This window comes from Solanum lycopersicum, chromosome 12 (genome assembly GCF_036512215.1).
Source record: "Solanum lycopersicum chromosome 12, SLM_r2.1".
NCBI classification, from domain to species: domain Eukaryota; kingdom Viridiplantae; phylum Streptophyta; class Magnoliopsida; order Solanales; family Solanaceae; genus Solanum; species Solanum lycopersicum.
The window spans coordinates 27,679,413-27,751,501 of record NC_090811.1 but is presented as its reverse complement, the minus strand read 5'-3'; the positions used below and the strand labels follow the sequence as shown (position 1 = coordinate 27,751,501).

Below are 72,089 nucleotides of genomic sequence, written 5' to 3'. Positions count from 1 at the left end.
CAGTTATGATTATGTGTTGGTCTATATTGTTAATGTATGATGCTATGTACTCTTACATTTTATGATATGTGAAGTAGGAAGTTAGTCATGATTCTTGTTGGGTTACTAGATTGAGTAAAGTTATGGGGATTTGCTTGGTCATTGCACTTGTTGACTTGGTAGGGCTTCATGGGTAATTTTATTGCTTTCGTTAGAAATTGACTCTTATTCATGCTTGTCACTATTATTACTTGATGATAGAGTTATTTGATTATGTAACTAATTATATGCTATGCATGTTTATTTCATTAGACTTGATTTTTTTCTTGTGATGTACATGCCTATGGTTAAATGAATCTGAGTTATTTTGTATGGTCTTATTAAATATGCATAAGAATTTCAAAGTAAATTGCATATCTTTACAAAATATCCCTTTTCTTAGCATGTTTTCAAAGTATGTATGCATATACTCTCATACTTAGTACAAGTGGGGTGCTAACCCCATTTCTTCCTTTTCCTTAATATTTTAGGTTTCTCTTGTTGAAGTGATTTTGAAGACGAGTTGAAGAAGACTTGGATCTATTGATCATCCAAGTAGGGTATGTCTTAACATTCTGAGGGCGATGCCACTATCTAGCTAATGGAGTTGTTTTGAGTTTAAGACTTCTTTGTTTCTTTATTTTTTATTTAGTATGAAACATTGGAAAGCCCATGTGAGGCGTTCTTACTTTGATGTATGGGTTATTCCCAAGTTCCTACACTTTTATTAGATGGTTATGAGATGAGACAACTATTACGACTATGTTATATTTTATATACTTATGTGCAATAAAAGTAGAAGAGTAAGTAATCTTCATATACGAAGGGTCTATGTATACTAGATATGTATACTATGTGTATGTAGAGGTCTATGTAAACCTCCAAGTAAAAGTAATGAAAAGTTTTAAATTTTCCACTAAATTTGACCTATGAATGTAATGATGTAAGCTAAGAGGAAAGTCTTAGTCCTCAAAGAGGAAGAATACACTGGTTACATCTAGGGGCATTTCCCGTATGTGAAACTAAAGATTATGACCGTACCTTAGGGAATTAGGGATCGCTCATCCGGTAAGGGTAGTACCGGGATTCCATGTCTAGCTCTCAGGGTCTATGTTGATTAAACCTATCCCCATAAATGTATGCAAATGAACTAAGTCTTCCTAAGGGTGTACTACTTATGGTAGGTGGTGGAATGGGATGCTAATTATCCATTGCACAAGTAGACATTTGAAGGAAGTCTTGGTGTGTCCATATATGAAATGCATGATTGGGTCTTTATTTGATCCAAATGAATGTAATTTAACTTAAGTATTATGATAAAGAAGCATGTTGATGTTATGACTTGTATTATGAAAGCTTAGTATGCGATGAATGTGATGTGCCTATTCTAAGGTTATTTCTAAGGAAACCTAAGTGGAAGTGGTTTTATGGGATGCTACTTTCACATTGCACCAAGTGTAAATTGGAGGTTTCCTTGGAGGATGGTTCTTATGTGAAGTTCTTAAGTATATGTATGTTTATATAGTGTCTTAATATTGAGTGGTGAGTTGTATAAATTAAAAGCAGTACGGTTATCCATAGTAATCTTTAGGATCTCCTAAGTCGGTATTGAGGAATTTATGTGGACAATTTCCTTATGTCTTTCTTCGGGGAGCCTTAGGAAAACATAGAATAGGAGTAGTCCGTGTGATTTTTGGGTTTAATGTAAGTGTGCCCTACGTTATGAAAAAATGATGTTTTACCTTATGTTATAAAATAGCATGAGTTGTATATTTCTACTAAATGATGTTTTAACCTAATTCATGAATGACTTTATCAAAATAGCATGACTTGTATATTTCAACTAAATTGACATTTTTTGTATGATTTTGCATAATTCCATACATAGTACAATGTTTATTCTAACCCCATACTTTTCTATACTCTATAAGTATAGGTTTGAGAAATGTTGAAAGTTAGTAGGCAACCTTGGGAATAAACTCCCTCAAGATTAAGTATGTCCTCATATATTCGAGGGCATATTTTATGTTTCCGTAATTCTTCTTTAAGTCTCGTATTAGAATAATTATGTATTTCTTTCAATGTAAAGGTTCGTGTCTGTAAGATGTTTAAGGTGTGTCTTTAAGATTGGATTATGATTAAGAGACTTATTCCTTAGTTTTTATATAAGATGTTTCTTATTATTATATTCTTGTGAAAAGTTTTAATTCCGCACTACTTTTCATACTTTATGTAATGAACGATAGCTAAGAGGCTTGTGTAAGACCTCTTAGGGGTCAAACAGTCCTTATTCCGTCCTAAGGGTCGCCCTAACCTCTAGGGTGTACTTGCGGGTCGCTATAGCAAAAGTGGAAGAATCCATCAACCTTCTTCATTGAGGTATGTGTTTATAAGAGTACTCCTTAAAGTACACTAAATTGTGCAAGAATGTTGTTTCCTTGGTATCCAATCCTTACGATGCGATAAGCCGCTTTATTACAGGAGTGTCTGATGATCTAGTAGAAGAGTGTTGTTCCGTGATGGTTCATTATAATATGGATATTTCTCGTTTGATGGTGCATGCTCAACAAGTTGAGGATACTAGACTCAAGAGGAAGAATAGGAAGTTTAAGAAGGCCAAGTCTTATGAGAGGGGTAATTCAAAGGTAGGCTTGAAATCAAATACAATCCTAGGTTCAAGAAGAGGGTCTCCAGCAAAGGTCCTTACAATTTCCCAAGGCTAAGAAGGATAAGATTTCTAACCTTAGTCCCTAAAAGGGAAGAAGTGGAAATTCACATAGCAAAACCCTACTTGGAAAAGTGTCATAAGAAGAATATGGGTGAGTGCCTTGTTGGGATGGATAATTGTTTTGGGTGTCGTAAGTGTGTCCATAAGTTTAGTAAATTTCATAATGTGAGGAGTTAGGGAAGGGGAGTATCAAAGCTCAAGAAAGAGATCCTAATTTTTGTACTCTAAGTAGGAACAACATTTATGATCTCCTCTCTAGGGATGAGCAAGAGGAATCTCACGATGTGGTCACCTGAATGTTACAAGTCTTCTATACTGGTGTATATGCTTTACTGGATCCTGCTGCTACTTATCATTTGTAACTTTTCTAGTAGCTAAAAAGATTGATATTCTACACGGTATTGTAGTTTAACGTTTTATGGGTTGTGTCCTTATGGAACATGTCAAGGTAATATGAATATGCCTCTACACAAAACAAGGTGAGGAAGAAAAACTATCCAACTCATAATCTTAATTAGCAGTCGTAGTGTTTGCATCGAAAATAAGGAGATATTACTTGTATGGTATTAATGTGGATGTATTTACCAACCATCAGAGTTCAATATTTTTTCACTCAAAAGTAGTTGAACCTTCAAGATAAAATATTGTTGGAACTCTTGAAAGACTTTGACATGAGTGTTCTCTACCACTCCGGCAAAGCCAGTGTGGTTACGGATGCTCTAAGGCATATGTCAAGGGGTAGTTTAGCCCATGTTCTTGATGATAAGAATGAATTGGTTAAGAGGTTCAAAGATTGGCTCGGTTGGGTGTTCGGTTGGATGATTCAACAAAAGGAGGGTTTATGGTTCATCATAACTCCGAATCATATTTAGTGGTTGAGGTGAAGTGGTGAAGTCTAAGAAACACCTTTATCCTTTATTGATGGAGTTGAAAGGGTCGATACTTAGCATATTCAATGATCCATTCTCTCAATGAGGGGATGGTGTGTTAAGGTACCTAGGTAGATTCTGTGTACTGAATTGGGATAAGTTGAGGGTGGAAATTTTGGAAGAAGCTCATGGTTCATCATATTCTATACATCCAGGTGCCACTAAAATGTATTGAGATCCTAGATAGGTTTATTAGTGGGATGGTTTGAAAAGGGACATAACAGAGTTTGTGTCTAGGTGTCCGAATTGGCTAAAAGATAAAGTCGAGCATCTAAAGTTGAGTAATTTGACTCTAGTAATGAATCTTCCTACTTGGAAGTGGGAAGAAATTAATATGGACATTGTTGTTGGGTTGCCTCAAACCTAGAGGCAAAATGACATAATTTGGGTTATTGTAGATAGATTGACAAAATTTGCTCACTTTATCCTCGTCAAGTCTACTTACACGTGGAGGATTATTCAAGAATATACATTAATAAGACTGTGAGACTACATGGGATCCCTTTGTCCATCATTTTTGATAGAGGTTCTCATTTCACTTCTCATTTTTGGAGGACTTTTAAAAAAGGGTTGGTCACTGTTCGTCCTCAAATGGATGGTCAACCGAAGTGTACTATTCATACCATGGAATATATGTTAATATATTGTGTAATAGATTTAAAAGGTAATTGGGATGATCACCTACGATTGGTTGACTTCTCCTATAATAATAGCTACCGTTCGAGTACTTTCATGGCACCTTTTGAAGCACTCTATGGTAGGTGATGTAGGTATCCGGTTACATCGTTTGTGGTGTTTGATTCATTTCTCTTTGGTCCCGAGATAATATATGAAGCTTTGGAAAAATAATGGGTGATAATGAATAGGTTGAAAACAACCTATAGTCGGAAAAAATCCAATGCCGATAATAGGAGAAGAGACCTTGAATTTGAAGTAGGTGATATGTTGTATTTGAAGATTTCACCTATGAAAGGGGTGATGAGATTTATCAATAACGAGAAGCTAAATCCACCGGTATGTGGGTTCTTTTGAGATATTGCAACGGGTCGAAAAAGTTTAATATGAGTTAAGACTACCGAGTGAACTAGCTTTGGTTCATCTAGTATTTCATGTATCCATAGTTAAGATGTGTATTGGCGATCCTGTATCTATTCTCTCGATTGAAGGATTAGGATTTGATGAGAACCTTTCCTATGAAGAGGTTCCACTTGTAATCTTTGATCGCCAAGTCAAAAATTTAAGGAACTAAGCGATGGCCTCCGTAAAATTGTACGGAGGGGTCGAGGCCGACATGAAGTCCCGTTATCCTAATCTTTTTCCTCAAAATTTTAGCCATAGTTGACGTTAGTATTAATCCTATTAAAAATGATGAATAATGTTTAATTTGGCTTTCTTGCTAAAATGTGCATATATATGGTAAAGGTTCATGCATAAAAAATTTTCATGTAAAAATGCTCTTTTTCTTAACTTGCTATTTGTTGTGTTATGTGTATTGTTACATTCATGAAATAGTATTGCACAAGTTAATGTGTTTCAAAATAATGTTGGCATAAATGACTCATGATAATCATGACGAGTTAATGTTAATAATGAGAAGAAGTTCCTCATGTGTGATGTTGAACTTTTATATGTGGTAAACTGTGATTTGAGTTGTTATGTGTAAATTTCATGTTTATTTGTTGAATGGAGTTGTGAATTAATCCTATATGTTTTGACTCATGATGATTATATGTTATTCGTTGGGCTTCTAGTCTTGAGTCTCCTAATTACCCTACAAAGGGATTCTTAGTGTCATTCGGGGATGAATATTCCCAAGGAGGGATAATGTAACACTCTGAAAGTCTATGAATTAGTCTAGAGCCTCACTAGATGAACTCTCACATTTGAATCATGGTGTATCCTTTCACAGAAAAATTAAAACAAAACTCTTTGAAAATATCAACATGCATTAATCACATATTATATTGTGGTAAAGATTTACTGGGAATACTACAGTTGAAGTGTAATGATACAGAGTCCTAGCTAGTTTATGATTCTAATTCTGGGGCAGATCTTGTGCATAGAAAGACAATAAATCATCGATGAAACAATCTTTATGAGTTCAACTTTAGAGACCATAAAAATATCTTCTATTTATGTAAATCTACGAATTATCTTCTGTTATAAAATAAATATAACTTGATTAAGCAGTTGTAGAAAGAACAAGTACATATTAATTAGTGCAGTAGCGCATCTTGATAAGATACTTCTAATAGGTTGTCATGGGTGCAAGACATGAAAGCAATCTAGAAAGAAATTCAAGGTAAGCTTTTTCCATTTTTGGAGTCTCAAGTATAGAGTTATAAGGCTTTACTAACTAAATGAAGTTGAAAGAAATATTATGGAAATATATTGAATTCAAGGATGATGAATCTTGCATAAGATTTGCCTTTCAGTAAACAAAGTAAAAGATTAAAACTATCATAAAACACTGTTTCTAATATTAAATAAATGTATTCAAACTATGTAGGAAGTGTTAGAGTCAATACATTAAGAAACGACCATGACGTCCGGAGAATTGTGAAATGTGCACTAGTGTGCCTTGGCATGTTTCAATGTATTTTAAGACATGCAATTTAATAAAATTTTGTAGAAATACGTTAAATGTATAGAAGAATGTGTTTTGGGTAGAAACGTCCTAGGACGACTCCCCAAGGGACATCCTAACGGTCCTTGGAGAGGACCCTTCCATTTAACTCAAAATTGTAATTTGGGACAGTGTGCATCAACGAGGCAAATGACAAGCCGCCCTTTGATCGATGCTTAGTCGATGTCTTCGTAGGTGGACACTTATTTTATTGTTGGAAGTCCAAAAACCTAGTCTCTCTCCCAAATGACGTCCATGTAGGATGGCCCGTCTTTGGGACTACGGGCCATCGATGGTTGTCGTTTGTTAAGACTTAGCCACATATAAAAAGTGGATCAAAATCCACTCTCTTACCCAAACCACGAACCAGCAGAATGGTCTGTGGTCTAGTCGACGGGCCGTAGGTTGGGGATTCGTGGTTTGGGGGTCGAGTTTCACTATTAAGTTTTACTTTAGGTAGTTAATAAATTGGTTAGTTAATTAATTATTTAGGGGTCAATAGATGGTTAATTAAGTTATTTGAGGGTCTAAACAAGGACTAACCCTCATTAATCTATTTTAAGACCCCATATTTCCCAAACCAAATTTTTCTCCAACTTCTATCTACTTTCTCTCTTTATTCAAAGACTTCATTGAAGACAATTATTCAAAGATCACTAGGTGCTAAAGACATCATCGTTTCTCCATATAAAATTAAGGAATCCTATAGTATGGAAGATTTTTACTCTTGGGATCTGTTTCCCCAATAGCATATTCAAAATTTGCTTCTAATGAAGTACAAATTATGGGTTTTCTTCCAATTTCCTAATTGATCTTTCATATTGTTTCGATGTTAGTTTACTTTGATCATTATTGATAGATTATTATTACATGTTTGTTAATTGTGTAATTCTTTGTATTTGACCCAATCTATGAAAGAATTCATGATTGAACCATTTTCACCTAACCCTAGGTTATCAATTAAGGTTTAATTGATTATGATGATGCACTTGACTTAGTTCTTGTATAGATTACCATTATATAATGTTATTAAGTTAATTTCTTGATGAGTATTGTTTAATGATGGTAAGATTTTGAAGGGGATTTATGAATGTAAATTTGTAAGATTCTGATATTGAGTTTTTTACTTCAAAGATGATGGCTTATACTTGATATTGGTATTCAATTTAAGTATTATATATGACTAGATTATGAATATTATGATATGATGAATGTGATGAAATGTCTTAACTATGTGAATGGTGAGATCATGTTAAGGGTATGATTATACAAGGTTGAATATGAATCACTTCTGTGCCTTACTATGATATAACTATGATTTGTTGATCTAACAAATGAAGGGTTGTTATGAAGGACATTCTCATGCAATACCTAACAAGCTAACATATGACGATTAACAACAGCTTAAAGATATTTCAAAAAGAGAGTTTATCTTGGGACAGGGTGAATTTATCAATGAGAGGTGTTGAATTCTTAAAGAAGGGAGATTCACCAAAGGTTTTCATCAGATGAGGAATCCAATGCTAATGGGTATGTAGAGGTATCAACACATATCTTCTAATGAATTAACTATGTTGCCTCCATAGAAATACTATCTAGTTGATACACCTAGAATGTTATTTCATACTTTGGTTCTACCTTTGAAAGTAGAACCACATTTTTTTGTGTAGGGTTCATGATACCAGATTCCAAATTTAGCTCACATGATCTATTGTCTGTTAAGCCGATTATTCCCGAAAGTAAAATGAATGTCATAAAGTGAACACTAGCTAAGGTGACTTGAGCGGTCCTACATATTGTTGGTAAGGGTATGGCACTGTTGTTACACATGACACAAGTTTACCTTGAGGGAAGTCCTAAAAGGTTGTTCTTATGCACTTATGATATGAATGAAATGTATATGATGACTTACATGGTGATGATCATATATGATGTTAGTCTCATTGATGAAAATGTTATTAGTCTAAGTTGATGTACATGGTTATGAATATATATGATATGAAGATACATGAAATGAATAATTTATTTTGGTCCTTTGCTTGAATTACTTGATTATGTGGGCTCATGGGGCTTCACATAAGTATTGCACTTATAGTCTTAGGAAGGGGTTGTGAGTAAGGTTCATATGTAATGTGATGTTATGCAATCTTGTACATGAATAGTTGTTATGACATTTTGTTACAATTATACATGCTTATGTGATCTTAGTATAATTCCATTCTTGTGTGTATGAAATTATGTTTATAATATCCACGTTTAATTGACTTTATTATGAGGTTATTTTTGTGTTGAATATGTACTTGTATTGAGTAATGTTATGTATTTTTGTTTGTATATGTTCTTTATTGTGCATAAAGGCATTTGAATGTAACTTTGCATGGTTTTGAACTATATGTCCTTTTAAGTACGATTTCAATTATTTTACATGCATTATTTACATGTGGTTAAATTTAACCATATTATTTCCCTTTTCCAAGTAAATGTAGGTTCGGGCCATTGAAGTATTGGAGGCTACTTGATAAGAACACTTGGACATTTTCCCAAGTTATTGGTAGGTTCTCAACGGTCGGGGATGTTACCTTTTCTCAATTCTAGCTATGAAGTTGTTATGTCTAAAGACATTAGTTCATTTCTTTGTCTTTGAGACTATTATTGTAAGCCTATATGTGGCTCTTCTATTGAAGTATGGGCTATGCTCAAATGTTGTAATACTCTTTAGGTACTTTAATGTGAGATAATGTTATTAGACATTTTTCTGTATATTGTGTATGTTATCTAAACGAGAAGCCTAATTAAGCCTCATAAAAGAGGAGTCCATGTAAACTTCATATATGATGCGTGAGAGGTCTATGTATACCTTAGTGTGTAAAAGTTTTTAATTTTTCACATTTTGACCCATAATATGTTATGACGAATGGTAAGGCTTAGTCCAACTCCTCTCCGAGGTTTAAGAAGCCGGTAACGTTTAGGGCGTACTCCCCAGTTGTGAAATCCAAGGGGAAAGTTATATTTCAAAAATTAATTTAAGGTGGGGCTATCACTAACTTACGGCGAGAGGTGAAGTCATACCTAAATTGATTTTCGAAGTAGGTATGGTCATTATTAGTTTTAAGTCATGTCATTTGGTCTAACAAATGGCCCGACGACTTTCATGGACCTTATGAATAAATTATTCTGAGATTACATTGACTCCTTTGTAATTGTCTTCATTGATGATATCTTGGTATATTCTAAGAGAGGAGGAACATATGGACAATTTGGTGGTAGCATTTCAAGTCCTTAAGGAACACAAATTCTTTTGTAAAAATAGTAAGTGTGAAATTTGGTTGAGATCAGTTGCTTTTTTGGTCACATTGTGTGAAGTGTGGGTATAAAGGTGGATCTGAAAAAATAGAAGCAGTTAAGAATCGTCCAAGACCTATGAATCCTACAAATATTTGATGTTTCTTGGGTTTTGTTGGGTATTGTTTGAGATTAGTTGATGGGTTTTCATCCATCACTTCTTTTTTTTTGCAACCTTAAACCAAGAGAAAATTAAGTTTGGGTAGTTGGAAGCTTGTGAAAAAGATTCAAAGAGTTGAAAGATAGGGTTACCTCTGCTTAGGTTTTCACTTTACCAGAGGATACCAAAGGGTTTGTAGTGTATTTTGACGCTTGTCAAGTGGGTTTGGGTTGTTTCCTCGTGGTGATAACTTATGCCTTTGGACAACTCAAGGTGCACGAGAACAACAATCCAAATCATGATCTTTAATTAGCAGTCTTAGTGATTGCCTTTTAAATATGGAGGCATTATCTTTATGGGGTCCATGTGGATGCATTTACTAATAACAAAATCCTTCAATATGTATTCACTCAAAAGTAGTTGAATATCTGATAAAGAAGATGGTTGGAACCATTAAAGAATTATGACATGAGTGTTCTCTACCATCCTAGCAACGCCAATGTGGTTATGAACGTCAATGGTTAGCATAGCCCATATTCCCGATGATAAGAAAGAGTTGGTGAAAAAGGTGCATAGATTGGCCTGGTTGGGTGTTCATTAAGAAGATTCTTTAAAATATAGTTCCATGGTTCATCATAGCTCCGAATCATATTAAGTGGTTGAGGTGAATTCTAAGCAACATCTTTATTACCTATTGCTAGAATTGAAGGAATCAGTTCTTAGAAAGTTTAATGAGTCATTCTCCCAAGAGGGGGGGGGATAAGTTGCTTAGGTTCAAAGGTAGATTGTGTCTACCGGATTTTGATAACTTGATTGGGCAAATTTTTAAGGAACCTCATAGGTCCCGATATTCTGTTCATCTGGGTTCCACCAAGATGTACTATCATCTTCAAGAGGTCTATGGGTGGGACGGGTTGAAAAGTAATATATCTGAGTTTGTTGCTAGGTGTCCCACTTTTAAACAAGTTAAGGCAAAGAATCAAAACTCGGGAGGTCTAAATCAAGTAATGAATGTCCCCACTTGGAAGTTGGAATATATTTATATCTATTTCGTAGTTGAGTTGCCTCCAAACCGAAGGCAAAATGACTTAATATTGATTATTGTTGATAGATTGATGAAATCTTCCCACTTCATCCCCGTCAAGTCTACATATTTGACGGAGGAATATGCTAGAATATACCTTAAGGAGATAGTGAGTATACATGGGTCCCTTTGTACATCATCTCGGGTAAAGGTCCTAATTCGTTTCTCATTTTTGGAAGTCTTTTTAGAAAGGGTTAGGTAATTTTTTATCCTCAAAAATATTGTCAAGAGGAAAATACAATTAAAACTCTAGAAAATAGGCTAAGAGTTTGTGTCATTAATTTTAAGGGAAATTGGGACGATAACCTACCATTGATAGAGTTCTCTTACAATAATAGCTACCATTCGAGTATTTCTATAGTCCCTTTTGAAGCAATTTATGTTATGAGGTGTAGGTCTCCTGTTTGGTGGTTTGAGGTTGGTGAGTCTTCACTTCTTTGTCCTGAGATAGTCTATGAGGATATAGAGAAAGTCGAATAATAAGAGATAGGTTGAAAAAAGCCTCTATTTGGCAAAAATCATATGCTGACAATAGAAGGAGAGAATTTTAATTTTAAATAGGTGATTGGGTCTACTTGAAAATTTCACCCATGAAAAAGGTGATGAGAATCTGTAAAAAGGGGAAACTCAGTCCCAGTATGTGGGCCCTTATAAGATTTTAAGACGGGTCGAGAAGGTTGCTTAGGATTTGAATCTACCAATTGAATTAGTGTCGTTTCATCTGGTATTTCATGTATATATGCTCAAAAAAAGTATTGTCAACCGACTGTATATTGTCCCTATTGACGGGTTAGGGGTAAATGATAACATTTACTATGTAGAGGTTCCGGTCGAGATCCTAGATCTTTGCGTCAAAAGGTTGAGGAACAAAGAGGTAGCCTCCATAAAAGTTCTATGGATAAACCATCTTGTTGAGGGTGCAACAAGGGAGGTCGAGAGTGACATGATCTCCCACTACCCTCATCTTTTTCTTCTTACTCCTAATCAAAGTTTAGGTTATTAGTTCTTCTTAATAATGACGGAATCATAAACAATGTGAGGTTGACTTGTCTATCAAAGTACGTGCATATCTTAGTAAAGGTTCATGCTAAAATGAGTTTTCATGAAAAATACTTGTGTTAACTTGAACATTTATGCATGTGTATAGTTGTCTTTATAAGATTTGTAGTGAGCATGTTGATTTCATGGTAACTCTTGATGTTCATGTTGAGCTCATGTTGATATTGAGAAAGTAGTGCCTCATTATGTAATATGAAGTATTGAGCTATTATATGTAATAAATAGTGAATTGAGTTGCTATATGTATAATTCCATTTTTTTGTATGGAATGGTGTTGTAAAGTACTCCTTTGAATTATGACTCATTATGATTTGTTGTTGTTATTTGGGCTGCTAGTATTGAGTATTTCCTCCCCTAAGAAAAATTTTTAGGGTTCATTCGGGGAAGAACGTTCCTAAAAGGGAGATAATGAAACACTCTAAAAGTCGATAAATTAGTCTAGAACCTCACTAGATGATCCAAGCCTTAAAAGAATGTTTCTACATCTAAACAAAATGAATAAACTCAATTAGGAAGTATTTGAGTAAAAACATCAAGAAACGACCATGTCATTCGGAGAATTGTAGAAGTTGATCTAGTGTGTCTTGGTATGTTTAAAAGATTTGTAAGAGTCAAAATTTAGTCATATGGTAAAAACGAGTTAAACATATAGAAGAGTGTGTTTAGGGTGGAAACGTCTAGGTAGGACTCCCGAAAGGCCATCCTAAGGGTGCTTGGAGAGGACTCTAATATTTGACCCCAAAACATTCAAATTGACAGTTGTTAAAAGACGGACCAAACAATGAGCCATCAATGGGTCAACCACCCGTTGATGGTTCGTAGGTTAATACTTAGCTATTTCCATAAACTCCCCAAAATATAGTTCTCTTACATGAACGACGGAGTGATAGTACAGGATTGTCGATTGATCTACGAATCATAGACGGGCCTTAGTCTTTTAGCACTCAATTAGAATGCCTCTTAATGAAGTTGGTTCAATTAGTTTGTTAATTAATTAAGATTTAAGGGGATTTTAATTATGTTATTTGGGGACTATAAAAGAGTTATCCCTCATTAAACTAAATCACAACCCCATTATTTCCCAAACCCAAATAACTCTAGCTTCTCTCTAGTTTCTCTTTCCCCATACTCACACCTTTATTGAAGGAACACTAAATCTCCAAAAGAAGGACTAATTTACCAAGTAATTCATCTCAAATTAGTGTAAAAATAATCCCTAAGTTATTATTTCTTTCATTCTTAGGATCCTTTCCCCAAGAGGCGCCTTCAACTATGGTTTTCAAACATCCCCAAGACTCGGGTTTCAATCTAATGATGGGTTCTCTTTTCATGAAAATTTTTTATTCAATTGTCCTAAATTATAGTATTTTATCATTGTTTAACTATGTAATTATGGTGAATTATTGATAACCATTATAGATTTCCCCTTGAACCCTTATTCTTCCCTAAACTCATTATATGTCAAAATTATATGGAAAATGTGGAAGATGATGATTATGTAGTACATTAAATGCTATGTATTACTTCTTGAATTTACCATGTTTTTTATTGATTATGTATTCTTGGTAATGGAAGTACGGAGGAAATGAAAGGCCCATAAAGTATAAAGATTGGTTATTCTTGAACTCAGTAATGAAATATGAGATGCTTAGATAGTAATGCTCTTATGTGTAATGTGTGGTTGAGATGTTGATATATAGTATTCCTCATCCTTAACCCTATACAATTGAATTATTCATGAAATATGTGTGCATGTTATGATATGATTATTATATAATTTAAAGATTTCTTCATGATTATAATAAAGTGTTGAGTGAAAGGTTTACTCACTTCTATGTGTTTTCTAAAGTGAAAGGTATCACTAATGAATATCGATGAATTATTACAATGAGATGTTTATATATGTGTCTAGAGGAGAGTAGTGAACTTTTATGATTAGTATTATGATTACTAAATGGAATAAATTCTTAGCATAAAAATGGCATGTAAATGAAATGGGGGTCTTACGTTTAGTAAGTCTGGCTCCCAACATGGGTTTCTTCACGTTTAGTAAGTCTAGGTTCCCGAGATATCTGTTGTCTCATGAGATGTAAAACTCAACATCTAGCAAGTTAAGCTTTCTAGTAAAAATATCCTTGACCCTTAACTATGTGCCCGTATAGGATTATAACTTAGTGGATCCACCTAGCTAGCCTTGCACAAAAGGTTACACCTTAGGGATGTGTTAACCCTGTCTTTTAAGTGTTCGAGTAGAACATCAGATTCCATGTAGCTCACAAGGTTTTATTTCTGTTATTGCCATTATTTCCCTAATGTAAAAGTAAATGGACAAGTTAAATATGTGAACTCTTATTATGGCTTGTCTTAAAGGTTACTACATTGTGTGATGGAGGGTATGATACTTCTCTTACACATTGCACATGTGTGATCTTAAAATATGATCTTACTAGTGTTCCTGTCTGATTAGTTGATTATATTTTATGTATGCAAAATTTAATGTGATGTTATGAATCAAGTATGTTATAATAACTATGAGTTTTGTCATGCATATGAAGTAGGTGACTTAATCTAATACTTAGCTTTGGATAGGGTTATAGACTTCTATTATTTGCATTGCACAAGTATTTCTTTAGTTGGCTTATGTGTTGGGTTAATATCATGATGGGTTGACTTACGATGTTATAATGTATCCCAAAATAAATTAAGGAGTTTAGAGACTCACATGTTCCAACAAATGTTAATAACATGTTGATCAAGTGTTTTATAGTGTGTATACATTATTTGAAGTGATTTTGAGGTCAAACGTCCAAGAACGTCCGAGCCGTTTGAAAGTTAGAACTTAGTCATTCTAGTGTGTTCTAGTGTATCTTGTTATGTTTTACAAGTTTTTTGATGGTCAAATTGTTAGGGAAGGAACTTAACATGTTCATGATCGTAATTAGATTTGAAACATCTGGGGACGCCTCTACAAGGACAACCCAATGGTTCCTTGAGGAGGACCCAAACTCTACCTAAACACTTCCTTTGAAGTGTCAATCAATGAACAAGCATCAACGGACTTTGCCTTCATCAACGCCCTGCAATTGAGGGCGTTGATCATATAACACCCTGTAATTTACATGACCTATACTAGAGCCTCATATGTTGAATAATAATTTTTTATCACTAAAATAACATTAGTAAAACTAATTAGGAAGTGTTTGAGATACAACTTCAAAGATGAACCTTTACGTCTGGATACTACTGGACTTGAACTAGTAGACGTCCCTATATAAGGTAAAGGTTTGGGAGTGTAATATGAAGTCTAAAATTTGTAAAAAGAACTTAAATAGGTAAAATGATCTATATATGATTAAAACGTCTGATAACGACTCCCCAAGGACCACTTGAAGGGTCCTTGAGGAGGACCCAAACATTGGCGAGCAAGCTGCCAAAGCAACCTACGTGCAGCCATGATGTAAGAGCCTCCACGCAATGCGTAGCACGAACTTGGTAGTAAGAAGTTTTTTCCCACATGGGGACTTCACGAGTCTCACTTCCTCGACCTGGATTAAAAAAAAAAGTGGAAATGCCCCTGCAACGCTTAACCACTTCCAAACCCGTTCGTGTCATTTTAAGTCATTTTCACTTGACAAATTGTCCCAATTAAGTGAGGGATCTTTTTGGTAATTTAGGGGATGACTATATTACGATTTAGGGTCAATATTATGTAATTTTACACACCCAAGTAAAATCCCAAAATTTCAAATAAAAAATCACTCTGATCTCTCTCAAATTCTCCCTTTCTTCAAACCTCCATTGAAGACCATTGGAGCTCCAAGAAGAAGGTCCATTCTTCAAGTTTCTACCCGAATTTTGTGGGTTTATCATATCTAAGCTATGATTTCTTTCACTATTACGATTCTTTTACCCAAGATGTCCCTCCCAAAGATGATATTCAAATCCCCCAAAACTAGGGTTTTTCTCTACACATGAATCTCTTTGAAAAACGTAATTAGGGATCAATTGTGGTCAATCTATGTTGTTTAAGTATATATTAGTGGTTAAATATTGTTATTCAATCAAGATTCCAATGGACTGATGTTTTTCCCTATTTTCATGAAAATCATGAATTAATAGGGTGAATTTTGAAGAGGGTGATTATGTTGATTAACTATGTTGATGTTATGTAATTGCTTCTTGAATTTACCTTAATTATGCATTGGCTATATGTTCTTTGGAAATTGAAGTATGGAGGCAATGAAAGGTAAAAAAGTTATGAAGGTTGATTCTTCTTGAATCAAATTATGAAGTATGAATAATTTAGGCTGTAATGCTTCTATGACTTATGAATTGTTGTTATGTTGGTACAAAGTATTCCTCGTTTTAACCCTAGACTATTGAATTTGTTATCAAGTATGTAAGTATATTATGTTATGATTCTTATATGATTGAAAGTAATTTTTCATGATTATCATAAAGTGTTGAGTGAAAGGTTTACTCACTTGTATGTGGTTTTCTATGGTGAAAGGGTAGTTCTTACTTATGAATACCTATGAGATATTATGATGAAATAGACACATATGGGTCTAGAAGAGACTAATGTAATCTTGTAAGAAGCGTATGATGACTACTAAAAGGAATAAATTCTTTTCACCGAAATTGCATGTAAATGATATGGAGGTCTCAATTTTAGTAAGTCCGGCCTCCCACATGGGTTTCTTCACGTTTAGTAAGTCCGGATTCCCATGATATGTGTCGTCTGATGAGATGGAAAACTACACGCTAGTAAGTCTACGTTTCTATTAACAATCTCCTTCACCCGTAGCTGTGTGCCCACATAGGACTATAGATTAGTGGATCCACCTAGATAGCTATGTAAGAATGGTTAAACCTTAGGCAAGTATTAACCCTCTTTTTTCGGTGTGGGAGGAGAACACCGGATTCAATGTAGCTCACATGGTCTTATGTCATTTATTGCACTATTTTTACTAAATTTAATATGGTAAAAGAATAAGTCAAGTGTGTGAACTAGTGTTAGGGCTTGTCTTAAATGTTAATACATAGGCTGAGAGAAGGTATGGGACTTTTCTTACTCATTGCACATGCGGGATCCTAATTGATGATCTTAGAAGTGCTTTTTTATGAGAATGTTTATTTCATGCTATGTATGTCAAGTTGATACAAACATATGAATCAAGAATGTTATGATAAAGTATGAGATTATGTTGTATGCATGTAATAGGTGATTTAATGTGATTCTTAGCTTTGGATAGGGTTATGGGGTTCTATTCTTGGCATTGCACAACTATCTCTTTAGGTTGCTTATGTGTTGGGTTAAACGTCATAATTTAGTTAATTTATAATGTTCTATATATGTGCATGTTTGTTTAATTGTAATAGTGCATGGTTTTGACTAAATTGTGACTTTTATCATGCATTTGTGATTTTATGCATAGGAATCATACATAGTACATGTGGTTTGTACTAACCCATATTTCTTATGTTTTTCCCCTACATTGTAGGTTGCGGTCATTGAAGAGCTTCTTGACCACTTTGCAAGGATACTTCAATTTTTTCCTCCAAGTAGTGGTGATTCCTCCATGTTCGAGGATGGGACTTTGATCGACCTTAGTAATAGTTTTATTATAGTCTAAAGACATTCATTTCCTTCATATTATTGAAGACATTATTGTAAGCACCATGTGGCAAATATGGATTTCTATGAGGGCTATGCCCAAATATCTCACTTTATTTTACATGGTTCAATGTGAGATAAAAATTAGACTAAATTCCTATGACTTGGATATATTCTCTAAATGAGAAGCCTAAGTAAGCTTCATATACGAGAAGTTTAAATAAACTCCGTATGTTGTATATGAGAGGTCTATGTAAACCTCATATTTTTTTATCAATAAAATGTAATGATGAATTCTAAGAGGGTAGTCTTACTCCTCTTCGAGGAAATGACGCTGGTAACGCCAAGGGGGTACATTGGGTAGTTAAAAAATTTGTATATGATAATGAGCTTAATAATCTTAGAATTGATGTCTCACTAAACCCTGTCAAGTAGAATCTTGTTCATGATTGTGAAGTGTTCCATAATTATGAATGAGAGGCTGTGTGAAACATAGGAAAGTCTCACTTTGTTGGTATTCATGAAGTTGTGCCCCTAGAGTTTTAACCCTACACGTCCTTACCTTCTAATATCTTTTTTGTGCTTATAGGCAATAAATACAAGGAGGAATAATGCTCGAAGGGCAGAGGAGAAGAATTTGAATAAGGTGGTTCCTCCTCAAGCTCCTCACAATCCTCAAGTTCCTATTGAAGAAGGGTTTTATTTCCAATGTTGATATAAAAAAGTCTATTCATAGCTTAAATCAAATTTTAGATACTCGAGTTTCAAACGATACTATGGTGCAAGTAAATCCCAATACTAGCACTACTGCATCAAGGATAAGGGATTTAAAAAAGAATAATCCCCTTACTTTCTTTGGCTCCAAGGGAGAGGAGGACCCGCAAGGGTACATTGGTGAAGTGTTCAAGGTAATAGATGCAATGGGGGTGTCTTTTAAGAAAAGTTGGAACTACCCACCTACCAACTGTAAGATGTGGATCAAGATAAGTATGAGCAACGGAAGGATGAGAGGCCGGTTAGAGAAGGTCAGATTACTTATGGAGCTTTCAATACAACTTTTCTTAATAGGTTCTTTCCCTTAGAACTAAGGGGGAGGAAAGTGAAAGAATTCATCAAATTATGCCAACGGGTATGAGTGTTAAGTAGTATAGTCTCATGTTCTCTCAAATATCCAAGTATGCTCATAATATTTTTGCCGATTCTAGAACTAAGATGAACATCTTTGTTATGGGGATATCCGACCTTGTGGTGAATCAAAATTGGTCAGAAATGTTGATTCCTAGCATGGATATCTCTCATCTCATTGTTAATGCTAAGAAAATTGAGGAGCAAAAACTTAAGCAAGTTTGCAGGTAATTGAAGAGGACAATGACCGATGATAAAAATTCTTCAAAGGCTAGATTTGAGGTGAAAGAAAAACCAAGGTTCAAGAAAAGGTTCCCAAATGAAAGTACTTTTACCATTCCAAAGGTCAACAAATGTAAAGGGTATACTCTTAATCCTAAAGAGGAGAAAGGTGGTGTTACTTCTGTGTAGAAGTCTCATTTTGCTAAAACTAGAAATAAACATGAAAGAAAGTATCTAGTTTGTAAGTGAAATTGCTATGAATGTGAAAAATTTGTCACATTAAGAGGGATTGTCCTCGATAAAGGCTCAAGGGAGAGAAAATTCTCAAGCACAAATGCGTATTCCCAATCCTGGTGCTCCTAAGAAGAATTGCTTCTATGTTAACAAAAGGAGTCTTCCTATGTCGCCACCGGTATGTTACAAGTGTTCTCTATTAATATTTATGATTTAGTAGACCCTGGTTCTCCTTTATCATTTATAACTCGTTTAGTAGGAGGAGAGTTTAAAGTGCTACCCGATGTCTTAATGGAACCTTTTTTGAGTAAAAGCCATGTGTGTGACTCCGTTAGGGCTAGAACAATCTGTAGAAGTTGTTCTATTTGCTTGCCCAATAGAGTTATATTGGTTGACTTGATAGAACTTCAAAATGTTATATTTTGATGTCATATAGGGAATGGATTGGTTTCAGTCTTTTTTTACATCTCTTGATTGTATGACAAGGGTAGTCAAATTTCAATTTCCAAATGAGCCCATTTTTGAGTTGAAGGGAGGAACTCAAATCTTAGAGGTAAGATCATTTGGGTCTAAAAGCTCTCATGTATATTGCAAAGGGTTGTCTCTATCATATACTAAGGGTCAAGGATATGGAATTCAAGGTCCCTCCGATATATTTGGTATGCGTAATGAAGGAATTGACGGAAGTTTTCATTTGTATTCATTGATTAAATTTTTTGATAGTCTAGGAGTGAGAATGATCATCTGAGCCACTTCAGCATAGTTTTGCAAGTTCTTAAGTATAATGAACTTCAGCTAAGTTTTGTAAATGTGAATTTCAGTTGCATCTCTTGGTAACTTTGTCTCTAGTTAAGGGGTAGATGTTTATCCGATGAAGATGGAAGTGGTGAAAATTTTTTCAAGACCATTGAATCCTACCGACATCCAAAGTTTTCGAGGGTTATCCAGTTTCTATAAGAGGTTTGTTGAGGGATTATCGTATATGAAATCTACATTTGTTGTCTTAACCCAAAAGAAGTCCATGTACGAATAGTCCAAATTTTGTGAAGCGGGTTTTCAGTTATTGAAAGATAGGCTCACCCCAACTTTGTGTTGACCTTATCAAGGGGACCAAAGGGTTTGTGGTTTATTGTGATGCCTCCCAAGTAGGTCTAGGATGTAAGCTCAGGAAACATGGGAAAGTGATAGCGTATCCTCTAGGAAACTCAAGACACATGAGAAAAGTTACCCAACTCATGATCTTGAGATTGCGGCTATAGTTTTTGCCTTGAAAATTTTTGAGACACTGGGGTACAAGTTGATGTGTTCACCGATCACAAGAGTCTAAAATATGTGTTTACTAAAAAATACTTGAATCTATCCCAAAGAAGATGGTTAGAAACATTGAAGGATTATGACATGAGTGTCCTTTACCATCCTGATAAAGCTAATGTGGTAGCAGATTCTTTGAGTCGAGTGTACATGGGGAGTGTAACTAATGTGGTTGATGATAATAAAGTGATCTTGAAGGAGGTTCGTAGGTCGGCCCGACTGTATGCCTTACTATAAGAATCTCCAAAGGGTGGTTTTATGGTTTAGTCATAACTTTGAGTCATCTTAAGTGTTTAATGTGAAGTCCAAGCAACATCTTGATCTTCTATTGATGAATTTTAAAGAATCGGTCCTTAAGTATAATAACGAAGTTTTTTCTACCTAGGGGAGTATGGAGTACTTAGGTACAAAGGAAGGTTATGCGTGCCGGATGTGGATGGTTGAAGGGAGAGAATCATGGAAATCGCTCATGGCTCCCTATAATCCATCACTCCGGGAGACACCAAGATGTAACATGACTTGCATGATATATATTGGAGGAATGGAAAAAAAAGGAAGGTAGATAATTTTGTTGCTAGGTTCTCAAATTTCCAACAAGTCAAAGCCGAGCTTTAAGGGACGGGTGGTCTATTCCAAAATATTTATATTCCCACTAAGAAGTGGAAAGATATCGTCATGGACTTTGTGGTTGGTTTATCCCAAAGATGTAGACAACATGACTCCATTTGGTTTATGCTAGATTGTATGATAGATTGTATGTTAAGGATATAGTGAAGTTGCATGGGCCCCCTAGTCAATCATTTCAAATAGAGGATCCCAATTCACTTCAAATTTTTGGAGATCTTTCCAAAATGGGCTTGATAGTACAGTAAAACATAGCACCAGTTTTTACCCACAAACGGATGGACAAGCCGAGCACACAATTAAAACCCTAGAGGACATGTTAAGAGATTGTCTGATTGATTTCAAGGAGAATTGGGATAATCACCTACCTTTCATAGAATTCTCCTACAGTAATAGCTACCGTTCTAGTATCGCTATGACACCTTTTGAAGCCCTTTATGGTAGGAGATGCCGGTTCCCGGCTGGATCGTTTGAAGTGGGTGATTTTTCTCTTCATGGCTCTGAGATAGCGTATAAGGCAGTGGAGAAGGTTCGACTCATAAGAGAGGCATTGAAAACAAGTTATAGTCAGCAATGCCCACAATATAAAGAGGGTCCTTTGATTCAAAGTAGGAGATTGGGTCTATTTGATAATTTCACCCATGGAAGGTATAATGAGGTTTGGAAAGAAAGAGAAACTTAGTCACCATTATGTGGGCCCTTAGGAGATTTTGTCAAGAGTAGGGGAAGTGGAATATGTGTTAGACATGCCAATTTAGTTGGCCTTGGTTCATTTGGTGTTCCATGTCTCTATGCTCAAAAAGTTTATAGGTGATCTGATGTCGATTTTCTTCTAGAAGGTTTAGGGGTAAAAAAGGTCCTTTTTGATGAAGACGTCCCGCTTGAGATTTTTGATAGTCAAGTTAAGATATTGAGTAATAAGGAGGTTGCCTCCGTAAAAGTCCTATGGAGGAACCCCCTAGTTTAGGGTGTAACATTGGAGGACAAGGCCGACATAAAGTCCCTACAACTAGACAAAGTTAATGTTAGTAGTTTTCATATAAATGAGTTCTTGAATAATGTTGAACTTATCATGTCTATCTAGTATGTGCATATTTTTGTGGGAATTCATGCCTAAATTGAGTTTTTGTGAAATATGAATCTCATGGTTAACATGAACTTATCGTATATAGTTTTCTTTATTTTATTCTTGAGAATTGTGTTTGGAATGTTTGAGGGTTGTATTGATAAGAAATTAGAATGTAAACTCTTTGAAATTGTTCATGTTGAGATCATGTTGAAACGAAGAAAGTAGTTCCTCCTTAAATGATGTAAATGATCAGCTCTTATGTGCCATGAATTGTGGATTAAGTTCCTATGTGTTAATTGTCACGACTTGAAAGCACACCCTAAAAGCTATAGAACTCTTGGAGTGCAATATGGCGTACTTGACCTTGTGAAGGTCTTCTGCAAGCCCTTATGTATCGGTCTTCACATATACATATGTGAATAGTGATGTGGAATTAAAACTTTCACAACATTGGAATAGTCTTTAAAAAATTCTTTTATATAAAAACCATAGGAAATACTAATTCTCATGTCATCAAATCTTAGACTCAAAATACACTTGGGAAACGACCCATACCATCGACAATATTGTACTACTAAGTCAATTACAATGCTTCGCAATAAGAAATCAAAAGACATCTATGCCCTTGAGTCAAATGAGGACGTACTTCAAACATGCTTGAAATATCATATAATCCAAGCTTTGCTCCCAAAAGAACCTTCACCTATGAATCACTTTCGATATATATAAAAGCATGGAATTAGTACAAACAGATGTACTAAGTATGGAACTTGATAATAGATATTAAAAGGAAATATATTTATTTTATTAAAACATCATAGTATAAGCATAAGAACAATATTTAACACCTTAGAAACACATAAGATAACACTTAAGAATTTTATCACATTTTAAGAAAAGGTTACAGTGAATCATGTCACTGTTAAAGTGAATCAATTTCAACATTACACTGAAGTTCTTCAACTTCACAGTAAACCATTTCTAGCATGCAATCCTCACACTAAAGGTTATCCTAATACTATCTTATTTATGAAAAAGAGAGACCACCAATACACCCCCTATAATCACACATAAATGATCCTTAAGACTACCTACAATGAGATATATACACTTACAATAAACCAAACACATGAACATGAGATCCTCCTACCAAAGGTGATTATGATGTTCATTTGAGTGAGTTGTGAAGCGGCCGCCCATACAATCCCTTCACACACACTTAAGAGATCCTTTAGAGTACCTAGTATAAGATCATTCTCACTTTATATACTGACACACATATAATATGACATTCTCCTCACAAAGGTTATCCAAAGACTTACTTAATAAGTCAAGAAGAAAATGTCCATACTTGGACTCTCCAAGATTAGCTAAATCATCCTTAAGGCTAGATAAGTTTAAATTATTTCTACATAATCAACCAACTTTCCTAATTATAATAATTCCTAAGACTTACCTTGGTAATATATGAAGTAATCATTAGTATGACCCCTTCACACCATAACTAGACAACCCTTAACTACTCTAGGTAAGTTCTTATTTATTTAACATGCTTTCCAAGTTAAGTCATTATCTTCATTAGTTCATTTAAGAGACATTCATCACATATAAAGACATTTAAGTAGTGGTTTTGGAGAAGACCTAACGACTCACTCACTAACATCTTCAAAACCTATTGTGCAATTTCTAGACAACAACCCATACCACCACCTAAACTTCATAAGAGTTCTCCAATACTAGCAGGTAGCTCATATGATGATAATAGGCAATAACTGATATGAACCATGGTAGTGAAGCATGGAATCAAAAGTTGTAACCTACTCCGATGGAGGGTGTTCTACATTCCAATAGTAGAACTTGGACACATCCCATGTAGGCACATGGTTAAGGAATATGAAGTGTTTCTTTACTTTCTAGCCTCATTCTTCACTAGAGTTATTACCCTGACCATACTCTCTCGGTGCTAGCTTTGTTCTCATATAGTAATTCACATAAAGGATCTTATTAGAGGTTCCATATCTAGTTCATAACCAAATCACATTTACCCTACCAAAAGGTCTCCTAGGGCTTCCTTTCAGTGGGGAAAAGGATAGCTTAATTATTTTGCTAAGGATGATTTCATGTCGTTCAATCCAACCAACCTTAAGTCCACAAGTAATATAAGAAGGATACCATTACGACTTTCGACTTTAGAGACATCATAGCCTTACAACTATGTTGAAGAATTCACATAAAGGACCTTCTTAGAAACTTCTAGGATCACATTTTTTTCATATATACAAAACTAAGAAGCTTTAGCATACTAAGTCAATACTTCTCATATTCACATTCATGTATGTATCAAGTAAGGCACACAAGTCTACCACACATGACATACAAAGACTTCAATTTATCACATATAACATATAATTCTAGAAGCACAGAAAAATAACCATTATAATCTATAATTAACCCTACACACTACTATAACATCATCAATATAACCATTATAGACTCATATAGTCAAGTACAATGAATCATGCATACACTTTAAGACTACACACATAAGGACATTGTCATATACGGATGTACCACCTAGACGTAAGTGGCATTGTCGTCCTCTTTTAGGACAAAGACTAGACTCTTAGTTACATCATGACATTTATAGGTCAAATTTCACGGAAAATCTAAAACATTTCATTACTTCTACTTGAAGGTTCACATAGAACTATAAATACCTATATATATATATATATAAGATATAACATAGTCTTCAAAGATTTTCTCATCTCATAACCATCTAACATGATTAGAAATTTTGGCATAGCCATACATCAATGTAAAAAGAGCCACATATAGGCTTTATACAATCTAAACTTCAATGAAATGAGGCAGAACATAAAAGTACTAAAACTAAAACAATTTTATAAGCTTGATATTGACATCACCCTCAGAAAGTGAGGACCTACACATTTGGATGAATGAGAAACTCCATTCCTTCTTCAAGGCAATCTCTAATAGACCTCAACGACCAGATGCTAAAATGTTTTGGAAAAATAAAGAAAATGAGATTAGTACGCCACTTTTCTAAGCATGAGAGCATATGAACATATAAGCAAATCACACAAAACGAGACATTTTATCCAAACATTCTACTTTATTCTTTAAAAGACTTATACATCATAAAAGAAAACATACAAATCAAGAAGGCATTTTAATCATGTCAAAGAAAATAACATACTTGTCAACAAACTTTAATCCATAATCTAATATAATCTTATGATCAAGTAATTACATCACAAGCATGGATAAGAGTTCATCATATCATAATAAAGCAAGAGTACTACTCATGAATCCTCATAAAGCCAACAAGTGCAATAACCAAGAAAAACCTCATAACCTTACTCAATCAAGTGACCCAACAAGAATCATAAATAATAAAAACTTCACATAACATAACCTTTTAAGGATATACAACATCATACTTTTAATGACATAGACCAATTACATGTTCATAACAGTATCAATCACCATATAGTATCATTCATATGTAAAGTCATCATACTATAATATTTTGCATTCATTATCATATATTTACATAATATCAACCTTCTAAAGCTTCCATAAAGGAAAACTAGTGCCATGCATAGGTAGAGTCCCATACTCGTACCTTTGCTAAGTCAAACCTCTCAAGTCCCCCAGTTAGTTTATCCTTTATTGGTTCATTTTAATGTAGGGAAAATTTGCGTTAACCGACATAGACCACAAGATATAAGTATGGAATCCATTGTTGTAAAACCTTACAATGATGGAAGGTGTTCTACCGGCCAAAGTAAAACCAAACATAAATGTGGTTTTATAGGTGGATGCACTAGCTAGTCTTCCGATGGGGGCAACATAGTTCAAGAACTAATAGATTCGTATTCTCATTTTACATACAACCTGGCAATTGGAGCCTCCTCTCATGGGAAACAATTGGAAGAGTATTCGCTCTTTGGGGAGTAAACATCACACATATAACTATAGGGTGAATCTTCCTCTATGGGAAGTCATAACCTCACATTTGTCAAGTTCACTCGGTGCTAAGCTAAGTGCCTTTATTGAAATGTATTTAATGTCTTTAGTATCATCATAGTTTATTGTAGATCATAGGGTCTAGCCCTTGTATAATCATCATCATTATAGCTCAATAAAAATTGCATGAGTATAGTCTTTTCATCTCAATTTTTATAAGAGAGGTTAGCACATTTTCATTTTCATTCATAATAAGACACATTGGTAGTCACCACCATCCTTATAACATATACATCTTAATTAACCTCACAAACATAGTCATAACATTTTAAATCAACATCATACCAACCCTATCAATCCTAATAAAAGGCATGCTCTAATACAACATCATGACTTAATCACAATTAACCATGGTTTAAAGTAAAGGATATAGATTGTAAGACCTACCAAGTCTCATTCATAGTTCATCATCATGGTCTTACCATAAACCCTCCATTCAACCCAATTTGGGTATACATCATCATAAGTCAATAATCAACATAATGAAAAGGCTAGAAGAATCACTACATAACAATTCAATACTATATGATAGCTTAAGACAGGATACTTAGGTCAATTCACAATACACTTTATAACATAGATCATCTTCTAAACAACTATCATGAAATACTACCAAACAAAGTATTTTGTTCATTATTAATTTAAAACATCATCTACTAGTAATTCAACAAATAACCAAGTTGATCGAACCAAATACAATGTAATTTATATCAAAATCAAATATAGGGTTAAGGTAAGGGTCATCTTCTACACACAAGACAATACCATATTTATATATATCATAATTAAGTTAGAATACATGTTAATATACTTATAATAGGAAAAATCATACATAAACAAATAAATTCATAACATAGTTTTTGAGATTGACAAAGACCCACATGAAAACTCAACTTTTGCAAATACATTGAAAGAACCCTTTGAGGAAAGAGGTCTCAAAGGTTAATTAGATACCATACCTCAATGTTTGATCAAGAATTGATGGTGAAATATTCCCTTTACAGCCTTGAAAACCCTCCCCTAGCTTGTCTTCAATGGTGTCTTCCAATAGAGAGAGAAAGAATAGAGAAGGAAAAGAGTTTTTTTTTGAGTTGTAATTAGACTAATGTGGTTGTGGTCTTTATATGTGAGGTTAATTAACTTAGTTAGACTTCCCTTAATCCGTAACTAACAAACAAACCCCTTAATTAATTATTTTAGACTAAGTTAAGACTACAGGAAAATTGGACCCTTATAGATGAGACCTCGACTAACGACCATTTATGGGTCAATGACTGGTCCTTTTTCCGTGCTGCACACTCATCGATATGGTCAAATAATTTACTAGTAAAGGGGACCAACAAATTGGCTATGTTTTGGTCGATGGTTGGCATCGACGCCCCGTTTATAAACACATGCCCCGTCGATGCCCTTTGGTGGGTGCAGACTACCCAAGCAATGTTTGACTGTACTTGCAAGGATCCTCCTCAATTGCCCATGGTTTGTACTTCGTAGTTGTACCTGGAAATTTCAACTATGAATCAACATAAACCATGTTAGACACCCTTCCACCAATTTTATCACTTTTCGACTCCTAAAATCTTATCGAACAGGCTAAGGCAAGCTAGTACCTCCTTGAACTAGTTTTCGAACATCATGGACATTTTGGTTCCTAAACATCCTAAAATACTTATATTCATTTAAATCGGCCTTAAAATAGTGTCTAGACCTTATGACACTTATTTTTATGCTCTAGAAAATGTCTTGGATTTTCAAAGTGTTACAAACATAGTCGTAGTCTAAGATGATCACCTAACAACAATAATAGAAGAACACATACTTTCTCTGTCACTACATCAATCTAGACTCCATGCGAGACCGGTGTTGTTGATGTCTCAGAGGTCGTAGACAATCCTACATAAGTCATACATCATCTAGGTTATATTTAGCTTAAAATTTGAAATATTTGTTTCATAACGTGCATGTAAGTCATTCTACATAAATTCATACAGGTTCACCATCAATTATATAACATTAAGAACATCAAATGAAAGAAATAGTTCACTACTGCATTAAGTGTATACTTGCAAAAAGGCACCAATACAATGTCTGAAATAAAACAAGAAAGAAACACTAGTGGAACATACTCCACTAGGTCAATCCTATATCTAAGCTAGAATATAATAAGCAAGTTTCCTGAAATGAATTAGGTCTTACCATGTCTAGATGAATGCTCCACGTTCGAGTACTTTTAGCGTCGATCTGTAAGCTCTAACGTCCACCTATGCCTTAACCTAAAAATATAGAGTTGTATGGGATGAGTACACCCTTGTACTAAGTATAGGTATATGAAAGAACCCACCAAGGACATGAATGAGTAAGAATAGCTCTTTTCGAACAACGTGATTTATGGAAAGTCAAGTCAGGAAACTTGCAAAAATTTTATTAGAAATGTTAGTGGACCTCCCAAATTCAGATTAGGAAAGTTAGTGGACTTGCAAAATTGTATTAGGAAAGTCATTCCATGAGAGTAACATGCATCATCATACATATCACATGACACGCAACACATAACGTCTTACACATAGCACATAACGTATTGCATATAACACATACATCTATCATATCATTCGTTCATATGCCATGAGACTTTGGAATCATGGACTTGACATCAAGTCTATCAAAAATGAGGGCTCAACATATGGGACCTCAACTAGGGAGCATTCTTTAGAAAACACAGAGTCTGCTTCAGACATTCATACATATTTCACTTCATACATTCATAAGCTAGTGTAAACACCTTCTATACCTAGGATGTAGATTAGGTCTTTCATCGGGTTCGCTCTACTATGATTAAGAATGACCTAGTGTCATTACCTAAGTTTAGTTAACCTCTTGATTATACTATCCTAAAACCTTTGGTATCATTAATTTCATTATGTGAATCATCTGAGGCTAGCCTCATTCATTCATTGGGAACTTTAACTTTAAACGACATAGATGATGTGAGCATCATGAAATCTAGTGTCTACCCCACATCAAAAAGAGGTGGAATTACTGGCCAAAGTGATCCAAAACATACTAGCATATATATAGGATTGGACCCTGCCATATGCCTATATTGGATGTATCGGTTCAAATACTAGGAGATATAAAGAGACCCATACCCAGCATGCCGGATAGTCTCATCTCATGAGAGTTACGTGAACCTCCACCCTTCCCGAAGGAAGGCATCACCGCTCATAGTAGATTATCGGGGCTTAGTATAAAGTTCCATTACATTCAACTCATACATCTTGGAAGTTGGCTTTTAGTATGAGGACATCATATCTTATTATTTCATTTCTCATCTCATCATTAGTATTTAGTATGCATTATCTTCAATACCTTCATTAGGGTATTCCTAGAGACTGGTCTCTTTATTAAATTTACACTCTCATAACTGAGTACGTTTTTGTAACATTTACATAGGCTCATTTGAGATTGCTCTCCTCTTTCAAATTAGCATCTTATCAGGAACCTCATTAATTAAATTTAGCACCTTTGCTTTTCATAATTACTGAGCCCTTTACGAGAATGTTCTTTTCATCGTATGCCAATGCACTTGGCGATTTAGTGTGTTTTACACTCTTACTTGACCCTTCTAGGGTTTCATAATTTCGTTACACACATCTTAGGTTTACTTACTTTAAACGTATGCTAGGCTTATGGGTCTATACATGCAAGCCATGAGGCTTCATTCATAGTTTGTTTAAGTGATTCATATATTCCTAATATTATGTGGTACAAGACTTATGCATCTTGTAAGTATGCCAAGATCTCGATTTTGATCTGAATAGGCAACACTATTTGAACATTGATGCATGTGTGACTTATGTATCAATACAAAATTTGGGCAAGGGAACCCGATTTCGAATCCTTTGGACAACACTTACTTTTTTATTTAATTTCGGTTTGATCCACATGGTTGGGATCGAAGATCGAGACCCCTATGCCTTCGTTCATGAATATATTCATCACGAAATCATAAAACATGCCTAATATCTACCAGCATACATACATACCTCCAACCATCGATAGAAGCTAGTGACAAAGACATGCAATGGGGAAATAATCCTAATTTTCATATTAGAATCGACTGAATCCTTCGGGTCTCTTGGGAAAGGAACCAAGAGTATGAAAAGCCATACCTTATTTTACGTTAAACCTTGAACTTTCTGCCAATATACCTCCTCCAACTCATGTCCAAATCCGATCTTCAACACCAAACTTCGACATAAAAACCCTCCCTTAGCCTAAAATTTTTTGAAATGTTTTGATATATTTTTAACATGAATGATCTTCAAGTGTGAAGAACTTTTAGTTGCTGGTAAGTTGTTGTATATTATCAGAGAGAACATGCAAAGAGAGAGAGATTTTGATGTGTGTGTGTGTATGAGAGAGAGAGATAGAGCGAGTTAAACGTGAAAGGCTAATAAATTTTGATTTTTTCTTTTTCTTAGATCAGCTAATAAATATTAATTAATTGAATTAGTTTACCAATTTAATTAAAACAATTTAAATCATTGTTTCCACCTAGGTTCGAACCCTAGTGGAGCAAGACTTCACTCAAAAGTCAATTTTCGTCCCTCTCTCCCGAAAATTCCCCTCCAAATTATTAATTAAATAACTAATTACATATTTAGTATAAATACAATACTAACATTATCTTGGTAAAAGACCATTTTACCCCTAGACCCTCCAAACTTAAGATCTTCCCTCTTTATGTCCGATAAAGAATTATCCGGGTAAACATTCGTATTCGAGTGTCCTACATGGCTGGACCCAACCTTTCGTAGCTCAAGTAATCCCCCAAATTAGTTGGTGTGGATGTCGTAAAGGGTTCAATGGTCTGGTTCTACGCTGATCAATACGTGTGAACCCATTCTAATCGTAGGCATACTAGACACATTAAGCATTACTTAGCATATACATTTTTAGGGTTGTTACATTATCCCCCCCCCCCTTTTGGAAAATTCTTCCCTGAATAACACTTCTGATAATCTAGCACAACACCAGTCATATCATAACCACAATGCACAGTCAAGCAGTAGCAACAAAGAATGGAGACATAAGGAAACTTTGACTTAAGAGTTAGGAATCGAACCTCAAAGACTGAAAAGATGTGGATAGTAGGATCTCATATCTGTCTCTGCCTCACATGTACAACCCTGAACAAGATGGGTCTCAAAAATACCTTCAATGTGACAATATTTTTGTTTCTCAGCTGCTTGACCTATCTACCTAAGATCTCAAAAAGTACCTCCTTATAGGACAATTCTACATTGACCCACAAACCTTCAACAAGTAGAATCGATGTTGAATCACCTAAGAACTTCTTTAACATAGAGACATGAAATACTAGATTAATAGAATCTAGCTCTACATGCAATGCCAACTCATAGTCCACCTCACCCACATGCTGTGTGATCTCATATGTCCTAACATACTTCGAACTCAACTTCCCCCTCCTGTCAAAAATCGTCACCCCCTTTATAGGTGATATCTTCAAATCGACCTAGTCACCAACATCAATCTCTAAGAGCCATTTTCTATTGTCTGGATTACACTTTTGCCGACTGTAAGAAATAGTCAACCTGTCCCTAATTATCTTGACCTTTTCTATGGACTAATGAATAATATCTGGACCCAAAATGGATGACTCTCCAACCTCGAACCCCCCAACCGGAGACCTACACCTTCTACCATACAGTGCCTTAAAAGGTGCCATCCCAATGATTGAGTATAACTATTATTATACGAGAACTCTATAAAAGGCAGATGGTCATCCCAGCTACTTTTGAAGTCAATGACACACGCCCTCAACATATCCTTCAATGTCTTAATGGTGCACTTTTCCTACCTATCAATCAGAGGATAAAAGGCAGATTTAAATTTCATATGTGTGCCTAAGATCTTCTAGAAGGATCTCCAAAAATGTGAAGTGAACTAAGCTCTTCTATATGAAATGATACACAAAGGAATCTCATGCCATCTCACAATCTCATCAATATATAGTCTCACATAATCCTCATCTCTTTAAGTAGACTTCACAAGGATGAAATGGGTAGGCTTAGTAATTTTGTCCACAATAACTAATATGGAGTCATGTTGTCTCCTTGTCTTCGTAAGACTAACCATGAAGTCCATATTAATAGCCTCCCATTTCCAAGTCAGAACCATAATAATCATAGTAATACCGCCAGGCTGAAGATGTTTTGCCTTAACCTGCTGATAATATAGACAGTCGGCCACATATTTTTCAATGTCCTTCTTTATGCCATCTGAAAGAGGGTCGATTTATTTTTCTCGCACACCACTCTAGGCAGTCTTACAGCGTCTGTAATACTTCAGCCTACTTACACCCACAGAATTGACTAAGTATAGAAATACTTAAACAGCAATGTCAAACAATAAACAGGCAGCGTTTACAGGACCAAGTCCCAACCTTTATTAATCGATAATTAATACAAAGGAAGGCTTCACAAATCAGTCTAAGGCTAGAAAACTCTCTGTCCCCTGCCTTAGACGAATTTCCACCTTAAATCAAAATTCTGCACAATGGCAGTTACAAGCGGTTACATGCGGCAGTTACACATGAGACCCGTCCGACACATGTCAGCCCAGGGTTCAAAACTAACTTTCCAACAGCTATATTTCCAACAGATAGAATCTAATTCAAATTACATTCTTATCTACACGAAATACTAATATTCTAACACTTAGAATATTTCAGGCTTCATTCCATCACTTAGAATAATCCTGCCAGCTTCCAACACTTAGAATATTTTAGCTGTCTTCCACACTTAGTTTTATTTCAGCAATTTCGGTGAACTGCCTTTGTCTTTGACCTTGCCAAGTCTTCACAGCCTTGCTTCATCAAGTCAACATGCTGTCTTGCCAACGCCCTTAGCCCGCACGTAAGCCATGCACATTCAAGCTTCCTTGCCAACATCCAAGCACCTTGAACTTGTGTTGCACTGTTTTGCCATCATCCATGCCAAGACCAATGCCCAAGTCCTTGGCATGTCTGCACGTAGTAAGATCAAGTAGATTGCGGGTCTAACAGACCACCCGCACCACTTGAACTCGATGTCCTCATCGAGACTGTTTTGAGATAGTCATCGATTTGAGCATCAAACTGCCATAGGTCTTTTGCTTTCTCCCAAACAGCGTCTGCTGCACTCTTTCCTTCCCAATGGACCAAGAACTCAGTCTTAGTATTCTTCTTACTCATGCCCAAAACCCGGTGATAAAGGATCTTCTCAATTTCAGCATCATACTGTGTAGGTACTGATGGAGGAGCCCTCTTTGATCTGTTCCTGTCCGGATCATCTTCATCTGCAAAGTAAGGTTTCAAGAAACTCACATGGAAGGTGGGGTGAATTTTCAACCTTTCTGGCAGCTTCAACCTATAAGCAACTTCGCCCACTCGTTTTACCACTTCGAATGGACCATCATACTTAGGTATCAAACCCCGATGTCTGGTCTTACTTACAATCTGTTTCCAGATTTGTGGGGTAAGTTTCAGCAACACCTTGTCACCCACATTGAACTCAACTGAGCGACGATGTTGGTCAGCATACTTCTTCACGCGCTGCTGAGCCTTGCGCAAACTATCTTGTGCCTCGAATAACATTTCAAGTCTGTCCCTTGCAACTCTGTACGCTGCTGGACACTTTCCCTGATTCTTAGATTTAGCAACATCTAATGGTGTCATAGGCTGTTTGCCTAAGACGAGTTCAAAAGGACTCATTTCTGTTGCAGACGACTTGTGTAGATTATAGCAAAACTGCGCAGTGTCTAACAATGCCACCCAATTCCGTTGACTTGCAGTCACATAGTGCCTCAAGTACTCTTACAACAAATGATTAATTCTTTCCGTCTGTCCATCTGTTTGTGGGTGATTTGCAGTAGAAAATTTTAATTCAGTTCCCATCATATTGAACAATGCTGTCCAAAATCTACTCGTGAACCTTGTGTCTCTATCACTCACAATGTCAGCCGGAACACCAAAGTATTTAATCACATGTTTATAGAATAACTTAGCAGCAACTTCAGATGAGCATAACTCAGGAGCAGCAATAAAAACAGAATATTTTGAAAACCTGTCAACTACCACCATGATAGATGCTTTGCCATCTACTTTAGGGAATCCAGAAATGAAATCCATGCTTACCGATAGCCATGGCCTTTCAGGAATAGGCAAAGGTTGCAGCAACCCTGCTTCCTTCTTACGTTCTGTCTTGTCAACTTGACAAACATGACAAGTCTTAACGTACGCCTTTATATCGTCTTCCATTTTCGGCCAAAAATACACACGAGACAGTAAGGCTAACATCCTTTCAACGCCTGGATGTCCAGCCCAAGCAGAGTCATGCGCTTCTTTCATCAAGTCTTTCGTCCTCGATCCAATACCGTCTCATTGTGCTCTCCTGCACCTGACCCATCCATTTAACATATAACGAATCATTTGCAGCACACAACCTGATTCTATCATAGAAATCAGTTTCCAGTTTTGAAATTGAATATACTGCAACAAATACTTCTTTCCTACTCAGCGCATCAGCAACCTGGTTGTGTTTTCCTGGTTTATGTTCCCACATGAAATCATATTCTGCCAGGAATTCTTGCCACCGTGCTTGTTTAGGACTCAACTTTTTCTGTGTTTTGAAGAATGTATTTGCTACATTATCAGTTCTTACCACAAATCGAGTGCCTAAGAGATAGACTCTCCAAATCTGCAAACAGTGTACCACCGCAACCATTTCTTTCTCATGTGTTGAGTATCTTTGTTCAGCATCATTCAACTTTCTACTTTCGAAGGCTATTGGATGACCTTCCTGCACTAATACGCCACCAATCGCCTTGTCTGACGCATCAGTGTGCACTTCAAACGGTAACTCAAAATCAGGCAATTTGAGTATAGGTTCTAATGCAATAGCATTCTTTAAATTTTGAAATGCTTCTTCACACTGTTTGGACCAAACCCATTTTGCATCTTTCTTCAACAGATCTGTCAAAGACGCTGCCTTCTTTGAGTAACCAGCAATAAACTTTCAATAATAGTTAGCCAAGCCAAGAAACGACCTCAAATCCTTCACATGACGAGGTGCCTGCCAATCAACAAGGGCCTGCACTTTCTTAGGATCCATTCGAACTTGGTTTTTACTAACAAGATGCCCCAAGAACTTTATCTCTTGTTGAGCAAATTCACACTTTTCCATCTTGACATAAAGTGTGTATTTTCTCAATTGAGACAGAACCAGACTTAGGTGATTACCATGTTCTTCCAACGTTCGACTATATATAACAATATCATCTAAATAAACAACAACGAAGTCATCAAGATAGTCAAATAGTACATTGTTCATTAAATTGTAGAATGTTGTCGGGGCATTAGTCAGCCCAAACGGCATTACAAGGAATTCATAGGAACCATATCTAGTTACACATGTTGTTTTTGGTTCATCACCCTCTGCTATCCTAACCTGCCAATAGCCTGCCCTCAAATCAAGTTTTGTGAACCAGCATGCCTTTCTCAACCTGTCCATTAAATCTTGCACCAACGGAACCGGATATTTGTTCTTTATAGTTGCCTTATTCAGCGCCCGGTAGTCTACACACATTCTCATTGTTCCATCCTGTTTTTTTTGAAATAGAACAGGAGCACCATATGGAGCCTTAGACGGCTGAATCAATCCAGCATCTAGCAATTCATTCAATTGTTTGCGTAGTTCAACCAATTCTTTAGGAGCCATACGATAAGGAGCTTGTGCAGGGGCAACCGTACCAGGCAGCAACTCAATCTTGTGATCAATATCCCTCCTTGGTGGTAATTTCTTTGGTAATTCAGGTGGCATAGCATCAGCATACTGTTTAAATAATTCAGCAACACAATTAGGCACTTCCATCTTCACATCAGATTTAATTTCGACCAAGGCAGCAAGTATGGTTTCATCTCCCTTCTTCAGCCCTTTGTCGATCGACACAGCAGATAACAACATTTCCTTGTCTTTCTTCTTCGCAACCTTATTAATGTTTCCAAACGGATGAACACCCTTCAGAAAACCAGCATCACTTCCACTCATTACCATCACTCCATCTAAGTGAGGAAACGGAACAAACTGGTATTTTCTTAGGAAATCAATCCCAAGTATAATTTCAAAGTCTCCAAGCGGCATCACCATCAAATTATGTTTTCCCACCCAATTTCCAGTCGACATAGACACACTATAAGCCATGCCCACAATGGCTTGTGCCTTAGCATTGACTGTCTTGACGTAGGAAGGGCTTTTAGACAACTTCAGCCCCAATTTTGTAGCAATCTTCACATCTACAAACGTGTGTATGGCCCCTGTATCAACCATTGCCATCACACATTGTTCTTTCACTTTCATTTCTATATAAATTAAGGAAGCATGAGGATTCGAAGTGTTAGAGATCTCTCCAACATTATTGATCCCCATAATGTGATTGAAGGACAATCCCAATGGGTTTGCCATTGCAGCCACGATTTCTTCATCCTCCTCCCTTTGATTCACATTACCAGCAAGCAAAGCATTCACTTTTTCCCGGTTTGGACAAGATTTGGCCAAATGAGGACCACCACAAGTCCAACATCCTTTAGAGTTTCCATCTTTACTCTTGGGTCTGTCTTTCCCATCCTTCATTTGTGCCTTTCCTTTATCGTTTGCATTCTCTTTACGACTATCCTTTCTCCATTCCCCTTTTTTTTCATTCTTTTTCTTATTTTTCGAAGTAGAAGGGACATCTGTCGAAGGACGAGTCGTCCGGAAATCTACCAACGAATCAGCAGCAGCAATTGCCCCAGGCAGATCTTTAACATTCTGCCTTCGTAGTTTGTTTTGGGCCCAGCCTTGCATGCCCGAAATGAAATTGTGAAGTTTATCCTCATCAGACATATTTTGTATGTCTAACATCACAGAGGTAAATTCTTTTATATATTCCCTCACTGAACCAGTCTGCCTTAACCTTTTCAATTTATCCCTTGCAAGCCAAGATGCATTGCTAGGAAGAAATTGATCACGCATTTCTTTGATTAGCTTATCCCATGTATCAATTCTAGGACGACCAGCACTTACGTCGTCTGCATTACGAGTCCACCAAAGTTTCGCATCACCTAACACAAGTACATTGTGGTAATGTTCAACTTATCAGCGTCCGGCACCCTTGCAGCGGTAAAATACTGCTCCATGTCCCAGATGAAATTTTCCAATTCTTTAGCACTCCTTGCGCCACTAAAGGCCTTAGGTTCTGGAATCTTTACCTTAGACGATTCAACACGAGTTGAACTCAACGTGGCCACAGCCCGACACAAAACGACGAGTTCTGCACGAAGGTTCTCATTTTCCTTCTGCAGTCCCTCCAGTTTCTGTGTAGTTGTAGCACGAAAGTCCAAGTTTCAGTGATGTGGTTATCAACATTTTGTCGATATCCACCAATTTCTCCCTGAACTTTCTCAGCGTCCACTCTCAACTCAATGATTTGTGTGAATAAATCCACAAACGTAGGGTCTGCCAAAACATCTTCAGTAAACCCGATGAAGGATTCAATTTTTCGTGCCAACTCCCATAGTTCTGCGTTTTTCACCATTGTTTAACCGTGCTCTGATACCAATTGAAAGAGGGTCAATTTATTTTTCTCGCACACCACTCTAGGCAGTCTTACAACGTCTGTAATACTTCAGCCTACTTACACCCACAGAATTGACTAAGTATAGAAATACTTAAACAGCAATGTCAAACAATAAACAGGCAGCGTTTACAGGATCAAGTCCCAACCTTTATTAATCGATAATTAATACAAAGGAAGGCTTCACAAATCAGTCTAAGGCTAGAAAACTCTCTGTCCCCCGCCTTAGACGAATTTCCACCTTAAATCAAAATTCTGCACAATGGCAGTTACAAGCGGATACATGCGGCGGTTACACATGACACCTGTCTGACACATGTCAGCCCAGGGTTCAAAACTAACTTTCCAACAGCTATATTTCCAACAGATAGAATCTAATTCAAATTACATTCTTATCTACACGAAATACTAATATTCTAACACTTAGAATATTTCAGGCTTCATTCCAACACTTAGAATAATCCTGCCAGCTTCCAACACTTAGAATATTTTAGCTGTCTTCCACACTTAGTTTTATTTCAGCAATTTCGGGTGAACTGCCTTTGTCTTTGACCTTGCCAAGTCTTAACAGCCTTGCTTCATTAAGTCAACATGCTGTCTTGCCAACGCCCTTAGCCCGCACGTAAGCCATGCACATTCAAGCTGCCTTGCCAACACCCAAGCACCTTGAACTTGTGTTGCACTGTTTTGCCATCATCCATGCCAAGACCAATGCCCAAGTCCTTGGCATGTCTGCACGTAGTTAGATCAAGTAGATTGCGGGTCTAACACCATCCCACTAATAGATCTTCTTAAGATCATGATACATCTTTTTTTAACCTGGATTTATGGAATATTTGGAACCATGGGTCTCTACAATTATCCTGGTCCACAAATCATCCACATTTGGTACACACAGACTGTCCTGGTACCTAAGTATGCCGTAATCTCCCAAAGAAAAAGGCTCATTCATCTTAACCAACACTGAGTTATTCAGCTCCATCAGCACACGATCGAGATGTTGACCCTCCTTCATTTCAACTACTAATACTGATTCGGAACTATGATGAACTAAAAGACCCCCACTAGTAGAATCAACTAACCACACACCCAGTCTTGCCACTTTGTGTATATATTTCACCAACACTTTCTTATCATCCTCAACATGGGCTTTCTCATGCTCATCCTACTCAAAGCATCAACTACAACATTAGCCTTACCTGGATGGTAGTGGAAATTCATGTCATAGTCCTTCAATAACTCAAACCACCTCCTCTGACGTAGATTCAACATCCTTTGTGTGAACACGTATGGGAGACTTTTGTGGTCTGTGAACACATCCACATTCACTCCACATAAATAGTGCCTCCATAATTTCAATGCAAATACCATAGCTGCCAACTCCAGGTCATGAGTGGGATAATTCTTTTCATGAACCTTAAGTTGTCTAGACACATAACTTATAACTTTACCACCCTGCATTAGAACACAACTCCAACCAACCCTAGATGCATCACAATAAATAGTGTTCTCACCAGACATAGTCAAAGAAAGCATTGGGGCTCAAGTGAGTATGTCTTTGAGTTCCCAGAAACTTTTTTCACAAATTTCCGTCCATTAAAACTTGGCCTTCTTCTTAGTCAAAACTGTCAGTGAGGCATCAACGGAAGAAAAACCCTTCATGAACCTGCGATAATAACCAGTTAATTCCAAGCAACTAAGAATATATGTAGGAGTAAGAGGCTTTTGCCAGTTCTTAACAGCCTCAGTGTAACAACTCTAAAAAAATGACTACGATAAATGCTTAAGGTATCAAGAATGCTTGCGATTAGACCCAGGGTCCACACAGATTGATACCCGTAGAACCACACCTCATTACCCTTACTACCACCAAGCCAACTAAATTCGGGAGATAGGTGAGCTCGGAAAGGTTGGAACCAACCATGTGGGGCTCTCGATAAATAAGATCTAATCGAAAGAGTCTTAACCGTATTTAAAAGAGGAATTTTTAAGTTATGAGGGTCCAGGGGTAAAATTGTCTTTTCCACGCCAAGGGTAATGTCGTATTTACCCGAAGGAATTAATTAATTAATTAATTTAACTAAAGAACCAATTAGGCTCGGGTTGAAACGAAATTGTCAATTTTGCAAAGGTCAATCCACCCGAGTTCGAGCCCCAATGGAAGCAACATATTGGTTATTTATATATGTTTCATAGTCTGATTTTTAAGGGCATAATGGTCCTTTCACTAAGCTAATTAAATCAGGTTTTATTTGAATTAATAAGGAGTCCTAGTTTGACTATTTCCCAAACTAAAACTCCAAATATTAGACTACTCTCTCACGATCTCTCTCCCACGTTTCATCATCTCTCTCACATTGGTTTCTGCCAAAAAACTAAAAGAATGGAAATAATATTAAGTCTTCTTCACACTTGAAGAACTGACATGATATTTTATGAAAAACAAAGTAACCAAAACCGTTAAGGAAAAGAGAAGTAATACGTCGAGTGGTGTGGACGTTGAGGACGCTTAGACTGATTTTGGAGAGGGTTTTGGGCAGAAACATCAACGTTTGGACAATAATATAAGGTATGAGTTCCTTCCCTCTTGGTACCTTTCCAAATAAACCCCCTAAGATTCAGTCATTCAGTCCGAAAACTAGGATTGTTTTCCCCGTTGCGTGTCCCTGTCACTAGCTCCCAATGATTCGTAGAATGGGTATGTTTGCTGGTAGATTTAGGTGTGTGTGATGTTTTTGTGTTGATTGTGAATATATTTATTTATGTGCAATCATGAAAATGACAGTCAATGTGTGTTTGAAGTTATGTGCAAGTGTGTGCAAGTATGTTACTTTGGCAAGGGTCTCGACTTGATGCTCAAAATTTGACAAAGTTGTAGTTGTTGTTATGTGTATAAATCCATAAAAAATTGTGATGTGCATTTAAGGAAATGTGCCTGATTTAGTTACGATCTTTTAGACAAATAAATTCATGAAAGATGCGCGTAAAGATGTGTTAAAGTGGTATACGAATACGTCCTAAGAACTAACATGAAAAGGTTGATGAAAGGAAGCTAAAATAATGAATAAATTTCCAGGTTGTTATACCTTATTTTTGTTCAAAAAGAATGTTTGAAATCGGAAAATATAATATATTTTTAAGAGGTGAGGCCACCAGGATTTGAATTTTTGACCTCACCCTTTTGCTACTAGAATTCGCGGAAAAAAAAGAAAAAGAAAAAGAAAAAGGGTTGGGGGAATCTAAACTGGGTCTACTTATTTATGAAGAAAAGAACAAGAATTAAAATAAATAAATGGGAGGTCTGGAAATCGAACCCACGACCTCCATGCAGCGAGTGAAGAAAAAAAATAAAGAAAAGACAATGGAAGGCGTAGGAATAAAACCCATGACCTCAAGGATGGAAAGGAGAAGGTGAATTTAATTAAAGAAATAAAGTGAGGTTGCGGGGGTTCGATCCCACAACCTCACTGCCACACGTCTAACTTAGTGAATTTTAAATAAAAATAAAGATAGGAGGATGTGGGGGTTTGAACCCACAACCTTACATCCCCTGGAGAAATTAAAATTTAAATAACACTACAAGGAAAATGGTTTTTAACGAAGGAAAATATGGTCGTTATAAGTTCGAATTTAGACATTAAAAGCTTTTCACGACCTTCATAATTCCAGTAATCGTCGGTCGTTAAAATGCTGACTTTTAAAGTTAACGACCAAATTTAAATCCGGTCGTTAAAAAGAAAGGTTTTCTAACGACAAAGTAAATTTGGGTCGTTATATGACATTTTTAACGACTGGATTTGCCCTTTGTACAAGTTCTTCTAACGACCAAAAAATATTTTTGTTAATTATATTGTACTTGAAATACGAATACTATAACGACCACATTTCCTGTCGCTAAGTGTAGTTTATTCAAATAATTTTAGGAAGCCAATTATAAGATAGTTAAAAGGAACCAATTTCATTAGTTATGATACAAATTTTATACAATAAATACAAAAACACTCAAAATAAACAAAATAATTGAATTCATTATAGAAAGTCTCCTGCTTAATACAAAAAAACTAATTAAACAAACATATATCATATTCAAGTAGCATAACATATCTTTATCAACTTCTAAAAAAGGGAGAACTTACAAAAAATAAAAGAGATGACATTGTCTTTAATTTAAACCACCCCTAATTAAAGTGAAAGTCATCTTTAACCTTTACATGCTCTGTGCGTTGTTGAACGGTATATTCTTCATATTGAAATTCAAGATCTGTAAGATAAAAACTTATGTCAATATAAAACAAGGAATAAAAAAGAATGTTTTAGTACATACTTTAAAAGATTAAAACATTAATGTTTGAAAAAAAAATGGCATGTCAATAATAACATGTAATCTCTTCCCAACATCTATTAAGTATTTAACGGTTTTCTGCAATTATTAACAATGATTTTTTTTTGTAAGGCCAAATAAACAGAATACACTAACAAGGCACTAGCATAACTCATTCCTGCTTTCCTCTAAAAAATCCAAATCAATTATCATAGAATTTTTGTACAAACATAATTAGAAGCTAATTAGTAGTCTTAATGAGAGATTGTTTCTTTTTCAGTAGAAGAAAAAAACATAATAAGAGAGAGGAATAGGAGTTAGAAGATATATTTGTATTCTCTCACGAAATAAGCAACATTTTGAAGCTGAAACTACAGTTTAATTTTCTTATAGGATATAATTAAGAAGTTTCAAACAGAACGGAGAGTATATATACCTGAATTAAAGATTTTTTAGCCTTTCAAACTTTAGATGGGTCATCTTTTGGGAAGCAGACTACCAATTAAATAAAGAAACCACACAAGAAAAAGTATGACAAACATCAGATCAAAATAGAGAGAACATCCAAGGGACCAACTTAGTTTTTTTTCTAAGAGGGAAGCATAGTATATTTTCTGCTTGCTACAATAACATATCTAATATAAATGAAGCAGAACATCAAAACATTCCAGAGTTGTCAATATCAAGAGTTGGTATAATTATATTTATTAGGCCTAACAAGGATGATCAATAAGGATTGGAAAATACCATGGGAATATACAAAAAATAAGGCAGACACATATACTTCAATGAACAACATATGCAATTATAGTACATACATACAAAAAAGTGAATCAACTAGGAGACACAATGGCAAATGAAACATTCATGTAGCAGGAAGGGATTTAGTGGAATAATTTTAATCAACTAACAATTGACTGTAAGAGAAACATAAATATAGTTAAAATAGGCATGCCAACATTGAGAATTAAGACAGGAAGGGGCATGCATACACAATGATCCACGCCAAGCTAATTCAATCCCTGCAATGGGACCAACAGCATACCGAAGATACAAGGCGTGTGAAGGGAAAGACACAAAAAGATCAAGTTTTCAAAATTGTCCACACAGAATTTGTACACTGTCTGTGCATGAGAAATATGATGTTTTCCAAAAAAGGAGTAGAGATACAAATGCCACTACAAAAGAGAGTGTTCGAGTCCTACCCATGATTATTGGTCTCATGTCTACTTTCAGATTTGTTTGTGACTGAGTGGGAGCTCTAGGATGTATTGAATAGCTAGTTGTGTGTTGTTAGTTATGGAGATTGTAATAGCTTTACATTGGTGAATAATGAAAATGATAGTTACAAAAAAAGGCATTTGCGCAAAAATTGGCTTGAAAAAAGAAAAAGTGAGACATTTTGAAGATGTTTCACTTAGGAATAAGATAGATGATAAAGTTGTTGAACTTTTGGCCAGGATTATGTGTAGTTTATATGCTCATAATAGTATGATGTTTGGTAATATTGTTTTAGTAAATAGGGATCCTTTAAGTAATAGAGGATTCAATGAGAACATAACATATACTATATTTTGGAAAAGAAATAGAATATTCACTATGAAAGAATGCGAGAGAAAGCTTGGTACTAGAAAAAGAAGTGTTTATATATATGCTGAAATACAACAAACAAACAACATGATCATTTCGATATGGATGCGATCTATTGAAATATGGTACCATTTGCAACCTCCTAATGTAACACTACCTTCACCTAAAACATAAAAACATGTGTTATGTGTGTCTAAATAAACAGATGAAAAGTAAAACTTAGAGGCAACAGTTAAAATACAACATTCACAATGTAATTGGACTTGATTTTTCTCTCAACAAGAGACAATTAGGATGTTGATACTTGGAATCAATTGTACATGGTAAATCGAAAGCAAGTTATAACAAGAAACTTAGGAAAAAATTGAGCATTTGCAGTTCTTCCTTGTATCTTGAGTACATCACAAAGAGAAAGAAAAATAGATTTACTAACCTGTTTAATGGTACTATCTATTGATCACCTGAAGACGCAGGTGTTGAAGGCTGACCAAGTAGTACTCTCGCAAGCTGTTCATATTTATCCTTTAGCTCATCCATGCGTTCATATTTGTTTTCTAACTCATCCATGCATCGTTTTAGTGATTCATTATCTTTTTCACGTGCATTAAATCTATCTTATACTGTAGCCTTTGAAGAGTTTCCACCTTTCAACTCTTAAGTTGTTATCCCCCCACCAAATCCAATTACGTGATTCTTACAATTAGGTCCAAACACTTTTCTACAACCTCAATATTTGTAAGAGAAGAATCATATTGAACCGATTTTTTGATTTCAGCGTGTAGAACACAGGAAAACTTAAAATAATACAACACGTAAAGTTAAATGATTTAAAATAAAATTTATCACTAAACATATATATTTTGCATTAGTTTCAGGTTCAACAAGATTGTTATCCTCCTTACGAGTCTCGAAGAAGATTGTATCCAATTTTGGGGGTTTACCATCTTTATCTCCATTAACATACAAATAAACATGTCAAGGAAATCATCTTACATCATTTTAGAAAACAAGAGACTAATAGGCTTACCAATTCATAAATAATTTCTCTTATAGGCTTACTGCCTTTACAATGAGGCATACTTAACTTGGACCTGTTGACAGTGATTCTTTCACTTCTTTCCTTTATTCACAACATACCATAAAAGTTACAGTTATTAACTTCAAATAGCATGTTAATAAATAAATACTTTTAATTGATACCATAAACTTGTGACTTAACAAGTGCTCCTTAATCAGTCATTCCCAATCACTCTTGTCTACCCCTCTTGGCATATCTCTTATAGCATCACCAAATGGCTTAGACTTTATAATCTTTTGAAGTGATACTCTCCAGTTATTCAACAACCTTCTTATGTGTTGAAGGACATGTTCTTTCATAAAATTGATGTTGTTACAACTAAATTTATCCTACAATATTTCACAAGTACCATTAAACATAAACTCAAACTTTCACCTAAACTAGAAGTGAACTAAATCTATATTTCCAACTTATGGTACTCTTCCACTGGAAGGTGATATATATGTCATGATAAATGCATAATTATATGATGGACTGTATGAAGTGAAAGAAGGAAAAAATAAGCAAGATCGAGAGAGTAGATAATACAAACTACAACAACAACATATAGGTTATTCGGCAAAAATAACTATAACGTTATATCGATATTATTGGTGTAAAATGTACCACGTTAATTTAAATCTTTCATGATGAGAATTCATCAACAAATCTATCAGCTATATCTCTCTAAATAATTATCATAACATCCGACATGTTCGACCTAAAATGTGTCGCGTTAGTGTTACTTTTTCCAGATGAGAAGTCAAAATAAAGCTTTAAGGTAATAGCTCTGTAAATAACAGAATCCCAAATGTTTGGAATAAAGTTTATCGTAATCTCACTTTTTTAAATAAAAGAAGTAATATATGATGCAATTATCTAATAGCCCTCTAAATACTTACCTTAATAGTCCCACATGTTTTGCATAATATAGCACATTGATCTTATTTTTTAAGTATGAGAAGTCATATATGAAGCTAATAAAACTACAAAAATACTTACAACATCCCACATGTTCTCTAGCCGATCCTCTTTAATGTTTGTCCATGAGTGCACCCGTAATGGGCACATATTATGATCACGAATTAAAATAGCCAAGTGTCTCACAAATGAGGCATACTTTTTCCCAACAACTCGATTTTGGTAAAAATTGATATTTAACTTTTCTACATGTTTGAGTCGTGAAACATATTTACAAATGTTTGTTCCTCTAACTTTTTTTGCATTATGAGACTCAAATGCACCTGTAAATTAATTCAGATCGCACATAAAGAAGATTTTCATCACACGCAAAAAAAACAATAAAGCAGTTTGAGACAGTAAACACTTATTTCATTTGTTTAGGCATCTTGCATTAGTTCGACTTCTGTAGAGCAGGGAACATTATATTCAGCTGGATCAAAACAAGGAGGTACACGATAGATATTTTGTACTCGATCATTTCGATAAGAATTTGATATATTGATCTTTAGATTTTTGGAGTTCATTCTTCAGCCATTAGTCTTACAGATCCCAAAGATTGTAAGCTCTTCCCTCGTCCCCTAATTGCTAAAGCACGAGGTGGAAAGTATGCAAGTTTATTAGACTTGACAGTTGATTTCATTCCATTGTTTTGAATTTTTGATGGATCCATGTAAACCTAGTAGAAAAATCACTTCATTGTTGGTTCATCCAATAGGGAAAAGTGATTGAACATGTTTTCAATACTACATCCCTTTCGATAGGTACAACTACCAAGATAAAACAATATTAACTATAACAAGAATAGCTTTTTGGAATTAAAAAATGACATGAAGTTGACATTTTGAAAGTGGTTAATTTTCAAATATCTAAAACCTAACTAATCTACATCTGAAAATACTGACAGTAATGTGGTCAAACCAGAAATAAAATATCAGTTTCAGAACATGGATATCATGAAAGATTCATTGACAAGTAAAAATATTGAATCACAAGTCACTTAGAATCTACGCATAAAATCTCAACAAACATCAATATTTTTAATCACAATTTACATGTAAATAAATAATATTATGTTACTACTAATAAATGGTCCATATATAAGACCAAACAGAAAAACACGAAGAAAATACTTGAAAATAGAAACTAAAACATCAAGGGTATTTTTAGGATCAAATTCAAAACCATAGTATAATAAAATGAGAACTCAGAAATAAAACATGAATTCAAAGTCAGAACTGCCTCCTAGATTCCTTGAAGCTATGTTGAATATTAATCCTCTTTATCAACAACATCGAATGAAGCACGAGCTTGAACCTTTTGTACAATAAGTCTTCCATTATTTACAAGATCATCAACATAAAACACTTGTGACGCTTAATTGGCTAAAATAAAAGGCTCATTTATTTTCAGAAATCGCTTGCAGTTGACACTTACAGAGTCATATTCATCTACTTTAATTTCTCTTTATTGATCATATACGTCAAAAAACACATATCGAAATAAAACGTTACTTCTCCCACCAGTAAATTGAAATTCAAGAATATCGTTTAGCTCTCCATTATAATCAATATTTTTATTCTCCTCATCTGTCTCACAAACTATAACCACCCCACAATTTTGAGTTCTCAAACCTTTATCATGATCTCGCACATGAAACATATATCCATTAGTAACATAGTTTGTAAAACTTGTCACATATGGAAGAGGACCACGTGGCAATGAGAGCAGATCTTTTATTTTCTTACTCTCGTCGTGTTTGTGCAATTCTCAACCTATCAAATTTAAGTACATTGTTTAGAAAATATTGTTCATAATTTGATGTTATACATACAATTACTTAACTTATCACCTTTAATTTTAACCAACTAACGAATTGTCTATTCCATTAAATTTCTGAATGATTTTTTGGATGTACCAATTGAAATTTGTGAAAAATCTCAGCAAATAATTTAAAGTATAAAATGTCATTTTATGGAAGGATATGCAAAATATAAGAGTAAATTATATCAATGAGTCATTACTTACTCCAGAAATGGTTGAATTATATCAATGTTTTTCAAAATATAAAAATTTGCAATCTCAATTTCTCTTGAATCATGATTGAATGGTTTTTCACCCGTCAAACTATTTTCGAGTTGAGAAAAAGTTTCTAAACCTCCATCAGATTCATTAGAACCACCATCATAATTCCTTTCATGGAAATTTAATTTTGTCTCCATCGTATCGAAATAACTTGAACATAAGGTCATACAGTCAAATGCTATATATCCCGGTGCAATACAACCTTCTAGGCAAGCAATGTTACGAATATATGATTTTAGAAAGTATAGACATCGATCTACTGGATACATCCATCGATATTTGATAGGTCCAGCAATCATAGCTTCATTATCTAAACGAATTGGCAAGTGGACCATGATATCAAAAAATGCAGGAATGAAGACCTTTTCTAACTTGCACAAAGTTATTGGAATTTAGGTTCTATTTACTCTAGCTCATCTACTCTTAAACATTTTGCTTTTAGTATCTTAAAAAATATTGACAACTCAATAAGTGGTTCAAAAGCAGATTTACAGAGCAAACCATTTAAAGCAAGTGGAAGTAAATGTTGTAAAATATCATGGAAATCATAGCTTTTCAATCCTGAATGTTTCCGATCATTAAAGTTGACACATTGAGAATTATTTGATGAAAACCCATCTGGGACCTTTAAATTATTTAAGAAAGTGAAGAATTTGTTCTTTTCTGTAGAATATAATGTGTGACATGGAGTAGGTAACTCATATTTATCCCTTTTCTCTATCGGATGCAATTCTTTTTTTATCTTCATTGCTTCCAAATCCAATCGAGAATTCAAGGTATCTTTGGTTTTTCCTTTGAAATTTAATATTATCCCCAAAATATTATCACTAACATTTTTCTCAATGTGCATCACATCTAAATTGTGTCGCAACAAAAGAGTATTCCAATATGGAATATCAAAGAAAATACCCTTCTTGTTCCAATTATCAACTCTATTCTTGTGTGATATTTTAATATTTTTCGTTGGATCATTTGTTTGTGTTAGACCTTCTAAATCACCTACTTGATGAATTATATCATTAAGAGATAACATTTTTGGTAGTAGTTATTGCTCATTTGTGCCATAAAAGGAATCTTTTTGTTTCCTTCATTTGTGACTAAGAGGAAGAAAGCGTGTATGATGCATATAACACTCCTTTTGACAATTTACAAACCTTATTGAAAGAGTTTCTTTATTGCAGCATGGGCAAGCTAATTTTCATTTGTTACTCCATCCTGACAAATTTCCATATGCTGAAAAATCATTAATGGTCCATAACAAAACTGCATGTAGCATAAAATTATGTTTAGATGACGTATCAAAGGTCTCAACTCTAGTTTCCCATAATTCCTTTATTTCATCTATCAAAGGTTGGAAAGAAACATCAATTGCATCCCCCGGACATTTAAGACCAGGAATAAGCATCGATAAAATAAAATTTTCTTCTTCATGCATAACCAAGGTGGCAAATTATAAAGAATAAGTACGACGGGCAAAATGTTATATGGGGTTTTTGAATTCTTAAATGGTATAATATCATCACTAGCAAGTCCAAGTCGCATATTACGAGGCTCATTACCAAAAGATGGATGAAGTTCATCAAGTCTCTTCCATGAAACTAAATCAGTTGGGTGTCTCATTATTTCATCATCAACTCTTTCATCATGATGTCATCCCATAAAAGAAGATGTTTTCGAGGACATAAACAATCTCTGAAGTTTTGGATTTAGAGGAAAATAACGTAAATTCGTGCATGGTTTTTTTTACCACGTTTACATTGTGTTTCCCCATTACGTCTATTTTCCTTCCATCTAGATGCGCCACACACTCAATGAAATTCAAGAATCTTATCATCCTTCTAGTATAACATGCAATTGTTCCTGCACGCATCTATATTATCATAAGAAAGTCCAAGATTTAAAATTACTAACTTTGCCTCGTAATATGAATCTGGCAAGTTTGATCCATTAGGCAATAAATGTTTCGTTAGCATCTACAGCAACATTGTGAATGGAGCATTACTCCATTGGCCAATAGTTTTAATATGAAGTAACTTAATCAAAGTAGAAAGTTTTCTTGCTTTCAAACCTTTATATAATGGTTGTTTATAATCATCTAATAGGCCGTAGAATCATTTTGCTTCAGGGTTTGGTTCTTCCCAAATAAAATCATTACTGTTAGTGTTCATATTCCCTTCAGTGATATCAGGGTGTAAATCAAGTAAGAGCTCATGCGTTTCATCCTCATCATCATCATTTTCAATGTTATTATTCGCTACGAATTTAGAATGTGACTCTGGTTCACCAAAACTCTCCCCGTGATGATACCAAAAAGTATAACCCTGAATTATTCCATACACTAATAGATGTGACCTAACCATCTCACGAATTTTTGAAGATGCATTACAACACTTGATCTTCAACAAGTTCCATCCATTACTTATTAGGTGCCATTAATCTTCATTCAACAAAAGATATTATAAATACACCAGTATAAGTAAGAACTAACCACTTATTGTTTAAAAGTTGAAGAAAACCTCTTTTTGAAAGATTCTAGTAAGTTTCAAAAAACTACTTATGTGATTTTTAATTCGTTATTTGTTTAGTGATTGTTGCAATTATAATTTTTTTTAAGTTTTTTTTATAGATTAGATAATTATTTTGTCTTTTTGGGTATTAAATATGATAAGAAGATACTTAACATAGGAGTGATGTTTCAGTTATAACTTTTAGATGATGGATATATATATATATATATATATATATATATATATATATATATGGATACTATTTTAAATAGTAAAGACATATATGTTAGTGAGAAGTGTAGTGAAAATGACATAAAAATACTGTAAAACAAGAAAGGTGTGATTCTTAAATCATGCACTTATTTGAAAAACAAATTGCCAAAAGATTTGACAAATTTGATACAACTTTATTCTTTTTTAAGTACAATAACTAGTAATCATTTATATGACTGACTAACAAGCTAGCTAAGATTACTAGTCAATTAAAATACTATCTATCACTTAAGAAAGACATACAATCATAAGACGTTTTATATTTAAATGTATCTCAAAATTGGTTACTCTTTTAGATAGGAGGTTCATTCAAGAGATTCTATTACTTTTATGAGAATATCAAAACTTTTTAACACTCGTAGGTTGTCATTTCGGACTTATCAAAATTATTAGTACTTCGTTACTAACCATGATTTGTTAACTTTTAGTTATCACCATAAGGGACTGCAATTTTAATTCCTAACATATCATTAGTAAGAACAAATCCTCATACTACGATAATTAGTTTCTTACCTAATGCCATGTGAAGAATTGTTTTTATATATCTAATGCTAGCTATGGGATAGCACTTTGGAAATATATTTGCAACTTGGGTAATGAATTCTTAAAAAAGTTACAGTTATATTCAGGTAATGGAGAGCATGACAAATTTTTTAAAGATAAATTGCTTGGTTGGAACACCTTATCCCGGTTTATATGATATGGAACTTCACAAGGTCCTCTAAACTGCATATCTTCACGCACATTTCATCTGAAATTCTAAAGCCTAGGAGTTAGAGGTCTTGCTGAAATTGATAGCCAACATCGATGCAAGTATTCTGCACATAATGATATACACAAGTAAAGAAAATGTCTTTGTCAAAGAATGCTATGGTCATATTGGAAACAAAGATCAGGTTATAAACTATTGGCCCTAGAAATTGATTTAAAGAACAATACATACTAAGAACGGGGTCTTTAGTTTGTTAACCCTTAACAATGTCAATCATTCTATAGCAAGCCTAAACATGAAAGGATATTAGTTTGTTACTGATGTTGTCTTTATAATTGTCGAATTAAAAAGTGTTCACGTAAAATTACAATGAAAAACCAAATTACAATCAGAAAACGATTTGGTACATAAATATATGCATTCCTGTTCACACCCATTTTCAACTAAATTGTTCCTTTTCAGCTTCTTAGCATAAACTATTGGTGAGAAGAGCAAAGGTGGATAAGATACTAATTTTATCTTGTTAAGTCTAGACAAAGTAACGACCAAATGTAAGGTTAACAAGAAAGAGATATAACAAACAACATTTATCATGACCAAACTGTTGAATGACTAATAGATCAGAGGAAGTGAAGTTCTCTGAACAAGAAAGATATAAAAGCACCAAACTACTAAATCACATGAACTTTACTCTTCAACTTGGCTTAGGACTTACTAAACGTATTAATTATTATTTCCTTTATCTTTTTTCGGCACAACTCATGTTTCATATTACTTTAGCTACAAAATTATCAGAAAAACAATCAACACTGCACACAATTAATATTTTTCTCATTTAAAAATTAAAATATGTACATTATGGAGACATATGGAAGTTTTATCCATTGTTAGCTAGAAAACCAACAAACAATTTAAATGTATAAGATATAACACACAATAAAATTTATTAATACATTTTCAAAAGTATAAAGTTACCTTGATGAGAAGAACACTCTAAGAACCTATATGTCCGTAGAAATTGACAAGAGCAATACAACCAAATGACCAGGCTTGATGAACAAAAAGTGTTGAGAAGTGACGATGAAAGGTTGTGCTTCTTCTTTTGACACATGCCCCTGTTGAATAAATTTTCAACTTGTAAGAAATTTCCTTTTGAATATATTATAATTAACTAAAAAAGATTCTGTAAACATCATATTACTATAAACTTGCAGCTAAACTCCTAAGGACCCTTAACAATACGTCACCATCTATTAGCAGTAGCTTAAGTAGTAGTTCAATAGGTAGAGCAAAAAATTAGGAGGTAAAGAAACAAATTAGAAGGTAAAGCAACGGGTTAGTCAAAGATCTAAAAAACCTGATGGTAACAACTAAGACGACAACACTACAGCTGAACCAAAACTTTTTACCGTATGCTAAAGCACGCCAATAACATGTAATATACTTTATTTTTATAAAAACTTTTATTTGTAAGCTGTAACAGAAGATATCAAGTTATCACAATAATAATAGTTCCAATAGTCCATCGGCTAAGGCAAACAAACAGATGTTAACATTATGCAATATTTAAGAATACTAGTAAACCATCTAACAAAAGTATTAGGGTTGTCGTGGGGGAGCCTAAAAATCAATTTATCAACGTTAGTACACTCATCATTTCTAATCAGAGATGAAAAATAATGGAGCGGGAATTTAAACAGTGAATTTTTACTGACTTCGTAAAGACAAGGAACTAAGTATTAAAGTTCATATTAGAGGTTATAATACTTCAATTTTGATTTTCCTCTTGTCCTGCAAGACTTGTAAACATTTTATCAATGCCTAAAAAGGAAATTTTACCAATTATTGTTGATAATAGTTTATTATTTGAATTGCATACCATCTTTTATGAACTTAAACATTCCTGAGTACACAACTGACATTCACTTCTAATTGAAATTTAAGGTATACAAGTTCTTGATACTTTTCAAGCTTCTATTCATTGTCTGGCTCACATTCTACATGAATACCAGTGGATCCTCTATCAACTATCTAACTAGATAAACGTAGGCAAATTGGACCACTCGCACACAGAAACAAGCAAGGATGGTGATAATACATATATGGCTAATGTATACGTATGTTCAAGAATACAAAAAAAAAATCCTAGATGAAACCCATTTTTGGGAAAACCCTAAAATTGAGAGAGAGAAAATGAGTAATCTATATATGCAAGTTCAAGAACACCAAAAGAAAAGAACAAAAATGCCTAGATGAAACCCATTATTGGGAACACCCTAAAATTGAGAGAAGAAAAATCGCCCATAATCAAGCGTTCCATAAAGCAATTCATAGTTAAAGTAATCAAATCATACCTTAAAGATATGGAAACACCAAGATAAGGTCTGAATAGTTTCAATCGAAGCAAAGTCAAACCAAGTCAAAAGAAGAAAAATATGATTTCGTTGTTCATCAATCATATAAAAGAGATGAAGATCATAATTTTTATAGCTTATACAAGAGAAACGTGTGCTTTGTATATGCAAATTTCTCTGAGTAACCTTGGAGAGACGCACAAATCGGACTATACTTAGCTGATTTCACTCAAAGATACCATGGTAGAGAAGATGCTTGCGGATTTCCTACAACAATTCATGATTTTCTCCAACCATTGCTATTGATCGTGAATATCTAAGATACGTGTTCCCAAGAGTCTTCTGTTCAATTCTTAGAGAACAGATAGAGTGAAGAAGTTTTTGAGTCGATGTTTTCGATTTTGAAGAAGTTGGTAGAGTGTTTTTGTTAAAAAAAAATAAAAACTAAATTAAAATTTCAGTAATTTATTAGTATATAAATAATTGAATATTAATTATTTTAATGTCTGTATATATTCATAACAACGCTAAAATTAAATTAAAATGGACCTTTAACGATTGTAAAAATAGTGTCGCTATAAATACACTTTTAATAACCAAAATCATATTCCTTTTTTAAGAATTGGTCGTTAAAAGTATAGTTTCTTGTAATGTAAGGAGGCTGTGCGGGTTCGAACCCACAACCTCCCAATTCCAAAAAATTAAGAGGCTGTGGGGGTTTAATTTTACAACCTCTTGATTTAGGCGAAATTGAGCAACAAGATGATAATGAAAAATAAAAAGGGGTTGTAAGGGTTCGAACCCACAACCTTTCGGCCAACCTAGGAGGAAAACAAAGTAGAAAACTAAAGATACAATGTTAATGTTGGGGTTCAATATAGAGTCCCAATATCATGGAGATTAAAAATAAAATAAATAAAAAATGTAAATATAATCCAAGTGACTCAAACATAGGTTTCCTTGCCCAAATTTCCGTTTTGATAAAATAGTCATACATTTACAAAATATCCAAAAATAAAGTCACCTTCTTATATCGAAATCAAGATCCTGCCATATATACAAGATATATAGGTCTTGCACTACATAGTCTTAGGAATGTATGAATCACTTAACAAACTATGAATGAAGCCCCATGGCTTGTGTTTATAGATTCATTAGTATATCATACGTTCAAAAGTAAGTGAACCTAAGATGTATGTAATAAAATGATGAATCCTAGAAGGGTTAAGTACGAGTGTAAGATACACTAAATGGGCATGTGCATTGGCATAAAATAAGATGAAAAATTAAATGAGAAAATGAACAATGAAATGATGAAACCCTAGAAGGGTTAAGTAAGGTTGTGAGACAGACTGAATGACCAAGCGCATTAGCATATGATGAAATGAACAGTCACGTAATAAGAGGCGAGTAACTATGAAAATCAAAGGTGCTAATGATAATGAAAGTGGTGACAATATGATATGAGACTAATGTAAATGATGAGAGCAATATGAAATGAGACTAAATAAATGTCACAAAACATACTAACCTATGAGAGTGTAAGATGATGAAGAGACCATTCTCTATGAACACTCTATTTAAAGTACTGAGCTTAACACACTTAATACTAATGATGATATTAGAAATCGTCTAATGCGCTATGATGTCCTCATACTAGAAGCCAGCTGCCATGACGTATGAGATGAAAGTAATGGAACATTATATTGAGCACCTATAGGCTAGCTATTAGCGGTGATGCCTTGTTTGGGGAAGGGTGGAGGTTGACATAACTCTCATGAGATGAGACTGTCTAGCTTGCCGGGTACGAGTCTCCTTATACCTCTTAGTCATCGAACCTAAACAACCAATATAGGAATCTAGCGGTATTAAATTCCCATGTACGTTAGCATGTTATTGGTCACTTTGGTCGTAGATTCCACCTAATTTATATGTGGGGAAAACACTGGATTTCATAATGCTCACATGATCTATGTCAGTTATAGGTTAAGTTCCCAATGACTGAATGAGGACATCCTCAAATAATGTACATAATGAAATGAATGTTACCAAAGGTGTTAGGATAGGATAATCAAAACGTGAGTTAGGTTCAAGTAATGACATTAGATCATTCTTCGTTATTGCACAACGAACCTAATGAATGTCTTAAAATACATCCTAGGTATATCCGGTGTTTACACTGGCCTATGAAAGAAATGAAATGGAGTACGTATGAATGAACGAAGCAGACTTTAATTTGCTAATGAAAACTCCCTAGTTGAGGCCCCATCTGATGATCCCTCATTTATGGGATGTCTTGATGTAAAGTCCATGATTCCCAAGTCTCATGGCATATGAATGAATGATATTAATGAAGTTATGTGCTACATGCAAAATGTGTTGTATTGTTATATGATATGTTCTATGTGTAAATGTTATATGCTGTGTGCGACTGTGAAAAGTATGATGATGTAAGTTATTCTCATGACATCAATTTTCTATTCCAAATATAGAAAGCTCACTGACTTTCCTAATTCAAATTTTGAAAGCTCATTGTCTTTCTTAATACAAATTTGGAAACTTTTCTAATCTCAATTTGGCAAGTCCGATGACTTGACTTCAAAAAATTATGTTTTTAGGAAAGAGCTATTCTTTCTCATGCATGTCCTTGGTGTGTGCTTGAATATACCCATAAATAGTACAACTTTGTACTAACCCTATACAAACTCTACTATTTTAGGTGCAGGCACAAATGGACGATAGAGCTAATAGATCTTCGCTGTACTTATTTGCACGTTCAACATTCATCTGGTTTTGGTAGGTCCTCATGCTTTTGAGGATGCTAGTATTTTATATTCTAACTTAGTTTTAGAGTTGAGCTAGTGGAGCATGTTCCACTAGCGTTTTACCTGGTTTTATTTAGACTATGTATTAGTGCCATTTTTGCAATTATACACTTAATAAGAATTGAACTATTTCATTCAGTTGCTTATCTCTTAAATTTATATGGTTGATAGTGAACAATTACGTATTAATGAGAATATTTTTATGAGTATGTTAAGAAAAAAGATTCAAATTTGCCGCAAAAATTAACCAATATAAAGTAAGAATGATGTAAGTAGGCTTGTCTGCGACCTCTTAGAGGTCAACGACACCGGTCTCATCTAGGGTCTAGATTCTAGTCGTGACAAAGTTAGTATCAGAGCACTAGGTTAAATTCCAAAGAATATAAGTTCACATCAACCACGTTGAGTAGTTTCTAAGGCACGGTAGTGAAGTGCACCACTATGTTGGACTAGACTGCATAATGTGTAGGAAAATTTCCGTTCTTCTGATCTTATCGTGATCTTCCTAATGTCTGAGTTATTGGTATTATGAGTGTGTCTAAAATCAGTCCTTTTTATTTTTCAAAGAATGAACACTAGGAGATCTAATGGTTAGAGGAGAGATGGAGCCGCTGCTAGGGTTAATCAGAATCAACCTCAGGCTCCAGTTGAAGGAATGTCCATGCCATTAAACCTAGTTGGGTCGACTGATGCTGAGTGAGGGAATCTCTATCTCATATGGCACAGGCCATTACGATGCAAGCTCAGGCTATGATTGCCAAAGTCAACCGATAGGATGTTCAAAGAGAAAATCCAATGATTCATCGCATGGATGACAGGCCTCAAGATTCAGGAGGATGAACCCTCATATATTTATAGGGTCTAAGACATCAGAGGATCCTTAGGAGTTTGTGGATGAGGTACATAAGATTGTGGTGGCTATGGGGGCCACAAAAACGTAGAAGTGAGAACTGACTTCTTATCAACTCAAGGATGCTACATAGACTTTGTGCAAGATGTGGCAAGATAGCCGAGTTTTGGGTGGAGTTCCAATCAATTTGGAGCTGCTCAAGCCAACATTTCTAGAGAGATTCTTTCCCGGAGAGATGAAGGAAGAAAAGGTTGAGGAGTTCATCAACCTTAAACAAGGTTCTATGACACTCAGTGAGTATTCCCTGAAGTTTTTTAAGTTATCAAAGTATGTTACTTTGCTTACTATTAAATATCAAGAATGAGGAGAGTACTGATCCTTGTTGAAATTATCAGGGTATTCTACCTCCCTGGTTTTGAACAATAGCGATGAGATGAGCAGGTTCCTCACGGGAAGCAATGGAGACCTAGAGGAGGAGTGTTGGTCTGAGATACTCCATGATAATAATGATCTTTACAAGTTAATGGTGCATGTCTAACAGGTAGAGGACAGCCGCAAGAAGAGAGTTGTTCGTGATTTTAGGAGGCCTAGGCATCAAGATCAGGAAGGACCCAGCCATGGAGGCCACAAAAGAAATTTTGGCGTCCGTGAGCATCCCATGTTAAAAAAGGGGCAATAGAATTCTGGGAACTCTAACTCTTTGAGGAGTACAACATCTAGAGGAGGCAGACCTGAGCCCAATAAGGGCAATGGAGGTGAGATGCAACGTCCTAAGAAGAATTGTGCTAAGTGTAGCCGATCCCACAATGGAGAGTGAAGACAAGGCTCTAATGCCTGCTTTAGTTTTAGTGAAAGTGGGCACATGTTAGGGACTGCCCGTAGAACAAAGGTCAGGATCGAGGTAATGCTTATCCTAGGCCAAATCCACAGGGTGCAGCAGCACACGAGCTTCCAAAGAGGAACATGTTCTATACCCTGAATGGCAGGGAGGTGCAGGAGAAGTACGCTGATGTGGTCATTGTTATGCTGCAAGTATTCTGAACTTCTGTTTATACTTTACTTGATCCAGAGTCTACGCTTTCCTTTATAACTCGTTTGCTTTCTCTCCCTTGTAAGATATTGCCTGAAGTTCTTCATGACCCTATTTTTGTTAGTACACCTTTAACCTATAGTTGTAAGTTGTAACACTATGTTATATATTGGTTGAGTTACCCATGTATGATTTTTGATGTTATTATTGGCATAGAATGGATTCACATTTGTTATGCTTACTTGGACTATAGTAGTTGTGTGGTGGGATTTTACTTCCCTAATAAAGAAGAGTTCATATTGAAGGGGTAAAATTCGAGTCGTCCTAATCCCTTTATTTCAAATCTTAAGGCCAATAAAATGATGTCCAAGGGTTTACTATGTCATCTTGTGAGTGTTAATGATTTAGAACATGATATTCCTTCCATATACTCAGTCATTGTAGTGAATTAGTTCCTAGATGTGTTTCATGAAGATTTTCCTGGAGTCCCTCCCTTTCGATTGATTGACTTTGGTATCGACTTAGAACCCGATACTAAACTAATCTCAATTCCTCCTTATAGAATGTCTCTAACAGAACTCAAAGAGTTGAAGCTACAGTTGAAAGATCTCAGTGATAAGGGTTTCATTCAGCCGAGCCTATCCCCTTGGGGTGCTCCGGTGTTGTTTGTAAAGAAGAAAGATGGGACCCTTAGAATGTGTATTGATTATCGGCAGCTCAACAAAGTCACTATCAAGAACAAGTATCCACTTCCCAAAATAGATAACTTGTTTTACCAAATCCAGAGGTCTAGTTTCTTTTCAATATTTGATCATTGTTTATTGTACCTTCAGCTTAGGGTTAGGGATGGAGATATCCTAAAGACAACCTTTCGTACCAGCTATGGTCACTATGAGTTTCTAGTTATGCCATTTGGTCTCACGGATGAACCTGCTACATCTATGGATCTCATGAACAGGGTCTTCCGTGAATACCTTTAATCTTTCATCATTGTATTTATTGATGACATTCTCATCTACTCTAAGACAAAGAAAGAGCATGAACATCATTTAAGACTAACCTTGTAGGTACTTAGATGGCATCAATTGTATGCCAAATTTAGAAAGTGTGAATTCTGGCTGAGATCACTAACCTTCATGGGTCATGTTGTGTGCGATCATAGTGAAGAGGTACACCCCAGGAAGACTGAATCTGTTATGAACACTCAAATCCCCTTACTTCCACTGACATCCGTAGATTTTTGGGATTGGCTGGTTACTATCATAGGTTTGTGGATGGCTTTTCTTGTATTGCTGCCCCGCTGAGAGCTTTGACGAAGATGAAAGACAAGTTTGAATGGATGGAGACTTATGAGAAGAGTTTCCAGGAGCTCAAGGACAGACTCACTTCAGCCCTTGTGCTTACTCTATCAAAGTGTGGTGAGAATTACACCGTCTATTGTGATACATCTAGGGTTTTTATGGGTTGTGTTCTTATGCAGGCTGGTAAGGTGATAGCCTATGGTTCCATACAACTAAAGGTTCATGCAAATAATTATCCCACTCATGACATGGAGTTGGCAACTATTGTGTTTGCACTAAAGATGTGGAGTGTTTACAGATCATAAGAGTCTCTCAGTACGTGTTCACATAGAGGGAGTTGAATCTACATCATCGGAGATGGTTGGAGATGTTGAAGTATTATGACATGAATGTGCACAACCATCCAGGTAAGGCTAATGTTCTGGTTGATGCTTCGAGTGGGATAAGTGTGGGGAGTACAGCCCACGTTCAGGACGAGAAGGAGTTTGAAAAAGAGGTACACAGACTGGCCAGACTGGGTGTGCGATTGGTTGAATATACTAGTGGGGGTGTTTCAGTTAATCCTAGTTCTGAATCATCCTTGGTAGTTTAAGTTAAGAAGGGTCAGCATTTTGATCCTATGTTGATGGGGCTAAATAACCCATTGTTTTTAAAAATTAATGAGTCTTTGGCTTTGGGAGGTGATTGCACACTTAGGTAACAGGATAGGCTGTGTGTCCCATATGTGGATGATTTGCGGACAAGGATTGTGGCAGAGGCTCGTGGTTCCAGATATTCCATACATCCAGGTTCCACCAAGATGTATCACGATCTTAAGAAAATATAGTGGTGGGATGGCATGAAGAAGGACATTGCAGAATAGGTGGCTAAGGTCCTAACTGTGAATAGGTTAAGGCAAAGCATCTTAAGCTTGGTGGTCTAACTCAGATCATTGAGGTTCCGATTTGAAAGTAGGAACCCATTAGTATGGACTTTGTGGTTTGTTTTCCGAGGATTAGGAGGAACCATGACTTTATAGGGGTTATATTGGACATGTTAACTAAGTCTGCTCTCTTTATTCCTGTGAAGTCTACCTATAGAGCTGAGGATTATGCGAGACTTTATATTGATGAGATAGTGAGGTGGCATGGAATTTTTTTCTATCATTTCAGATAGAGAAGCTCAATTTACTTCACATTTCTGGAGATCTTTTAATAAAAGCTTGGGAGGTAAAGCTTAGTACAACCTTTAATCCTCAGACTGATGGGCAGGCAGGGCGCACCATTAAGACATTGTAGGACATGTTTAGGGCGTGTGTAATTGACTTCTAGAGGTAGTTGGGATGACCATATTCCTTTGATATTGTTCTCGTATAATAATATCTATCACTCCAGCATTGGGATGGCACCATTTAAGGAACTATGTGGTAGGATGTGTAGATCTCCACTTGGGTGGTTCGAGGGCTGAGAGTATTCCATCTAGGGTCCAGAGATCATTCATGAGGAATTAGATAAGGTCAGAGCGATTAGGGACATATTGTCTACTACTTACAGCCGACAGAGGTCATATAAAGACAACCAGAGAGTGGCCCTTAGAGTTTGATGTTGGTGACCAGGTTTACTTGAAGATATCACCTATGAAAGGGGTGATGATATTTAATAGAAAGGGATGTTGAGTCAGAGGTATGTTGGGACATAAGAGATCCTATAGCGTGTGGGTGAGGTGGCCTATGATTTAGCATTGCCTGCGGAGCTAGCTTCTATCCATCCAGTCTTTCGTGTCTCTATGTTGAATAAGTGCCTAGGTGATCCAGCATCGATTCTACCTGTGGAAGGTTTGGGGGTTGATGAAGACTTGTCTTATGAGGAGGTACCTGTTGAGATCTTAGACGGACAGGTCAAGCGGCTGAGAAACAAGAAAATTACCACAGTGAAGTTATTGTAGAGAAATCATCTTGTTGAGGGTGCTACGTGGGAGGCTGAGGAAAACATGAGATCCCGCTACCCTTATCTTTTAAGCTCTTGAGGTTAGACTTCCTATTTTAAGTCTATGTTTCCTTATCTATCCGTATTTTTGTGATATTGATTGATTGTGCATAGTGAATATGTTATGATCTTATTGACATTACGATGTGTAGTGGTAGTGTCATTCGGGACGAATGTTCCTAAGGGGGGGATAATTTAACAACCCTAAAAAAATGAATAAGTTAAAAGCTTAAGGTGTAAAAAATATGTGTGATTAGACCCATAGTTCACATGGATTGATACGCATAGAACCAGACCTCAGAACCTTAGTACAGCTAAGCCAAATAACTTTGGGAGTTAGTTGAGCTTATAAAGGTTGGAACCAACCTTGTAGGGCTCTCGAAAATGACTATTTAATTGAAAGAGTCTTTACAAGACATAAAAGAAGAAATTTTAAGTTTTGAGGGTTCAAGGGTAAAATGGTCTTTTCAAAGCCAAGGGTAATATCTTAATTACCCATAGGAATTAATTAATTAATTATTTAATTTAATTAAAGAGCCAATTAGGCTTGAGTTGACCTGAAATTGTCCATTTCGCAAGGGTCACTCCACCCGAGTTCGAGCCCCAATTGAAGCAAGGTATTGGTGATTTAATTATTTTTTATAATCTGCTTTTTAAGGGCATAATTCCGTTCACTAAGTTAATTTAATCAGGTTTTTATTTAAATTAATAAGGAGTCCTAGTTTGACTAATTCCCAATCTAAAACTCCTAATATTAGACTACTATCTCATGATCTCTCTCTCACGTTTCATCAACTCTCTCACGTTGGTTTCTAACAAAACAACTAAAAGAACAGAAATAATATTAAGAGTTCTTCACACTTAAAGAACTCACATAAAATTTTATGAAAAACAATGTAACAAAAAACGTGAAGGCAAAGACAAGTTGTCCGTCGAGTGGTGTGGACATTGATGAAGCTTGGAATGCTTTTTGAAAGGGTTTTGGGCAGAAACATCAACGTTTGAACATTTAAATAAGGTATGGGTTCCTTACCTCTTGGTCCTTTTCCCAAGAGACCCCCTAAGATTTAGTCATTTAGTCCGAAAACTAGGATTGTTTTCCCCATTGCATGTCCATGTCATTAGCTCCCAATGATTCGTAGGTTGGGTATGTTTGCTGGTAGATTTAGGTATGTGTGAAGTTTTTGTGTTGAATGTGAATATTTTTATGTACGTGAAATCATAAAAATGACAATCAATTTGTTTTTGAAGTTATGTGCAAGTGTGTGCTAGTATGTGACTCTGGCAAGGGTCTCGGTTTGATGCTCAAAATTTGATAAAGTTGTAGTTTTTGATTTATGTGCATAAATACATGAAAAATCTGGTGATCATTTAAGGAAATGTAGTTGATTTAGTGACAATGCTTTAACCAAATAAACTAATGAAAGATGTGCCAAAATATGTGTTAAAATTGTATATGAAAACGCCCTAAGAACTAACATGAAGAGGTTGATGAAACGAAGCTAAAAATAATGAATAAATATCCGGCTTGGTGTACCTTAATTTCGTTAAAAAAAGATTGGAAATCTTTAAATTTAATTCATTTATAAGAAGTTAGGCCACAAGGATTCGAACATGTGATCTCACCCTTTGGCTACAGGAATTCGCAAACAAAACAGAAAAAGGAAAGGGGATGGGGGAATCGAAACTGGGTCTGCTCGTTTAGGAAGAAAAGAACAATAATTAAAATAAATAAATGGGAGGTGTGGGTATCGAACCCACGACCTCCAGGAAGCTTGTGAAGAAGAGAAATTAACGAAAAGAGAATAGGAGGCGTGGGAATCGAACCCACGACCCCAAGGCTGGAAAGGAGAAGGCGCAATTAATTAAAAAAATATAGTGAAGCTGTGGGGGTTCGATCCCACAACCTCACTGCCACACGTCTAACTTAGTGAATTTTAATTAAAAATAATGATAGGAGGTTGTGGGGGTTCGACCCACAACCTCATAGCCCCTAGCAAAATTAAAATTTAGATAAGGACGCTATAGAGGTTTGAACCTACATCCTCCTAATTCCCAGCACAATTTATGAATAAATACAAGAGAGTTTGGGGGTTTGATCCCACAATCTCTTGGTTTAGGCGAAATTAGGCAAATAGATGATAATTAAAAATAAAGAGGGGTTGAGGGGATTCGAACCAACAACCCTTCGGCCAAACTAAGAGGGAAACCAAGTAGAAAACTAAACATACAATGTTAATGACGTGGTTCAATCTAGAGTCCCAATATCATGGAGATTAAAAATAAAATCATTAAGAAATGTAAAAGTTATCCAAGTGATTCGAACTTGGGTTTGCTTACCCAAAATTTCGCATTGATACATAAGTCATACGTTAAAAAAAACAAGAATAATGCCACCTACTTAGATCGAAATTTAAAATGAAACCCTATGGCTTTTGTGTATAGACTCATAAGTCTAGCATATATAATAAAATGATGAACCCTATAATGGTTAAGTATGAGTGTAAGATACACTAAATGGCCAAGTGCATTGTCATAAGATGATATAAACAATGAAATGAGTGAATGAACGATGAAATGATGAAACCCTAGAAGGGTTATGTATGGGTGTGAGACACACTAAATGGCCAAGCACATTGACATATGATGAAATGAACTTTCACGTAATAAAAGGTGAGTAATTATGAAAAGCAAAGGTTCTAATGATAATCAAAGTGGTGAGAACATGATATGAGGCTAACGTATATGATGAGAGTAATCTCAAATGAGCCTAAGTAAACGTTACCAAAACGTACTCACCTACGAGAGTGTAAAGATAATGTAGATATCAGTCTCTATGAACACTTTAATGAAATTATTGAGATTAACACATAATACTAATGATGATATGAGAAATCATCTAATGAGCTATGATGTCCTTATACTAGAGGCCAATTTCCATGAGGTATGAGATGACATGAGGTATGAGATGAATGTAATGGAACTTTATACTGAGCACCGATAGGCTAGCTATGAGAGGTGATACCTTATTTGGGAAAGGGAAGAGGTTCACGTAACTCTCATGGGATGAGACTGTCGGGATTGTCGGGTATGAGTCTCCTTATATCTCGTAGTCTTCTAACCTATAAAACCAATACAGGGATGTGGCGTTATTATATTTTCATGTACACTAGCATGTTATGGGTCACTTTGGCCGGTGATTCCACATCTTTTTCAGTGTGGGGAGGATACATGATTTCATGATGCTCACATGATCTATGTTTGTTAAAGTCAAAGATCCCAATGACTTATGAGGCCAGCCTCAAATGATGCACATAATGAAATGAATGATACCAAAGGTGTTAGGATAGGATAATCAAAAGGCGAGTTAGATTCAATTAATGATATTAGGGCATTCATAGTCATTGCACAACGAACCAAATGAAAGTCTTAAACTACATCCTAGGTGTAGCCGGTGATTACACTGGCCTCTGAATAAAACGAAATGGACTACGTAGGAATGAATTAAGCAGACTTTGTGTTTGCGAATGAACACTCCCTAGTTGAGGCCCCATCTGTTGAGCCCTCATTTCTGGGATGTCTTGATTTAAAGTTCATGATTCGAATGTCCAATGGCATATGAATGAATGATATTAAAGAATTTATGTGCTACATGCAAAATGTGTTGTATGCTATATAATAGGTGCTATGTGTAAATGTTATATGTTGTGTGCAAATGTGAAAAGTATGATGATGTATGTTATTCTCATGGAATCACTTTCCTATTCCAAATATAAAAATCTAACAGACTTTCGTAATTCAAATTTTGAAAACTCATTGACTCTCCTAATAAAAATTTCAAAACATTCCTAAACTCAATTTGGCAAGTCCACTAATTTAACTTCCAAAAATCATGTTATTAGGAAAGAGCTTTTCTTTCCCATGCATGTCTTAGTGTGTGCTTGGATATACCTATACTTAGTACAAGTGTGTACTAACCCTATACAAATTCAACTATTTTAGGTGCAGGCACAGGTGAATGATAGAGCTACAGGATTATCGCTGTAGTTACCCCGACATTCAATATTCATCTGGTTTTGGTAGGTCCTCATGCTTTCGGGGATGCTGTTGTTTTATATTCTAGCTTAGTTTTAGAGTTGAGCTAGTGGAGCATGTTCCACCAGCGCTTTTTTCATGTTTTTATTCAGACAATATTGGTGCCATTTTGGCAATTATACACATAATAAAACTTGAACTATTTCTTTCAGCTGCTTATGTCTTAATGTTCGATGGTTGATGGTCAATAATTATGTATCAATGATAATATTTTTATAAGTATGTTAAGAAACAAAAAAATTCAATTTTTCTGCCAAAATTAACATATATAAACTAAGAATGACGTAAGTAGTCTTGTCTGCGACCTCTAAGAGGTCAACGACACTGGTCTCGCCTTGGGTATTGATTCCAGTCATGACACTCAGTCTTTCTAGGTTGTACCTCCACACATTGTTCAGACATAACACGACCTAGGAAGGTCACTAATCCAAGGTAGAATTCACACTTGCTGAATTTGTCATAGAGCTGGTGTTGTCGAAGCACCTTCAAGTTTAGTTTTAAATGTTGTTCATGCTCTTCCTTGGTCTTAGAGTAGATGAGAATGTCAACAACTAATACTATGATGAAAAAGTCAAGGTATTCATGGAAGACCCTGTTCATGAGATCTATAAATGCAGCAGGTGCATTCGTGAGACTAAATGACATAACGAGGAACTCATAGTTACCATAAAGGGTATGAAATCCAGTGTTTGGAATATCTTCATGCCTAACAAATGCTAACGGTACCTTATGTGAAGATCAATCTCCGAGAAGAAACTAGACCATTTGAGTTGGTTGAACAAGTAATCTATTCTGGGATGTGGATACTTATTATTAACAGTGACGTTGCTGAGCTTCCAATAATCGATACACATTCTAAGGGTTCTATCTTTCTGTTTCACAAACAACACCGTTTCTCTTAACTCTATGATCGGAATCCCTATCATAGCGATCGTTGAATGAACTTTACTCCCCTTGGTTGGAGAGTCCCTTTATAAACCTAGGCTTATCTCTTAATTGAGTTCTAATCTTCCTTGAAAAATTCTCCTTAGCTTGACTTGACTTGTTCCCTACCCTAGTGTGCTTTCTCTTCTTGGTTTTTTCCCACTTGTTGGACATGTACCATAAGACTGGAAAGGTCCATTCTATCATGCGGCATAGATGCTCTACACTCTTCTTAGATATCCTCAGCAATCATAGATCAAGTGTAAATGGGAGGACTCATCCTCGTGAAGTCCCTTAACTTGTTAGCCATGGTGCTGGCAGGTGGGTTCTCCCTTGGAAAACCTGGTTGGTTCGCCTGGGCTGTCATAGCCTGGGCTTGTAAAGTGGTGGCTTGGGCTATCTGTACCAGGGTTGTCCTTACTTCTTCATCTGTCAACCCAGTTGGGTTAACAAGCATCTCCATTTTAGCAGCTGGAGTCTAGGGAGGAACTTGATTTACCCCAGCAGCTGCTCTTCCAATCACTCTGCCTACGTTTCTCCTTGTATTCGTCTTTCTGAATCTCAAGAGTTGATTTTAGATACTCTCTTAACACCAAGAAATAATACATTAGAGAAGGCAATATAAGATCAGAAGAAAGGAATTTTTCCTATGCATCATGCAGTCTCTATTTTAAGATAGTGGTGCAATTCACTACCATGACTTAGAAAGTACTTTATGTGGTTGATGTGCACTTATTATCCTCTGAATTTAACCTTACTATGATAACAATTTTATCACGATAGGAATCTATACTTCAGACGAGACCGGCATCGTTGACCTCTTAGAGGTCGTAGACAAGCCTACGTACGTTATCCTTACTTCATCTAGGTTAATTTTAGCGGAAAATTTGAAATTTTTTTCATAACATGCATGTAAGACATTCTACTTACATTCATATACCTTCACCATCAACCATCTAACATTAAGAACATCAATTGAAAGAAATAATTCAATACTGCATTGAGTGTATACCTGCCAAAATGGCACCAATACAATGTCTAAAATAAAGCGGGAAAGAAATGCTAGTGGAACATACTCCACTAGCTCAATCCTATAACTAAGTTAGAATATAATGGGAAAGCGTCCTCGAATGCATGAGGGCCTACCAAGTCTGGAGGAATGCTCCACGTCCAGATAGCTTTAGTGTCGATCTTTAAGCTCTGACATCCACCAATGCCTGCACCTAGAAATATAGAGTTGTATAGGATTAATACACACTTGTCCTAGGTATCGGAGTGTGCAAGCACACACCAAGGACATTCATGAGTATGAATAGCTCTTTCCTAACAATGTGATTTATGGAAACTCAAGTATGTAAACATGCCCAATTTGGATTAGGAGAGTTAGTGGACATGCCAAATTTGGACTTGCCAAATTGGATTAGAAAAGTCATGCCATGAGAGTAACATGCATCATCATACGTTTCATATGGAACACAACACGTAACGTCTTACACATAGCACATAACACATTGGATATAGCACATACATCTTTCATATCATTCGTTCATATGCCATGAGTCTTTGGAATCATGGACTTGACATAAAGACTTCCCAAAAATTAGGGCTCAACATATGGGACCTCAACTAGGGATCCTTCTTCAACAAACACTGAGTTTGCGTCATTCATTGATACGTACTTCATTTCATACATTCGTAAGCTACTGAAATCACCTGCTAAACCTAGGACATAGTTTAAGACTTTCATCGGGTTCATTGTGCAATGATCAATAATGACCTAGTGTCATTACTTAAGTCTAGCTCACATCTTGATTATCCTATACTAACCCTTTGGTATCATTAATTTGATTATATGTATCATTTCAGGCTTGCCTCATTCATTCATTGGGAACTTTAACTTCAAATGACATAGATAATGTGAGAATCATGAAATCTAGTGTCTGCCCCACACCGAAAAGAGATGGAATCACCGTCCAAAGTGACCCAAAACATGATAGAGTCTATAGTGGATTGAATCCTTCTAGATCCCTTATTAGGAAGTATACGTTCAAAGACTAGGAGATATAAGGATACCCATACTCGGCATTCCGGACAGTCTCATCTCATGAGTGCTACCTGAACCTCCGCCCTTCCCGAAGAATGGTATCACCGCTCATAGCTATCCTATAAGTGCTCAATATAAAGTTCCATTACATTCAACTCATACATCATGGAAGCTAGCTTCTAGTATGAGGACATCGTAGATAATTAGATGAGTTGTCTTCTCATCATTAATATTTAGTATACATTAACTTCAATACATTCAACAGAGTTTTCATAGAGACTGGTCTCTTTATTAACTTTACACTCTCATAGGTGAGTATATTTTGGTAACATTTACTTAGACTCATTTGAGATTTCTTTCATCTTTCACATTAGCATCTTATTATATTTTCACCTCATTCATTAACTTGAGTACATTTGGTTTTCATAATTACTCACCCTTTTTTTGTGCATGTTCATTTTATCGTATGCCAATGCACTTGTCCATTTAGTGTGTTTCACACACTTACTTGACCCTTCTAGGGTTTCATCATTTTGTTACATACATCTTAGGTTTACTTACTTTAAATGTATGCTAGACTTCTGGGCTATACATACAAGCCATGAGGCTTCATTCATAGTTCATTTAAGTGATTCATATCTTCCTAACATTATGCGGTACAATATCTTGTGAGTATACCAAGATCTCAATTATTTACGTAGGAAACATTATTTTTAACATTGATTCACGTATGACTTATGTATAAATACGAAACTTGGGCAAGGGAACCCGATTCCGAATCTCTTGGAATACACTTAGATTTTTATTTATTTTGGTTTGATCCAAATGGCTTGGGGACCCAAGATCAACCTCCAACGCTATCATTTAATTTTCCCTTGATTTCTCTATTTTTTGTTTATTGGGACTAATAGGAAATGCGATCGAACCCTGACAACCTCATTTCCTTTTTTTTCTTTTAATTCTCTTCTTGGTCGAGAGGGTGTGGGTTCGAAACACCACAACCCCACTTTAATTTTCTCCTTAAATTTCCTTTTGTTCTTCCTAGAGATCGTGGGTTTGATTCCCACACGCCTGAACTTTTTATTTTTCTTTTAATTTCCTAAATATGACTGAGAGGTAGTTAGTTCGAACCACACTTCTCTCATTTCTTTATTTCTGTTTTTTACCTTTTGAAATATCGGCCAAGGGACCTCGGGTTCGAATCCAGTGTGCCTCACTCATTTTTAAAATTTAATTAATTATGAAAGGCCTTGGTGAAATGCACAAACATTTAAGTGAATGGTACCCAGGTTGGATCCCCCCTTAACCCCGTTTATTTATTTTTAATTTTTGATATTTTCACGTGTGAGGTCTGGGATCTAATCCCTTGTGACTTCACCTATTTTTCACTCATTTAAAATCTCATGTTGTTATCCTTGTTTTGCCCAAACTAAGCTAACACATTTCTAGAAATTTTGATTACATTTTTGCAGCCTATTTTCTCACCTCTTTCACGTTAAATGTGTATACGTTTGGAGTAGTTTTTACTGAGTTCTTTATGTGTATTTTCAAGATCACATTCGATAAAGAGTTTGCACTCAAATCAGAATTTTTACATCACTTATGATAACACGATTTAAACAAATTTGTGCACGTGAATAGAACCACAAACATGTTATTTTAAATCTGCAATCCGTGTCCAAAAGTCACCACTACACATTGCACACACATAAATACATATTTTCGGAAAGCATAGGTTATAAGTCATACGATTCCAAATACACATTCATGAATATATTCATCACGAAATCACATCAAATGCCTAATATCTACTAGAAGACATACGTACCTATAACCATCGATAGGAGCTAGTGACAAGGAAATGCAACGGGGAAATAATCCTAGTTTTCGGATTAGAATAGCCTGAATACTAGGGGTCTCTTGGGAAAGGGACAAAGAGTATGAAAACCCATACCTTATTTTGACTTTAAAACATTGAAATTTCTGCCCAAAGACCTCCTCCAACTCACGTCCAAATCCGAGCTTCAACACCAAACTTCGTCATATAAACCCTCCCTTTGCCTAACGTTTTTTGATATGTTTTGATTATATTTTTAACATGAATGATCTTCAAGCGTGAATAACTTTTAGTTGCTGGTTTTTTCTTGTATTTCGGCAGAGAGAACATGCAAAGAGAGAGAGATTTTGATGTGTGTTAGTGTGAGAGAGAGAGAGAGAGAGTTAAACGTGAAAGGTTCTTTAGCCTTAGGTAAAGACTTAGTCAAACTAGGACTCTTTTAAACCTTTAAAAAAATTGTGATTTTTCTTTTTCTTAAATAAGATAATAAATAATAATTAATTGAACTAATTTACCAATTTAATTAAAACAATTTATATCATTGATTCCACCTACGTTCGAACCCGGTTAGAGCAAGACTTCTCTCAAATGCCAATTTTCGGCCCTCTCTCCCCAAAATTCCCCTCCAGCTTAATAATTAAATAACTAATTACATATTTAGTATAATCACGATACTAACCTTAGCTTGGAAAAATACCATTTTAACCCTAGACCCTCCAAACTTTAGATTTCCCCTCTTTAAGTCCGATAAAGATTCATCCGGTAAACCTTCGTAATCGATTGTCCTACATGACTGGATCAAAATATTTGTATCTAAACTTATCCCCCGAATAAGTTGGCGTGGATGTCGCAAGGGTTCAATGTTTAGGTTTTACGCGCATCAATCAGTGTGAACCTGGTCTAATCGTAGGCATTCTAGACACATTAAGCATTACTTGGCATATCCATTTTTAAGGTTGTTACATTCACTTTAATCACATGTGTATATATATATATACAAAAATCATCATAATACATCTACTCATGGAAAAAATCCCATGATCATCATAATATATAAAGTGACCTCGACGAGACCACATCATTCACAAGTCCAGCACATAGTACCGCCACCATAAGTAGACCATACAATTCACAATATTATTCAAGACCTTTATTACATAAAATAGAGATAATTAGGTCAGTGTGCCACCAATCCATTCTCACCACTTGAATCCATAGCAATATCCCAAAAGGCCCTTACCATTCGGCATGATCATCAATTCAACACAAAAATTATTATACTCAATGAATATAAATCAATTATACTTATCAATGTAATACAACATATACATTATTCCAATACAACTCTTACATCATTCAACAGGCCAATGAAAACTACACTAGAATTAATAAGCATTGAGAAAGATCATAACATCCATAATACAACAATTTGATGAGATTATGTTTTGCATGGGTTTATAAATATTTGAGGTTAAAACCCTCAAATTAATAACAATTCAATACATAAACAATGATTCAAAATGTATTATGCAATAACCCATGTCTT

At 35.4% G+C, this 72,089-nt stretch overlaps 1 protein-coding gene and 1 long non-coding RNA gene across 2 annotated transcripts; both read right to left on the bottom strand.

Annotated features, from left to right (window-relative positions):
• Positions 1 to 38,628: 38,628 nt before the first annotated feature.
• On the bottom strand, positions 38,629 to 39,335 carry LOC138340291 (uncharacterized). Its single transcript, XM_069292004.1, has 2 exons — positions 39,183 to 39,335; positions 38,629 to 38,979 (listed from the first exon to the last, which is right to left on the bottom strand). The coding sequence occupies exons 1-2, from the start codon at positions 39,333 to 39,335 to the stop codon at positions 38,629 to 38,631; spliced, it is 504 nt and encodes a 167-aa protein (XP_069148105.1).
• An 11,806-nt stretch (positions 39,336 to 51,141) lies between these two features.
• LOC101261203 (uncharacterized) lies at positions 51,142 to 54,124 on the bottom strand. Its single transcript, XR_738799.3, has 3 exons — positions 53,674 to 54,124; positions 52,295 to 52,434; positions 51,142 to 51,425 (listed from the first exon to the last, which is right to left on the bottom strand). It is a non-coding gene; the product is annotated as an uncharacterized lncRNA (long non-coding RNA).
• Between the last annotated feature and the right edge of the window lie 17,965 nt (positions 54,125 to 72,089).

What these genes read in the sequence shown, in the direction of transcription:
- LOC138340291 (XM_069292004.1), bottom strand. Translation starts at nt 39,335, where the DNA reads ATGTCTGGTGAGAACACTATTTATTGTGATGCATCTAGGGTTGGTTGG. An exon ending in ACCTGGAGTTGGCAGCTATG is followed by an intron (nt 38,980 to 39,182) that starts GTATTTGCATTG and finishes TGCTTTGAGTAG; the next exon opens with GATGAGCATGAGAAAGCCCA.